The 70,921-nt window shown below is 45.9% G+C and overlaps 2 protein-coding genes across 15 annotated transcripts; one reads left to right on the forward strand and one right to left on the reverse strand.

Moving 5' to 3' along the window:
* Positions 1-1,340: 1,340 nt before the first annotated feature.
* Positions 1,341-37,545, forward strand: PFKFB2 (6-phosphofructo-2-kinase/fructose-2,6-biphosphatase 2). Of its 14 annotated transcripts, none has more exons than XM_046680803.1 (17): positions 1,341-1,476; positions 2,479-2,586; positions 8,381-8,506; positions 9,001-9,097; positions 9,524-9,590; positions 9,728-9,802; positions 10,166-10,222; positions 11,121-11,245; positions 13,011-13,218; positions 13,656-13,802; positions 14,585-14,689; positions 15,459-15,588; positions 16,355-16,417; positions 16,684-16,748; positions 17,366-17,557; positions 29,761-29,817; positions 36,933-37,036. In XM_046680803.1, exons 2-16 carry the CDS (start codon positions 2,499-2,501, stop codon positions 29,806-29,808), a joined length of 1,593 nt encoding a protein of 530 aa, XP_046536759.1. In that variant the 5' UTR covers positions 1,341-1,476; positions 2,479-2,498; the 3' UTR covers positions 29,809-29,817; positions 36,933-37,036. The 14 variants fall into 14 exon arrangements, 13 of the variants coding, with proteins under 13 accessions (XP_046536759.1, XP_046536760.1, XP_046536761.1 ...); XM_046680804.1 differs by having other exon boundaries at positions 17,366-17,545; XM_046680805.1 differs by lacking the exons at positions 29,761-29,817; positions 36,933-37,036 and adding exons at positions 23,846-23,914; positions 24,397-26,361.
* Positions 37,546-45,320: 7,775 nt separating this feature from the next.
* On the reverse strand, positions 45,321-54,641 carry LOC124251274 (palmitoyltransferase ZDHHC19-like). Its single transcript, XM_046683925.1, has 9 exons — positions 54,359-54,641; positions 53,889-54,010; positions 53,211-53,350; positions 52,268-52,440; positions 52,051-52,156; positions 46,575-46,660; positions 46,157-46,361; positions 45,699-45,764; positions 45,321-45,517 (listed from the first exon to the last, which is right to left on the reverse strand). The coding sequence occupies exons 1-8, from the start codon at positions 54,475-54,477 to the stop codon at positions 45,735-45,737; spliced, it is 981 nt and encodes a 326-aa protein (XP_046539881.1). The 5' UTR covers positions 54,478-54,641; the 3' UTR covers positions 45,321-45,517; positions 45,699-45,734.
* Positions 54,642-70,921: the final 16,280 nt, after the last annotated feature.

Consider the following 70,921-nt stretch of genomic DNA (forward strand, 5'->3'; position numbering starts at 1 on the left):
GAGACAGTAACTTGAAAATGTCCATTTGCCACATCTGAACGCGCAGTATGCGGTCAGCATCTGGGTCTAGGGCAGTACATGGAGGAGGAATGAAGAGGACTAACGTGTGTCATCCAGATTCCAGTTCAGGCCCTGGGTGTACAAATATGAGGACGATTCCATTCCTGCCTTCAGAACAACAAGTACCCACTGTAATCGGGAGAGGGTGGGGTGTAAAGGACGCACAACCACTGGGATTCACAGCCACGTGATAAGGCTAGATTATGTGACCTTTCTTCAACCCTGGATCCCTAGAACCAAGGACTGTGCCTCGCAAATAGGTGTTCAATAAATAACTTGCTGAATGGACAAAGACAGTTTACGGGCACAGAGAGGGCGACTATAACACTGGGAGTTGTAAAAAGCTCCAAAGAGGACATACTATTTGAGTTGTTTTGAAGGATGAATTTAATCTCCATGAAGGAGGAATAAAGACATCTGAATTTATCTCTCTTCCAAGAAATCCATACTCATTGTTCTTTTTCACCGTGGATCCAGAGCAGCAAGCCCTATCATGCGTAGAGTGGCTTTATCCACAGAATCAAGCATCAAAAAGGCCTGGGAGCAACTGTGAAAAGTTCGCTTGAAAAGTGCAAGCTCACTGCCACCTCTGAATAAGTTATATGGAATCTTTACATCTTTTACCACCTTTCATGACCCAATTTTCTGCTGGAGCAATTTTCTCTTTGGTTCTTCGAGTTGAGCGTAACAGACGGTATAGCGTGGGAGGTAGGAGGGAGAATAAAGAAAGTGGTTAGAAGTCCCCTGGAGGATGTGGGTAGGTCCAGGGAAGCTCCTGGTTCAGCGATGAGAGCAGTGATTTTCCCAGGTTACAGCGTCTGACCTAAGGGAAGGATATGCACACCCCTATAGGTGTCGTCAGCTCAAGCGCTGTGGTAGTCTACTCTAGCAGAGCACCTTCTAAGGCTTACGTTCCAGTTTATAGATCTGACGAGATCCCGCTGGGATTCAGGGAAGAAAGCGTTAATCTCTGCAAGGTTTTCCTGTCACCAAAAAGTCACACCCTCTCAAGACGTCTACTTAGTCCACTCTCGCGAGAGTATGAAAAAAAGTAATGCTTTTTATTAACCCCGCCCCCAGCCCTATTCGTTGCCAAGCAACGATGCAACCAACCTCGACAGTGCTGGGGAACTTGGCAGCCAGTCGTCTTTCCCCTTCACAGTTCCGTCCTCCTGGAGCCGGCGTCAGAGATTCCGACTCGAGCCCCGCCCCCTGGAGCCTGCGGGCGCTCGATTGGTCGACGAGTCTCTCCAGGTGAGGACCAACGCAGGAGTGGGCGGAGCCAGGCAGGAGCACGTGATTTGCCGGTGACTGGTGTACCCGGACCCCGGGCACAGTCTGTCGGCTCCGGTCTGCCGCGTTCCGGGGGAAAGTGCCGGGGCCACTGCCGGAAGGGATCTTAGGAGGGATCACAGGGTGAGCGACGGCTGTTCAGTCCCTGGAAGGTCATGGGCGGGCGGGAAGAGGGGGCTGTGTGCACCCGGATGAGGTGCGGGACGAAGATGCCTCTCTGTTCTGGGGACGTGCCGGCCCCCGGGCATTGCGGGGAATGCGGACGTTCAGGGGCTGGGAGCCGCAGCTGCTGTGGGTGGGAGGATTTGTGTGGTCACTGGAAGAACAGAGTAAGGTCCTTGAAGCGATACGACCTTCCGTCCTCACGAGTCCCTTGTCTGGGTTTAGGGAGTGAGCTCGGGGCTCTCCTACCCCAATTCGAGTCAGGACTTACCCCTTATTCTGCAGGTGACCTTGGGGAAGTCCTTTACCACCTCTTTGCGCCCCAGAGGATAGATGGGGAGAGGGTGGGAGCAAGGACTGGAGAATGAGAACACCAGAGGAGAAATGGTGACGTCCTAGGGCTGCCTCAGAGTCCAGTTTTTCCCTCAGGGATCATGTTGGAGGTTTCCTCACGTCTCTCGTTTTTTTCAGAACTGAATCCTACCATTGAACTGCAATTACTTTACGATAATGAACTTATCTATTCGCAACCCACCCACCCCCACCTGCTGTCGCTCCTCTCCCCACGTTCTTCAACTAGAATCTGAGATCAGGAAGAACTTGGATAAGCCACTTAATTTGATTAACCTCAGTTTTTCAATCTGTAAAACGGGGAGACGTAATAATGGTAGCAAAATCTGCCTTATTACAGGATTATTGGAAGGATTATAGGAGATGATTTATGTGAATGTGAACTCTTGTCAGCGTTATTAGTGCCAAGTTCTAGTGCAACTCTCTTTATAGATGAGGAGAGAGGGCTGGAGAGGTTCACGCCTTATCCAAGGGCGCGTAACTATTAACCGGGAGAAAGGGCCGGACTTGACTCTTGGCCCGGGGTTCTTATGGCGCACGGATCCTCTTCACTGAGGGTTGTGAGGCATGTCTCCTTCCCTCTATTCCTTACATTCCTTTTGTCTCTTCCAGACGACTCCTGAAGAGCTGCCATGTCTGGGAATTTTGCATCTTCCTCAGAGCAGAACAACAGCTGTGAAACAAAAACCTCAAACCTTCGAATATCAGAGAAGAAATGTTGTGAGTTCTGGGAAAGAGGAGAGGCTGCTCTCTCCTAGGATTTTATCTTGGGAGTGTAGTTGTAATCTGAGACACTCGTGCTTGGTGGGAGTGAGAAATAATTCTTTGACGTGGAAATTTAAAACAAAGTCTACGAGGAGGAGAATTTTCTGTCTGAAACAAGTTGGCTCCGTGAAACGTCTGTCCTTGGGGCTAGCTTGCTGGTATAGCCCAGCATTTTCTTACTTTCTTACTTCTTTCTTTAACTGAATCTCTGTCTCCTGGGGGTATCTTCACACTCCGATTGATGTTGATAGTTAAGGTAAGCATTATTGTACACACAGTGGGGAAAGCAGAGTGGCGGGGTGCAGGAATTACTTGGGGCTGATACTTTTGACAGTTTCCCTTTATCTCTTGGGCTAAGCGTGATGAGGGTACTGCTGACTGCAGAAATTGCACACCAGAGCCAGGAGCTCATTTCTGCAGGCCTCGGGGAATCAGCCCTGACAGGTGACTCCTCAGTGTGTCTTGGGCACCTAACTTTCACACAGGTTTAGCCTTTGCACTTTAGAAGCTATTTCCCTGCAGGTTCTTTCCTGCAGCGACAGGTTTTGCGGGAGCATTTCCATGCCAATCTTTTAGATGGAGACAGCGGGTGGGTTTGCAGAGAGATGAAGCCTCATTTCTGGTCCCCGTGCGTCTGCATTCCTAGGCATCATTAAGACTGCAAGGCTGCATAGCCCAATCCGAAAAGGTCCTGGACAACTGGTCCCCAGATGTTTCAGGGGACCTCAAGGAATGCTAACCTTTGCCCCTGCTTCTAGATCGCACCTTTCTTTTGGAACCCTATCCGTCACTTTTTCTCACTTCAGTGGTTATATATATCAGCAGGTGGAAACAGCCAACCAGCATGAGACCTGGAATCATCTCTTGTTCAAAGCCCTCCCCAGAGCCTTGACCTTGATGTGACGCTCTTGTCAGTCTCATGATTAGTGATGACAGTCTTTCACCAGCACCCATGAGGCTTGCTGGGGTTTGAGCTGCAGCAGAGTCAGCTTGTTTAGATGTGATCCTGGGGTTGGCGCACCTCTGTGATTAGAGTCTCCTTTCTCTGCCAGGGCAGGAAGCCAGGTACCAAGGGCAAATACCCTAGGGGAGATAACTAGTGTAGTATGATGTTTGAGTGCAGCCTCTGCAGTCAGACTGCCGGTTTGGGTCCCAGTTTTACTACTTCCTAGCTGGGTGCCCTTGAACAAGTTGCTCCTCTCCATGCTGCAGTTTACTCCTTTATAAAATGGGGATACCTATAGTACCTTCCCCCAGACTGATGTGAGAATTAAATGAGTAAATGTGGGAAGGCATGTAGAAAAGTGTTGGGCACACAGCTAAGATGTGTTATTTTTCACTGGTGACTCTATTTGCATTTTGTATTTATTCCTGAAACGTAATATATAAATTGAATTATGCTCTAAATGCTGTGCTGGAAGCCCACTATTTAAAAGTGCCCTGCAAAGAATTGTATTTTCAGTAAAGAATGTTCTCTTCTCTGGTTTAACAATGTTGTAAGTCAGATTTTGGGGTACAGGATGCACATCTTAAAGAGAGGTGCACTCATGTTACTAGGACACTTGATCCAAAAGAGAGCAGAGAACTGGAGGGGAGGGAGTTGATAACTGGAAGTCTCCGACCCTGCATAATGCCCCGTGTCTGTCCTTCTAGTTGTTTTATCCTCCATGGGAATCTCCTACCTGCCTTCTTAACTCTTCTGTGGTTTTTCTGCCTTGAGGGCTTTTCATTAGTCCTGGAAGTAGTAATCTCAGGTCTCTTTCCTGTCCTCTAGACTAATTCCTGCTCTGGGCTCTGATTTCTCCTTTCCAAGCTTCACTCTCTTCTCTCCCACTGGAAGCATCTGGCTTGTCCTAAAGCTCCTGTCCTTCATTTACCCCATTCTCTTCTCCCCCCATTGGTTGGACTGTGAGGCTATCATAGCTGTAGTCAAAGGAGAAATGCAGTTAGGAGCATATGTGTTCGTTTATTCCCTTTTTCTCTGTTATTTGTCTGTATCTTGAAACAGGCTCCCCTGGCTGCTTCGTGTCCACAGCCGGCCGCTGCTTTATGAGTAGCTGCACCGGGATCCCTGCTGCTAATTACACATGTGCTGCCTGACTGCGACTCTGGGAAGTGACTGTGCTGGGGGCCTGCAGAGAGACCTTAGGGAGCCAGAACCTCCAAAGGAGCGTTACTGGGACTTGAGCTGCTCCAGGGATGGAGGTGAAGGGGAGGTGTTGGCTGGGCTGCCTTTAAGGTGCCCAGATTATGTTTCAGGGCTCTGTGAAAGCAGGAATTGGTGGGGCAGGGCGAGGTCTGCCTGCTTTTTTTTTCTTTGTTTCTTTTATTATTTGATAATTTGATGAGGTCTGGAACAAAGTTCCCATGTGTACCTTTCCCTAATTACAGAAGCAGTACATGTTCATGAAAAAATCAAACGATACTGAAAGAGAAAAGTGAGAAATCTCTCACAATTTCTCCTGTCCTGTTAAATTTGATTCTTCCCATCTTATTCTAGTGTATCCCATTAATGAAATCGGTTCACACTGTGCATCCTCTGTTCTGCTGCCCTTTCCTTTTTTTTTTTAAATCTTACTGTATTGTGGACATTTTTCCCTGTCAGTAAATCCAGATTTACCTCATTCTGTGTCGTATTACACTGTGTGGATATGCCACCTTCCGCCGAGGGACATTTGTGTTGTCTGCATGTCTGCCCTTGCAAACAGTGCTACAGTGAGCGTCCTTGCACACTTTGCATGTTTCTGCTAGCAGCGTTTCCTCCAGAGTTAATAGGAGAAGAGAGAGGCACATTTGAAATGTTGATCAGTGCTGATCAGTAGATTACTAATTTGCTCTCCTAAAAAGTTTTATGTTGTAAGCTGTTTTTAATATTTCAAAGTGCTTGATGGAAATTGGGCATTATCAACTACAGCTGGACTGGTTAACTAAAATATTAACTTTCTTAGTATTTGGCTGCAGAATTTGGATATTTCATGCCTATCATTCAAACAGCAGGAGATAATCAGCAATTTTATGACTTCTGGTAAATAAAAAGAAGATATTACTAATGAAACATAGTTTAATGGGCAGCATATCTCAAAAATATTGGGCCTATTTAAAAGAAATAGTGGGAGAAGACCTTGCTCATGAAAAGGCCAGGAACCATTGGCGTTTTAGAGCACCCTTCAGGATTAGAGTCGAGAGCACAGTTGTGCTTAGCAATGGCTCCCTTCATCAGGTGCCAACAGGAGATGGTGGCTGGGACTGAATAGGCTCTCGTGAAACCAGGAGTCTGGTCAGAGCCCTGACCTTGACTTTCTACTGTGGAGTGGTGGGCCAGGCTCTTCCTTTCTCTGGGCTTGAGTTTTTTTGTCTACAGGAGGGAAGTTTTCAAGCCCTCATTTCCTCTCAGTGGGTTCATGAAGGGAACATCAGTTTAAGATTGAGAAAGTGAGTTAAACCTTGTGTAAAGAAGGCAGAACAGAATTTCAGGATTGCAACAGCTTTCCGTTAGGTGTCAAGGGATGTGTTAAATTGTTTCTGAAATTAATCAGCATGAAGTATCTACTATTCAAATTAAGGTGGTGATGATGGTGGTGGTTGTGGTCTTGGTGGTAGTGGTTTTGTTTTTTGACAGGCAGGACAGAATGTTCCTAGTTTTGCTGGTGTGTCAATTTGAGAAAGGAAGTGTAGCTTAGTTTTGCACTCCGGAAAATGAGAGGCCCTGGTTGCAGCAGGTGTGTGTTGGGGGGGGGGCTGGGGGGGGAGATGTGATGTGCAGGGGTGGGAGGTGTGGTGCTGGAGGGCACTGTGGGGAGTCCTTAGTGACCTGTGTTTTCTTTTGTTCTTAGTACTCTCTGTCCAGGTTGGTAAACACGGAGCAGCTGGTTCCGTGGTTGGCTTCAGAGCCGCTTCCAAATATCAGTTCATTTTCAGCTTCAGGGAGGGTAACAAGATCTTCAGGGGAAGTGCCTAATGGGCTGGAAGGTGTGGACAAAGCAGGCCTAGCAATGCAGGTAATGAGCCACATCCTGGGGGATTGAGAAGAGTGTGGCGCTGAGCCGGAGAAAGTGAAGACTCAGGAGGATTTTACTGCTGAAACTGGAGGCAGCTGATCCCAGGCAGAGGCAATCTGCTGGTTAGGGGTCAGAGGTCAGGGATTAACATCAGTGGAGGCTTCAGGGTGGCATGTGCCTGCCTTTGTGCTCCCTATTTGTACAGAGATGAAAATCATTTATGTTGCTCATTACCTGCCTTGGAGGGCCTGCTGCCGAGGCCCGGGAATTTTCCACGTGCACAGTGGGTAAAGGACCAAAAGTCAAGTGCTCCAACCCTGAGTCTGGGCATCCACCCCTCCCTCATCACGGGGCCACTCTTTGGCTTCTGAGCACTTCTTGCCCAACAGCCCTAAGGAAACTCCTCCTGCTGAGGTCTGTTCTCTGCCCAGGCCCTTGTGCCCACTTCTGCATTGAGATCGTCTTACATTCCTTTTTCAAAAGATGAAAGATGACTTTCCCATCCAGGTACCCCAGTTTTACTGAACTGTTTCTTAGCCTTACAGGGTCACCTTGTCCCAGGGCAGAGAAGCAGCAGCAACTTTCAGGGCGCCCTTTTGAAAAGCAGTGCTGGGAAGTAGAAGGCGAGGACAGTTCTTTCCCTTTCCCATCCTTGTGCAGGCCCTTCCCTCATAGGAGCCAGCAGAGCCTGAGCCCTCCCAGCATGACCTCAGTTTGGGTCTTGGCCCCAGGAAAGTGTCCAGCAGCAGTGCAGTCCCTCTCCCACTCCTCTGTGGCAGGAGGGCAGGGAGCAGCCAGCCCCTGTGAGCAAGCTGGTGAGGAATCACAGGCTCTTTATGGTGAAAGGCTGCCGAGGAAACACAAGATCTGGATTCCAGCGCCAGCTCTTCCCGTGACTCATCATGGGTCCTTAGGCAAGTCACCTGACTGAGCTCTGAGCTTCTAGTTTGCCCCACCTGTCCAGTGAGACCTATCTCTGTAAAGGAGCAGTCCTGAAATAAGTTCCCAAGGAAGGGTAGACCGATGACTGTTCCTGCTTCTAAGTTGTCTTGCTTTCGTATGGGCCATTGAGGCAGGCTGGCCATGATGCTGCGTGGGCTAGCTTTACCATGAAGCTTCCTGAGATCTAGTCAGAACCTGTGTCAAGTAGGCTTTGCCACGGCCTAAATCTCACTATGGTAAATTTTAAGAAATTCTGACTTAAGCTCATGTCTTAAGTACAAAGGCCGAAACAGCTTGAGGCCAGGCTCTTTTTGCAGTGGGCAAGCTAATTCTTGCCCGTGACTCTGAAGGGATAGATGGATCCTCAGGGTAGAAACTATTTGACCATTACAGGAGCCAGCTCAATTCTGTACTGCTGGAATCCCCAGGCACAAGACCTTCCTTCACAGCTGTATCACTCTCGTGTTACTGGACATTCTCAGGTTAAGGAAGGTGCTGTGATTACTGTCTTTCTAATCCTCACCACTTCTCTTCCTCTTTCCACTTGGGTACTTCTGTGAAGACCTTGGACATGTGAGGAAGACATGTCTTGGTTTGGGTACTTTCTGGACATCTACATGACCCTCTAACTCTCTTTTAGGAGAGTTCACCCTCTATCTCCTCCGTTTGCCTTCCCAGGCTTCCTGAACCCCTTCCTCACTGAGATGTGTGAGGATTAAATGAGATTGCGACTCTGAAGTTCCTGGGCCAGTGCATGGACCTTTCTCGACCCCTAGTCATTTAGTTCTGTTCTGTGTCTTTTCCTCTAGCGTGGGCATCCTACATGACCAACTCCCCGACTCTCATTGTTATGATTGGCTTGCCAGCCCGGGGAAAAACCTACGTGTCCAAGAAACTCACGCGTTACCTCAACTGGATTGGGGTACCCACCAAAGGTAGGTGCAGGTCATTCATTTCTTGAGAAGGGAAACCATCGGTTCCTGGCCTCACCGGCCTCCGGGAGACTTAGGTTAACAGTGCTCCTGGCAGAAACAGTGGTTGCGTCAAGATTTACTGGATTTGTTCCCTGTTCACAGACTCATTTCCTCCTGGCCTGGGTGGATTGGCGTAGTTTTGAGGGAATACCTTCGGTAGCATAGGGCTTTACACTTTTTAAAGCCCTTCCATAGCCATCATCTTGTCTAATCCTAGCAATATCCCTGTGAAATAGCCAAAGTGGCTGAGGAAATTGAAACTCTGACAGTTGAAGACTTGTCTAAGGTCTAGTTAACCCTGAACTCGAACCTAACTTGGCTCCTAATGTGTTATTGTTCCCAACATACCAAAGTGTTTCCCATCCCCTCGGCTACTCTGACATTAGACCAAGAAGTCCCCTTTGGTGGGGCCATTGTATTGTTTCACGGCTGAAGGGTGCTGGTGTGTTCTGCAGTGTTTAACCTTGGGGTGTATCGGCGCAAAGCAGTCAAGTCCTATAAGTCCTACGACTTCTTCCGGCACGACAATGAGGAGGCCATGAAGATCCGCAAGTGAGTCTTCTCAGGCCTGACCTCTGGGCCAGCTCTTTCTTGGCCATCACAAGACTGGATGTGTTGAGGCTTGGTTTTACTTTCAGTAAATATCCTGTGGGGATTTTAAGTGGAAGTTATTTGCTAGACAGGTCACCTAGGCCTTGGGCGGGGAGAACAGGGCTCGGGGAGATGCATGTGTACTTGTAGACTCAACCTACAGAGGAATAAGATATATGCATGGGGTGGGGGGAGGGGAAAGATAGATGATGGTATGAAAACCTCAGTGGGGGAAGTTGAAAAGTCTAGTTAGGAGAAAATTTTGGCCAGCGGGAAAACTAAGCAGGAAGGGACGTGACTCCTATAACAGCCCCGCTGTTCGTGTCTCTGGCTACTCTTGAGCTTGGTCTCGCTCTACTCTGCTGATTTCCCCTGCTCTCATGGCAGGCAGTGTGCTTTGGTGGCACTGGAAGACGTTAAGGCGTATCTCACTGAGGAGAACGGGCAGATTGCGGTAAGCCTTACCTGCCTCTCGCCTGTCTTGGTCTCCACTGTTTCAGCAGCCTGGCTGCACAGCCCCACCGTGGGTGCACCTTGGTGGGATTCCATTTCTTGCTCCGCAGTCATCTACCTTGTGGGCTCTCTTCCCAGGTGTTTGATGCCACCAATACCACTAGGGAGAGGAGGGACATGATTTTGAATTTTGCCAAGGAGAATTCCTTCAAGGTAGGATCTGACTCCACGCTGGAAGAGAAGGGATGCGTGGAGGTGGGAGTTAGGAGGGACATGTGGACCTGTTTGACTCTGGCCAGTGACGACAGGATTGGATATCTGCTTCTCTTCTCTTGGGCAAACCCCGAGTCCTTGAGTGTTTTCTTTCAGGTCCTTTCTCAGACCCTTAGCCTGTATGTCTGAGGCCCTTGGGGATGTGGTAAGAGCTATTTTTAAATGAAGAGGCCTCGAAGGCCACTTGGGTAAAACAAAGTCCTGGGGGATGGTGGCTGGGGTGGGGCAGGTTTGCGCATGCGCTCTTAGTTAACAGCCTGGCCATTTTTGCCTCATTTATCACTGCCCTCTCTCCCTGGCCAGGTATTCTTCGTGGAATCTGTCTGTGATGATCCTGATGTCATCGCTGCCAACATCTTGGTGGGTGACACCCCTGTGTACCACCACCTCATTATCCTTTGTGCCTTGAGTGTGTGTTGGTGGGGGAGGGGGGAGAGTCAACTGGGTAATGAAAGAAAGAAATAGATATGTTTAACATCAGAGAGTGAGCTTTTTGATCTGCCAGAGCACCATTTTGTACTTCTACACTCTTCCCTTGGGAGAGGAAACTGAAGCTTTAAGGAATAAAGTAAGAATTAGCTGTTGAAAGGAGGCCAAGTAGGAGTCCTGGCCCTGAGTGTTAGCTGGATGCTGAGGCCCAGGTATGCCCTTAGACCCCATCACACTCTTCATTTTCTGTTAGGACCACCTTATAGGAAGGTCCTCTGCCCACTAAAGGTCTAATATTCAGGTCGACACTGTGCGCTGAGTGCCTCATGCCTTGTGTGGTCGCAGCGTAGGCCAGCGTCAGGCCATTTGATGGATTGTGCTGTGCTGTGCCGAGTAGATGTCTGTGCATGGTATCATGGTGATGCGCTCTCAGCAACATGGGAACTTGGGATTGTCTGAGGAAGAGGCATCTGGTCCAAGTCGAGCATGCGTTGATCAAGCACCCTATTCTGAGTGGGCATGGGGAGAAACTGAAGCCCATTCTGTTTTCCCAGGAAGGTACATAAAGGGATTTGGACACGGGCAGCTTCAGCTGCGTGACTGCCTCTGTCCTTCAGCCAAGGGCAGGCACATGACTCCCCAGTTGTCTTTCCCTTCTTGGTTGCCAGGGTCACAGGACGGGGAGGGGCTGCTCAATGAATGGGGTTGCCAACGCTCCAGTGAAAGGCCACTTCTATGGACTCCCTTTTCTTTACTTAGCAGTGGCTGTTTGCAGGAGGACTGTTAAGGGCAGACCTCTGACCAGGCCCTGCTCTTCCTTTGATTCTAGGAGGTAAAGGTGTCGAGCCCTGACTACCCTGAAAGGAACAGGGAGAATGTGATGGAGGATTTCCTGAAGAGAATTGAGTGCTACAAAGTCACCTATCGACCCCTCGATCCAGACAACTATGACAAGTAAGATTTCAGGCCATGGTTTGAAGGGCCCGAGGCAGGAGGCTCATTTGAGAAAGAGCCTTTCTCCCTCTGTCCCTAAACTTCCCTCTGACAATCCAGGCCTATAATGTTTACATCATTCTAGAGAAACACAGTGTGGATTTGTGGCTTCCACGTGGATTGAATCTCCTACTTGAACACTGAAGTGTTTTTCATCATCGCTTCTTTCCCTCTATCCTCTGGAGCAAGATTTCTCAACCTCAGCATTACTGACATTTGAAGTGGATAATTCTTTGCTGTGGGCAACTGTCCTGTGCATTGTAGGATGGTCAGGAGCATCCCGGGCCTCTTCCCACTAGATGCCAGCAACACTCCCAAGATATGACAACCAAAAATGTCTCTAGACATTGCCAAATGTCCCCTGGGGAGCAAAATCACCCCCATCTAGAACCACTGCTCTAGATCAATAGTTTTGAACTAGGGTGTTGTAGGACACTCCTCAGGGATGTGTCATCAGTGTTTGATAAATTTTTGAAGTTTATTATCTGTGTGTGTATATATATAAAATGTATATGTTAATACGTATGTATACATGCACGTATATTACATGTGCAATATAACAATGTATATAATAATAAGTATATATTTATATAAAACATAATATATATTGTGCCATGTGTATACACACATATATATATTCTGCCAAGTCCTCAGGAACGTGCCCGTCTCAGAGAAATGTCTGATCAATGCTAGCACTATGGCAGTGTCTGTCAGCAATGTGGTACAGAGGATGGTTAACTCGATGTGTGTGAGCCATAAGAGCCATAGCAAAATGTAGAGTCCACGTTGTGCACATGGAAAAGCGTGCAGTTGGGGCAGTTAACAGTTCTGTTCAAATAAGAATACAGCTGTGCAGCCAAGCGAGACAAGCCTGCGTGGCCCACTGCTAAATTGCTTCAATGATCTGCTTTGAGTGTTTTGAGTCTGTCAGTTGCTTCAAAGTTGTTGCCTAGAATGTTAGTATTTGGAGGTGTTCCTTAATACAAAAGTTGGAAACCACTGCCTTACATATGGTGTAACAGTGTATTCTTCAGTTAGCCCAAAGGCCTACGTAGAAAAACATTCTAGAAGAATGTGTGTGGGTGTTTAGAGATGTTATCTCTGGTGGTAGGGTTGTGGGTGATTTTTATTTGCATCATTCTACCTTTTTTTCCTGAAATTCTTTTGGAATAAGCATGTGTTTTTTTAATAATAAGAAAAATTCCATGATGGCCACAAGCAAACAGCGTACGGAAGTGCCTCTGAGAGAGACTTGATTTGGGTGGCTGTGGGGAATGCACAGAGATCTCCATCTGTGGTTCTGCCCCGCCTCCTCGCTCATGGCTGGTGGGTGCCGTGCTGTGGCGAGGTCTCGACCACCTCCGAAGTGGGTTGTGCTTCTCACCACATTTCAGAGTTAGCAAAATCTTCAGGTCATCTAGTCCAGTCCCTGAGGGGAGGCCTGGATTCTGTGTATCCTACTTATCAGCATTGCATGGCACAGTACAGGCACTCGGGAACTGGAACTGACTGACTGGAAGTTCAGGAAATTCTCCTTCATCTCAGTCCTGAGGAGTGATCCATGTCTTACCATGTCGTTCCTGAAATGTGGGGGAGGTGGGGAGGCGGGTGTGACGGGAGAGGAGGAAGCGCTTCTGTGAGCCTGGAAGTAACTGGAGATCCTTTCTCCTCCCACTGTCATCCTCAGCTTTGCATACTCAGGGGACTTTTTCCTCCTCTGTCCCAGGGATCTCTCTTTCATCAAGGTGATCAACGTGGGCCAGCGGTTTTTGGTGAACAGAGTCCAGGACTACATCCAGAGCAAGATCGTCTACTACCTCATGAACATCCACGTGCAGCCCCGCACCATCTACCTCTGCCGGCACGGGGAGAGCGAGTTCAACCTCCTGGGCAAGATCGGGGGGGACTCTGGCCTCTCGGTGCGCGGAAAGCAGGTGGGCAGTCAGCCAGGAGGCTGGGTTTCCTAGGCTTAGAGTTGGAAGGGCATGGTGGAGGTCATCGCTTTTATCCCTTTACTCCTTCCTAAATCCCCCTGGGGCTTAGGCTGTGGTTTCAGATAGTCAGGCAAGTGCTAAAGACGTTTTCTGGTTCACTGATTCTAGCTCTGCTGTATGGAGTGCGAATAACTTGGAACCACTTCTGCTGTGGTCACTCAGCCATCAGATGTTTATTGGCTGTGACTTGTGTGCTTTGCACAGTACAGGGTGCCCCAGTTGAAGTTCATTTCATCTTGGGTTTAGCTTAACTAGGTAGCACCTTTTGGATTTTGACCATGGTCATGCATACCCTTTGTCTTTATAGGCCAAATTAGCAGTTGTGTGTGTGTGTGTATGTTTTTCCCTCCTTTTAAAATTTTTATTTCAAACCCCAGTTTGCCCAGGCTCTCAGGAAGTTTCTGGAGGAACAGGAGATAGCAGACCTCAAAGTGTGGACGAGCCAGTTGAAGAGGACTATCCAGACTGCTGAATCCCTGGGGGTGACTTATGAGCAGTGGAAGATCCTGAATGAGATTGACGCTGTGAGTAGGAAGCTGCAGGGGCTGAAAGGCCAGCGAGAGTCTCCTCTTCAGGCAGGAGCTCAGAAGTCATGATATGGGCAGTTTTATTTAGAAAACTAGAACCACCAAGGAGAACCTCCGAGGAAGCTTAGTCTATGGCCATTTTGGGGAGGAAGTGGGAACAACTGCACCCCCACTTGAGGCTTCCTGCCTGTTTGAGCACCTGTGCCAGTGCTGGGACCCAGACCCGTTTTTGACCTAACCACTCTGGTACCTGGGGAGAGCGAAGCTCCCTTTGGTTCCTTTGTATATTTTCCTCCCTGGAAAAAGAAATAGCTAACAACTCACTTCTTTAATTTCTGCTTAGATCATTTGGTCAGCTATTCTGGAAAAGTCCTTTCCAAATTTTTTCTTGGCTCTCTCTCTCCCAGAGCACAAAAGTAGACATTTCTTTTTCTTTCCTTCCTCTGTACCCTTTTATGCCTTCTGCAAGAATTCTCCAGTCCCTTCAATGCCCCCTCCTTCCCTGCCTCCTGTTCCTTTGATCCTGCTGACTTCTCTGGACCTGTAAGTTCCCCACAGTAGTAGGCGAAAGTGGCAGCTTCAGCTAGAGAAGCTGCCTCATCTCTGCGGAGGCCCCACCTTGCAAGCCCCAGAGCCTGGCCAGTCAGCTGCGGGCCAGGAGGGGGCCCGCACGGTGCCCGGCACTTGTGGGAAGCTAGCATTCTTCAGTGTCGTCTTCTTTCTGTGGGTGGGGCTGTGTGGGTCAGTCTACCTCTTCAAGCCCGTGTGGCTCCTTGCAGGGCGTGTGCGAGGAGATGACCTATGCAGAGATTGAGAAGCAGTACCCGGACGAGTTTGCACTTCGAGATCAAGAGAAATATCTGTATCGATATCCTGGCGGGGAGGTGAGTGTCCCCTCAATGAGGTGACTGCCCAGACCTTTGCTGGGGGCTTAGCTTTAATCTGGGGGAAGGACTGAGTGTGATTTTGGGATTTAGAAAGGGTGGTCAAGGCATCAGTTAGTTTATCCTCCTCCCTTTGGGCCATACTATGTTTAATTCAGCTTAAGCCGTTGAATGCCTCATTAATTTGTTAATATCTCCAGGGAAAAGGGTGACAGGATAGCCTTTTGTGTTGAGTATTTTGTAGAATCAGCGTGATCTTTTTTACTTCTTTTTTTCATTCCATCCCCTCAATCCCAGCCCTACCTGAGCAGGTGTGGGCACCGAGGAAATATATGGGAGGTGAATGCTGTCCCTGTCATCTTTGGTGTTTTAAGCTGTTTCCTGGTCTAGGGGTTCATACTCTAGGGATGTCAGAGGCAAAGGAAGATAAAACAGAACGGCAGAGGTCCGGGAAACCACTTGGAGCCTCTTGTTGCCTTCTACTCTGCATAGTAGTCTGTGGGAAATAAAACTAACACAGGCTGAATTCAGATTTCCTCTTCTTGACCTGTAGTTTTCTTGGTCTGAATGTTGCTCTTGAAAGGTCTGAATATTCTCAAGAGACACCAGGGCTGGGGGTAGTTAGCAGGCAGCGTGAAGTTGCTGAACCTCCCGGAGGAAAGCCAGCTGGGCAAGAAGGAGAAGTGGCCTCTTGACTCTGGACCCAGCCACCGACTTGGCTGCCAGCTTGTGCCTGGCCTCCTACCAGCCTGCCTCACTTCCCCCACAGTCATACCAGGACCTGGTGCAGCGGCTGGAGCCTGTCATCATGGAGCTGGAGCGGCAGGGCAATGTCCTCGTTATCTCCCACCAGGCTGTCATGCGCTGCCTCCTGGCCTACTTCTTGGATAAGGGCGCAGGTGCCTTTTGAGGGAAGGGCTGGGGGACGCATCCATGGGGAAGGGGCTGGACACGGGGTGGCGCCAGGATCCCTGGCAACTGGACCGCCCCCTGTTCCACTCACATTGGAGTACATTCTTCAGGCAGCAGTGTGGGGCTCCCAGCAGCCACTGGCTATCTCCTTATTGAATTTACTCTGCTGGTACAAAAGCCCCCAGTGGAGAGTGGCTGCTGCTGGAGCCCCTTGATCCTGCTTGGCTAAGGGGCCTCATCGAGCTGACACTCCTGGCAGCATCAGAAAAGTGGTTGAACATTCCCAGCTTGTTGCTTTGGCTACAAGGAGGGTGGTATCTTAGAAGCGTCTTCACCCTTCGGATTCAGGGTAGGACAGTTTCTGGGTAGAGCCGTAAGGAAGTGCTGCTGCCTTCTCTGATACTTCCCTTCCCTTCCTGATCCACCTGAGCTGCTGGGAAGCCTGCAGAGTGGCCCTTGGTGTACCCAGGTGGGCCACAGGCTTCCTTCTGTGGGGCCCTGGCTACAGCACCTACTTCTGTTTTGTCTGCATGGAAGGATCTAAAATGGACTTATTTCCTTCCTTTGCTACCGAGTAGCTTGGGTGGCTTTTTAGCGGCCATCTTGCTGATTGTCTGGGGTTTACTGGAGGAGTTGTAGGACCCTAGGTCATGGTAAAGGAAACTCATGAGCTCCTTAGATTTTCTCTTCCCCTAACTTGACCTTCCTCCATCATACTAAGAGACTTCCCTCACCCGGTCTTTCTGCTTTCAGATGAGCTACCGTACTTGAGGTGCCCTCTCCATACCATCTTCAAACTTACTCCCGTCGCCTACGGTAACTATGAGCTTAGGAACTGGGCAGGAGGAGGGGGTTGAGGAAGGTCAGGATATTTGAATTTTCTCTGAAGTTTGTTTGGAAGTTCGACTTCATCACCCCTGTATACCAGGGAAGTGTCATCAGTGCCTTCTGTTTTTAAAGGGATGTATGTATATATTTGGGAATATGTACATTCTTTTATGGTATGCTTTCCTAAACTGAAACTAAGGAATTTTTTTAGCTTTTTTTTCTGAAGGCCTCTTCTCTCTCCTCTGTCTTCTCAGGGTGCAAAGTGGAAACAATTAAACTCAATGTGGAGGCTGTGGACACTCACCGTGACAAGCCAGCTGTAAGTATTTTGCCATAATGAACATGCAGGTTCCTTGTCATCTTAAGTCCTTGAACCTCTGACATGAAGAGACTGGGGTTTCTTTTATATACAAAAGGAAAAAAGATCCAAAACTCATGACCTATATAGTCTGCTTACTTCCAACAGGAAGAGACGTTGGAATTATTTTTTGTAAAATTAGTACCTCTTTCATGAGTCCTAACCTTGAAAGTTGGCTCCTGGAAATCCAGTTAAATGTGGCCAAGTGTTTAGTTGAAATCCAATGTAGATCTCCCCTGGGAAGCACTCAGAGGTCCAGAGGAGCCTAGAAGGTGGGGTCCAGAGGCTGGGTTTGTTCCTAGGTCTGTCCTGGTGATTTCTGTGATCTTACATGAGCCCCTTCCTTTCTTTGGGCCTCCTTCCTGCTCTGGAGTATGATGCTCAAGGAGCTTCTCTCTCTACAACTCTTTAGCTTCCTGGGGTGAGGGGACCAGGCCATGGCCCGTGTCTTATGAGAGACCCTATCTGCTAGGGAGCAGGAGTAGAGGAATCTGTTGTGGTTACAGGCATTATTTAACCTTTATGAGTGAGCTTTGGCTTGGCTTTCATTTGTGTGGTGTCCCTCCGTTTCCAATCAGAACAACTTCCCCAAGAACCAAACCCCTGTAAGGATGAGAAGGAACAGCTTTACGCCTCTGTCCAGTTCGGATACAATAAGGCGTCCAAGAAATTACAGTGTTGGGAGCCGGCCCCTCCAGCCCCTCAGCCCTCTCCGTGCCCTGGACATGCAAGAAGGGGCCGACCAGCCGAAGATCCAAGTCAGCGTTCCGGTGGTGTAACCGTGTGTTTCCCTCCAGCCTTAGCCTCCTGCCCGTGTCACTAATCACCAGGGAATCATTTAACTTCCAACACCCACCCCCGACACCCCGCCATGGATCTTAACACAGAACACGAGGTCGTGTGTTTCCAGACCACCCCTAGCTGCTCTGCAGTGTGAAACATCTCCTCGCCAGGGGCAAGTGGACGAGTCGGGTGTTTTGGGACAGGTCCTCAGTTAGGGTGGTCTGGAGGAGGAGGGAAAGGGATGCACTCCCCTGGGGTGATTGGCATAGCTGGGGCTGAGGCTAAGCATGCCCCGTACATTTGGTTCTTGTCCATCCCGGGTGTCTAAAACCCACTAATGTCCTTGTGTTGGTAAAAAGTGGGGGGCGGGGTGGAGGGGCACACACAGAAGCCCTTTTTCCATTCACCTCTGTCTCTCCAAGCTCACAGTCCCTACTTCCCTGCTTTCTCCCCTCTCTTTCATCTCCCCTTTGGATTGTCCGGCGTGGTGCGTGGCGTTATCATTGTGGTGTCTGTTGGAGGGGAGGGGCAGTTGGCGAGAGAAAAGGCTGGGTTCTGTAGATGCTCTCTGAAATGGGCCTAAATGGATCTGGACCCGGGCAGCCTTTCTTTTCCTTTCTCCCTTCCTCTCAAGCCAGGTCGTACAAGGGTCAGCTCAGGCTACAGAACATTCACAGAGGCTCTGGAGGCTGCTGGTGTATATGGGGTGAGAGTTCTTGCCTCCTTTCGTGAGAAACAGTCCTGTCTTCGCTGCCCTGGGGGAAGCTGGCTCACAGTCTGCAGGAAATATCTTGGTTCATATTTTTCATGTAAGAGCCAGTCATAGGTCTTGTGGCGGCTGTGGAGTGAGCTTTGGGAGGGTGGGGTGGTCCCTCACTCCTGCAGGGCTCTTGTAGGACAGTCATATCTTCTCTCCAGTGGCTCCCAGCTTCTTTGCCAACCCAGCAATTTTCCTGTGACAGCCAGTGACCTCTGGGGCTGTTTAGAAGGACAGAGTTTGATTCAGGAGTCACCACTGGTGTTTGAATGGCTCAAGGCAAAAGGCAGAGAAGAGTGCACTCGAGCTACTTTTTATTTCCCAGTATTTTCAACACACTTTCCTTTTTAAGTTAAAAAAATTATTTGCATGACCAGTTTTTTTTCTAAATATGGAAAAGCCTGGTGATGACTTTAACCTTCCTCACCGGAGGATTCTTTTTTCTCATCTTGGTGTCCATCGGAGTCTTTGGCACCCTGTGGGGTCCACCTCTTGACTGTGTGTATTTACCTATTCACCTCTGTCCTTTTGTTTTCTCTGTAGGGTTAAACGGAAATGTTGAGAGCCAGAATGCTTAGCCCCTTGGTGCCCCATGATGGCATCCCCTCCCCCTCCAATTTTGTAAGCAAAACGTTTGAATGTGTGTGCATTTTTCTGAGAGGCAAGCCTAGAGTTCTCATGAAATTTTTAATAGCGATAGATGACTCCCCATCTTAAAGTCATCCACTTGTCTTTTAGAGGGAACCAGGGAGAGCAAGTTGGCTATTTGCCAAGGGTGTTTTTGTCTGGTAACAGAAGACCTTTTGTCACAGTTCTCTTCCAGGAGTATCATTAGAATCCCCTTTAGAATTGTGAAACATACACATGCCTGGGTCCACTTGAGGCTTAATATTGACTCAGAATCTCTGGGTTTGGGGTCTGGACGTGTGTGTTCACTTAGCTTCCCTGATGATTCTGATTCATCCTCCAAGTTAAAACTCCACTTTATGAAGCCGGGTGGGGAAATACTGGCATAGTTCCTTGGCCGGAGCACCAGTGGAAGAATTCTGAATCCCTCCTGGTTCTGAAAGGACCGTTCTCTGGACTTGGACGTTTGAGCAGATCACCGTTTAAATAAGGCGCCCTCTTGAAGTCAGGCTGCTGTGTTTTACAGGGTTATTCTAGGTTCTGGTCCCATCTTTAACCCTTTACGTTGCAGGGCACTGTGGAACAAATCACTATGTAAATAAACGTCCCTGGGTAATAGGGGAATTTTAAGCCCTTGGAGAAGAGGTACTGAGATAAAACCTGTAGGGTGATAAAGGTTATCATGACAGGCAGCTGAGTTGTGACCTTCAGTTCTTCATTCTTCAGTCCTGAGTAGGACATCACAGCCAGTTTCCAAAGGCTGTTGACTAGATTCTGGTTGAAATTGTGTCCAAGATGTAAGGTAACCTGCTGTTTCTGTGTAGCCACTACATAATGTGCACTTAGTGTCTTTGTCTGTGGGGCTTTGGGCTGGGTGGAGTTGGGGGTGGAGGGTACACAGAAGCAGAAGCAGCGTCCTTGTCCTGAAGAAGGTTATTTTAGAGACAGGCCATATAATTATAATAAGTGAATGTTTGTGAAAGAGCAACACGTTGAGTCTGTAAGTGTGGACGTTGAAGTGTACCTCTCCTGACTTTTCTCTTTTCCTGTGGCCGTGAGACTGAAAGAGTTGGCAGGTGGGAATGTCCCTGCCCATGTGGAAACGAGCTGTGGTCTAGGTGGTCTGCGTGGCGCTTTTACAAAGTTGCCTCGTCTGACTTTGCTTGGCTGGTAGTCTCTTTAGCCCAAATGAGCCTTCATCTGGGCTTTTCTCCTGCTGTGCGGTGAGAGTGATTCAGAGCTCATGGAAGAGAGAAGGAGCGTTTTGATCCAAAGCCTTTGGATTTGAGCACTACATACTCTTAGTGAGAAGAGAATTCCCTAACGAGTGGCGTTATGTCACCCTGTTAGAAACCCCAGCATCAGGCACAGGTCTCTAGGGTGTCCGTTCTGCCCCTCAGCCTGCTGATTTTCTCCACTCTCCCCCTGTGCTGGTCTGCTTCCCCAGAAGAGGAGCCGTAGGGGTCTTATTATTCTCAGATAGGACGTGAGAAATTAGAACCTGACAGCAGCAAGGGTTTCAACATCCTTTTTAGAGCCAAGAGAATACAGAATGGACCAGAGCTCTTACTGCAAGTTTTAGAGAAGTCCTACTTCCTACCTTTTCTTTCCTGTCCTCCTTCCTGATCGGGTCTGGGCAGTGTGCACACAGTGCTGACTATGTCTGGATCACAAATCCGTCAGAGGAGGGGTGTCCAGGGTACCTTTTGCTGATGCTGTCAGTTTTGTTACGGGAGAAATAGGTGAAGGCTTTAGCATTTAATCTGTGTATAAAATGGGGAAAGGAAAATCACTGTGTATTCTGTTTTCTTTTTCTTGCTTCAGAGCTGAATGAGGAGTTCTGTGACGGACTTGAAAGAGGAATGTAAAGCAGAGTTAGAGAACTAGCTTCTCTTCCCGTCTCCTAGTCCTCAAATTGGAATTTAGCTCCTACTTCTATCTGTGTTGTCTTTGGTTTTGTTTTGGTAAAGGGATTGTTTTGCATTCAGTGGAAAGTGGAATAAAATCTTTTTATTATTATTATTTTATTTTTGAGGAAGATTAGCCCTGAGCTAACATCTGCTGCCAATCCTCCTCTTTTTGCTGAGGAAGACTGGCCCTGAGCTAACATCCGTGCCCATCTTCCTCTACTTTATATATGGGATGCCTCCCACGGCATGGCTTGCTGAGTGGTGCCATGTCCACACCCGGGATCCAACCCGGCGAACCCTGGGCCGCTGAAGCAGAACGTGTGAACTTAACCGCTGCACCACCGGGGCAGCCCCAGGAAATGTTTTTAAAATATGTGTTGTGCTAGTGGTCTGCCCTATATCATTGTCTCTGATTTCTGTTTTTTGTTTTTTTAACTTTTTCTCCCAAGAAATTAGAGTTAGAAATACAATATATTTGTATTCCTAGACTGAACGGTTGAGTGTTTCCTGTGAGGTTCTGGGTGTTCCCTTTTGCAACCCTTGATCTTCAGAGTCCCTGGCATTTTGAAGAAACATGATAGAGCTGTTTGGAAATAAATCCATCTTATGGTTTCTCTGTGAGCAGGAGATCTGAGCTTCAGAGAAACTCATTGGTGCTTGGGGTACTCAAAGGATGTGGGAGGAAGTGTCTAATAATTGACAGAGCTGTATCTGGGGTATATATTCTTATGCACATTTCATTGTCCATGCTAAGCCCAGAAGCCACGTTGTGTTTGTTTTCAAGAAATTTGGTAAATTTACCCAGGTTTTTCAGTATACATTTTGACTTGTTTGTGTTTTAAAATATTTTAGTTTTAAAAATATATAACAATTGAGTCAGGTTGCAGCATTGGCAGGAGTGATCTCTGACTTCCCCTAGAGGTGACAGAGACATCAGAAGTATGTCCAGGAATTTAATTTAGACTCATAGTGTCTGGAAGACCTATCTACTAGCATCTATATGCTGACTGACTGACAGACTGTAGTAGGGTCCGTATGCTGACTGACTGACAGACTGTGGTCGGGTCCGTATGCTGACTGACTGATGGACTGTGGTCGGGTCCGTATGCTGACTGACTGATGGACCGTAGTAGGTTCTGTATTCTGACTTACTGACAGACTACAGTAGGATCATCCCTATTCTGGGTGTCTGACAGACTGGAGTAGGGCCCCTATACTGACTGACTAACTGACAGACTGTAGTAGGGTCTGTATGCTGACTGATGGACTAGTAGGGTCCGTATGCTGGCTGGCTGACAGACTGTAGTAGGGTCCCTGTGCTGACTGATGACTGTATTAGGGTCTGTGTGCTGACTGACTGACTGACACACTCTAGGCGGGTTCCTGTGCTGACTGACTGACGGAGTGTATTAGGGTCTGTGTGCTGACTGACTGACAGACTCTGGTAGAGTCCATATGCTGACAGTCTGATTGTTTTCTAATTGAACCAGTTGGTAGTGTATGCACGTTATTGTAATTCTCTGTCTATTGCACGTGTCCTACAAAGAAAGGAGGTAAACACTCCATATGTTTTCTTTTGGGGGATGTTCTGTACAACATGATTTTTAGTAGACTTTTTTTTTAGAGTAGCAGCCAAAATCTCATCATTGTGTAGAAAATGAAAGGTTGTACATCACTTGTATGATACTTTGTGCCTGCCCAAAGCCTGAAATGGTTACCTCCATCGAAGCCATCCCCTCCACTCCCCGCCTTCCAGGCAGGACTTTGCTTTCAGCATCCATTTCGGAACCTCTGTGTCCTCAACTTTCGTGCTGTGGAACGTAGCATTCCAGTGGATGATGCTGCCATTTGTAGTCTGCCATGCATTTGGCTTTTACTCATAATCTAATAAATAAAAATGCAAAGGATATTTTGCATTCAAAAATGGTTTTAAGAGTTGACAAAAGTATTCTTTCCGGTAAGACTTTCACTGGGGATCTATGACCACTATTTACCTACTCAGTGTGTTTATATCTGAATTGCTCGTGTACGTTTTGTATTGTGTTGAAGTAACAAGCTTAACTCATTCTGAATGGCGATGGTGTTGCTGTGGCAAAGCAGAGATCTGATCACCAGCCGTGCCCTTTGGAGGGGTTGGGAGTAGGCTGAGCACCGCTAGGTTGAACGGGAGTGCACTGAGTTGGGAACCCAAGCAATAGAGGTATCCTGCGGATTTCCTAGGCCCAGCTCTGCTGAAAGAAGGAACTCTAGTCCTTAGCAGAATTCTGATTTAAGCTGGTGTGGTGATATTGATATCAATTGGATCAGTGCCGCTCAGATCCACATAAGGTGTGTGTATAGCTGTACTCGGAATGTGTTTGTGTGTGTGGAATGGGTAAATAAAATTGCTGAGTAACTTGAACCTATCGGAAGGCTTCTGGGTGTTTTGTTTTGTGTTTTGGGTTGTGTTCTCTACCCGCCCCCCAATCCCAAAACTTTGCCTCCTGCTGCTCAGTGGCTGAGCCTCGGATGAGCCAAAGCCAGATCACAGCGTAACTGGCGTCCTAGGTCTTGGCATGGCTCTCTTCCGCCACCTTCTGGGGAAGACGGGAAGGACATTATGGAAGATGCAGGAACTTGAGTAGTTGTGCTTACTTTTTGGCACCTCCACAAGAATTAAGAAAAAATTGCCTTTGACCACACTGTGCTGTGACTCCCATTAGCAACATGTAACTCATTATTTATTGTACAGAAAGCCTCTGGAGACCCCTTAGAATTTAGTGGGCTGTTCCTTCTAAAATATGACCTTCCTGTTTCTAAAGAGATTACAGCCAATGGGATAAAACGGCATTTAACTTCTGGGACAGGAAATACAGGTGGAATTATGTCACCATTCTCCTGCCTTGTTCCTTGTTACCCTAACAAGGACCAGAAGCTGATTAGACATGCAGACTCCCGGGCCCCATCCCAGGCCCACTGAAGCAGAATCTTCATTTTAACAGGATTACCAGGTGACCCAGATGCACATTTAACATTTGAGAAACTGTCCCAGGGGAAGAAATTCTCAGAAGGTAAAATGTGAGGTCTTGGATTGTGAGAAGTTGATTTTTGCCCTGATGACCAATTTCAGAGTGCACTGGGATAGCCGTGGCAGTAGATGCCCTCTGTAGAAGCCCAGTGGCCCTGACCTCAGCGTCACTTTCTTGGCATGGTCTTTGGGCTCACATAGCCTACACACTCTCCTTTTACCACAGGCTTCCCTCCAGCCTCTGCCTCATGTCTTGGGTACGTAGCTTATGGTCTAGTCTGAAAGAAAGGCCTGGTCCAACATGGTCGCAAGGTCAGGGAAAGAAGCCCATGACGAAGCCATTAGAGTTTGGCTCCCGAGGGTAAAGGGGTGTGCGCCAGCACACCAGTGTGTCCGTGCCTGTGTGCGGTGTGGGGATGTGGGCGGTGGAAGAGCGGGGGAGAGTGAGGGAGGGGTTCTGCTCCACTTTTCTTTGTCATCTGTGCTGGTGTAACGGCTTTGTTTCTCTTCCTCTCTGGCTCCTAGGCAAAGGCCGTGCTGGCTGTGCACAGGCCCTCCTCGGCAGCATCCCTCACATCGCTCTGCTGATGATGTGGAGGCTGGGGCCAGACCTCTCCGGGGCACTGGGATCTGCTGAAAAGCTTGGGATGTCAGCTCCACGGGGGCGTGAACAGGAAGTTAAATGAGGATTGGATATTTGGAACCACCAAAATGAGGCCTGGAAAAGCATCACCGCATTTCTTCCCCTCATGCCTAATGGAAATATTAGTTACACTGACAAACTTAACTTCTCTGTGCCTCAAAACGTTTAATGGCCAGAACTGATGAGTTTTTATTATCCCTTTGCCGGGTTTGGCCCAGGTTGGCCAATCGTGTTCTGTTTTGGCGTTTAGTGTCCTCCCTGTGACTAGCCCTGGCTGGCTGTTCTTTGGCTAAAGTGCAGACGCACCTCCTCAGATTTAATTGTTTCTGATGGGAGGGCTGAACCCCAGCAAGCTTTTGCTGTGCCAGGAGAGCCGGGCTCCGCATCCATTCCGGGGGCGCAGGCTAAAGGACAATATACATACATTAGCAGTCACTTTTTTGTCACGTTGGAAAGGAGACAGATTGACCAGGTGAATGGAGGGACCTGAGAACGTCAGTCCCTAAAGCGTCTCTTCTGCTGTGAGAGAGGAGCAGTGTCAGCGGCAGCCTTTCGTTTAGAGAAGTTCTTGTTGCCGGCCCCTCGAGGGCAGGAGCTGACCGCAAGACTGCCCAGAGTGCGTGCCCGTCTTCTAAGTCCTCTTTTGCCGCTGCTGTATTTTCTGTCTCATCTGTGTGCCTCTCATGGCTGAAGAGGGCTAAAGTTGTTCTCTCCACGGGTTGGGAATGAGGGCTGGAGGGAAAGTAGTGTGCCTTTTACATCACATGAAGAAGGAAAGAAGGTTCTCTGGGAATCGACTCTTCCAGGGAGTTCTTTTGGCTTCAAAACAGATACAAGGAGACACATGCTTCTGTAGGGTCTGTCACCATGTGTGGTCTCTAAGAAAGCTGTGGCTGTGACTCCAAGAGCAACTGGTCTCTCATGCCTGCCTCTTAGCTAGTGTCCCTGTTGTGGTCTACTGATCCCTCATGTGAAACACTTGGGGAGCTGGAGGGAACCAAGCCCGCAGTGCGTTAGTTTTTTGGTTTCCCTTAGAGAGAAGCTAGGTGACTATGTCTCTGTGGATGTGATTTTACTATGTCACTAGTCCTGGAGGAGGGCATGGAAGCTCCAAAGGATGCTACATCATACAAGCAAAATCTTTTTTTTTATAGTAAGTTTTTAGCTTTAAAATTTTTTTCCCCTTTCACCCCAGTGCCCACTTGCTGAGCAAGAGGGTGAGCAGCAAGCAAAGTAATGAAATGCAGCTTTTCTCAAATGGTTCTTTTATACTGTGTTTGATACAGAGCTCTGCTGCCTAAGATGTGATGAGCTGGGCTGCAGGCAGTTCAGCATCCAGCAGCTGGGAGCTTATTTTATGCCCACAAAGCTGCCTTCAGAAAGGCTCGTGAGTGCTCCCAGCAGGGGTTTGCATCTGGCTGCCTGTGGCAAGCTGGACTGTAATGATTTCATTCTTGTGGTGCAGGCTTCTTTCTGCATCTAAATACAGTCTTTGGATGATCAGAAAGTGCTTCTATTTAGTTATTTATTCAACCATGTAAGGTATTTTCAAGTCCCCATTAGTGTTTGCATGTATTTAATCAGAATGTAAGGTAATCTGTGTTGTCCGTCTGGTAGGAATTTAGGTGGTTTGAGCTTTTAAGTTTAATGTCCATAGTATGGCCTTAAGTTAAATTTCCAGAATATAGGTATCTGTCTTCTGTAAAAGGATAATAGCTATGTTAAGGCACAGTGGATTTCTTTTGAAAACTTTTTTTCTCATTGATTTTTATTATAAGTTTAAATCAAGACATACATTTCCCTGGAGAAAAGTTTATCTCCTGGATAAATAAAATCATGCTAAATCATGTGAGTAATATGTATTGTTTTTATAATAAGAAATACAATAAAAGTTATTTTGAATTAAAAAATGCAATTAATTTTAAAAATCACACACAAAAGAAGGTCACATTTGGTACATCATACATATACAAAATATTAATAACATTCAAAATGTTTGAAACTAGCTTCTTTAAAATGATCCTCAAATTATTACATTGTATATATTTCCAACTGATGATGTTCACTGGTGCTTCCCACCTTTATTGAGTTCCATTAGCATTTCTGAATCATATCAGTGGTGTCATTCCTGCCATGCATTATCAACATCCTTGAACTTTATTAATTTATTTAACAAACATTTAATGATTGCCATGCAATGACTAAAATGACAAGATTATCTTTGTTTTGGTGTTTTCCTTCCCTGTAGCCTAATGCTATAGTTGAATATTTGCTATCGTATTCTGATTGTGTCCAACTATTTATCTCCTTACTCTGTGTTTTGTGACCCCTTTCTCCCTTTTTTTCTTTTTTCAGGTATAAGGGCCTTCCTGATGATTTCTTGGTGCGGGGGAGGGGGGGGGGGGTCTCGTGGCTACTAAGTCCCTTAGCTTTTGTTTGTCTAGCAAAGATTTAGTTTCTCCCTCATATCTGAAGCGTATTTTTGCTGGACAGAGTATTCTTGGCTAAAGATTCTTGTCTTTTAAAGTTTGAATATGTCATTCCATTCTCTCCTAGCTTGTACGGTTGCTGCAGAGAAACCTGCTGAAAGCCTGAAAGGGTTTCCTTTGTAGGTTATTTTCTTCTGCCTTGCTGCCCTGAGTATACTTTCTTTGTCATTCATTTTTGCCAGTTTTACTACTATATGCTTTGCAGTGGGTCTTTTTACATTGACAAACCTAGGCGATCTGGAAGCTTCCTCCACACATATTTCCCTCTTTCCCTAGGTTTGGGAAGTTTTCTGCTATTATTTCTTTGAACACACTTTCTGCTCCATTCTCCTTCTCTTCACCTTCTGGAATATCCATAATTCTTACGTTGCATTTCCTCATTGAGTCAGATATTTCTTGGAGACTTTCTTCAAGTCTTTTGTCATCTTAGTTCTCTCTCCTCTGTCTGGGGTATTTCAACACGTCTTTCTTCGATTAAACTGATTCGCTCCTCTATGATGTCCAGTCGAGCACTAAGGGAATCCATATTTTCTTTTCTCTCTTCTATTGTGTCTTTCATCTCTAATATTTCTGACTGATTCTTCTTTAGAGTTTCAATCTCTTTTGTGAAGTAGCTTGTGAATTCGTTGAATTGTTTCTCTATATTCTCTTTTACATCGTTGAATTTTTTGATGATAGCTATTTTGAATTCACTGTCATTTAGTTTTCATATTTCTGTGTCCTCAGGACTGGGTTCTGGGTGTTTGTTTTCTCTCTGGCCTGGAGATTTGATGTGGTGCCTGATGTTGGAAGGTCTGGTCTTTCTCATTCTGGTATTATTCTTTTGCAGTGACAGCCTGTTGCCATTGGGTGGGGGTTGAGGGCCATGGATTCTGAGTCCTCTGCCTTCAGCCGAGATGGCGTGGGGTGGGTCGGGGGAGGGGCGCTCTCGCCAGTGTGCAGTCCGGGGTTTCTGGATCAGCTCTCGCTGTCTGGTCTCCTGGGATCTTGGCTTGATGAGCTCACCCTGTGGGAAAGCTTTCGCCCAATTTGATGGCTTCCCTCTCGGCTGCAAGTGCCCTAGGGAGTCCTGGGTGATCTGGTGAATGCACGACCCCTCCCCCACTACTTCCCTCACGGAGCCTCCCGTGGCAGAGACTGCAGTCTTTAGGGGAGGGAGCAAAGTACTCTCTTACCTCATTCCAGCTCCTCCGAGGGGGTTCCAGCCTCTTCGCCCTCGTCATGTGGCTGCATATCTCTCTGATGTTTTTTGTTTTGTTAGGATACTTTTTCTTGGAGTATGCTGCCCCTTTTTGTGGTATGTTGGAGGGGAGAGAGTCCCAGGCAAGTTCACTGTGATATGATGCTGATGTCACTCCTCCCAGAAAAGCAGATTTAAAAGAGCCTGTATGATCAATTGCTATTCTTGTTGTACTTATGTAAATAATTGGGCCAACTTTATTAAAACTAGACTTATTTTGCAAAGATGTGAGTCTGTATTAGGCTATCTTTGTTGAAAATTAGGGTAAATTTAGAGAGAAAAATTGTGTTTCAATAGAAACTATAATGCACATTTGTGGATGTTGTATTTGGGTTCTGTTAATTGTTTTCAAGGTTTTTGTCTTCTATCTGTAAATAGGACAGGATCCTGAACCCTTTTAGTTTCCTAAAATATGTGGTACCGATCTCCTAATTAACATTTGCAATTTTTTTCTTTCCTTTTCACTTGGAATCATTGAGAACTCAAATCACCCTTTTTCCTGAAGCCCTGCAAACAGAAGCTGGAAACTTGGTATAATCTAAGAGAGGGCACCATGATACATCATGTTTGGACAGTCTTCATGCCTGTTGCTGTGCAAGCCACGCAAAAATGTTTACCTGAACACCTGATGACATCATAGGAGACATTTTAAACTGCAGGGGATGCTTCAACCCTGACATCTAGAGATCTTCTTGACTGACCATCCCCTAGGCTCAGAAATTGGTTTATGATTTGTTCCAACCATTACCCTTGTTTTTCTTTTTCTTTCCCTAAAAATGCTTCTTATTAAATACCTGGTTACTTGCTTACACAATATAGGCCTGACTTTGGGAGATCCTTTCTATGTTCTAGAGATGATCCCAAAGACCTGAAGGGAACTCAGACTGAGGAACTAGACACTGTCAGATGTTTCTCTGCACCATCTTTGTCATGGAGACTGGGTCCTATTGAAATGTTTGATTGGATGGCACCATGTGAAAAATGCCACAAGGAAAAACAATCATGCCATAGAAGTACATCACTATTGGCATCTCCCAGATCTTGGCTGGTTTCATACTCTAGAGCTTGCTTTCTCTGAACGGTCAAGTGGACCTGTGACTGACCGCATGTTGCTGTTCAGAAGACAGTCTGCTCAAGAGAAGTAATAAGCGACTCCCAGGTTCTTACTTACTTACTGGACTAGTAGACAGCAGGCTACTTGTTCACATCAGATGTCCCTTTAGGTTGCAGGCATTAACCTTGATTGGTTTATAGACATCTTCTCCTGGACTCCTTGAGGATTGAGGTCCATTATGGAAGGGATACTAAAATGTGGGCTATTTTGCTAATCTGTGTGGTCATCTATGTTAACCATAAAATGTGAGTTTTAAGTGTTGTTCCAAAGCCATTGATCAGAGTACTAAAATATTAGTCATGCAGAGCATATCTCGCTCTCCCCAACTGTTACCCAAAAATATATTAAAATAAAAGTAAAACAGTTTCATTCCTCTGATCTTCATCTTTGCCCTTTCCAACAGGAAGCAGCTAGAGCGGCCTTTGCCCCCAACCCCAAGACTGAGGACTGATCATTAGAGGTAGGCTCATAAGAAATTGTGCAAGAAGTTAGAAAATCTTTCCTAGAGCAAAAAACTTTGAGAGAAGGTTTGCTGACTGCAGCTGTGCATATTCAGCATAATCAGTTCTTGTTTAAATCTAACCAGATCTTTCTGTCACTCCTTACTATGTGAGTGAGCTGTCTTTCCCAGAAAGTCAGGTCCTGACCTCAAGATTCAGCTCACAAGGCCAAACACAGGCTGAAGAAGAAACTAACCAGAAAAATCCAGACAATCAAGGAAAGAGAAATTCACTCTTCCAGACCAAACACAGGCTTGTGGGAGGGTGCCAACTAACATGGCCACATGGTCCCCTTCCCCTATTTAAAACCCCAGCACATGCTCTGCTTCCCCTACCTAAAACCCCGGATAAAAACCCCTACCTTTTTCCCTTGGAGGACATGGATCTGAGTTCTAACTCCCATCTGCTCATCTGGCTGCCTTTTTTTTTTTAATTGAGTTAATGATAGGTTACGATCTTGTGATATTTCAGTTGTACATTAACGTTTGTTGTTCGTGTTGTAGGTGCACCACTTCACCCTTTGTGCCCACCCCCCACCAAACCCTTCCCCTGGTAGCCACTAATCTGTTCTCTTTGTCAACATTTTTAAATTCCTCATATGAGTGGAGTCATAAAGAGATTATCCTTCCCTAGTTGGCTTATTTCACTTAACATAATCCCTCAAGGTCCATCCATGTTATTGCAAATGGAATGATTTTGTTCTGTTTTACAGCTGAGTAGTATTCCATTGTATATATACCACATCTTCTTTATCCACTCATCTGTTGATGGGCACTTAGGTTGCTTCCACGTCTTGGCTATTGTAAATAATGCTGCAATGAACATTGGGGTGCATAGGACTTTTGGGATGCTGACTTCAAGCTCTTTGGATAGATACCCAGTAGTGGAATGGCTGGATCATATGATAGTTCTATTTTTAATTTTTGAGGAATCTCCATACTGTTTTCTATAGTGGCTGCACTAGTTTGCATTCCCACCAGCAGAGTATGAGGGTTCCTTTTTCTCCACACCTCTCCATCATTTGTCACTTTTTGTTTCAGTTATTTTTGCCATTCTAACAGGTGTAAGGTGATATCTTAGTGCAGTTTTGATTTGCATTTCCCTGATGATTAGTGATGATGAGCATCTTTTCATATGTCTATTGGCCATCTGTATATCTTCTTTGGAGAAATGTCTGTTCACAGGTCCTGCCCATTTTTTTATCAGGTTGTTTGATTTTTTGTTGTTGAGTTGTGAGAGTTCTTTATATATTATGGATATTAAGCCTTTGTCAGATATATGACTTGCAAATAATTTTTCCCAGTTAGTGGGTTGTTTTTTCGTTTCAATCCTGTTTTCATGCCTTGAAGAAGCTCTTTAGTCTGATGAAGTCTCATTTGTTTATTCTTTCTATTGTTTCCCTTGTCTGAGAAGACCTGGTGTCTGAAAAGATCCTTCTAATACTGATGTCAAAGAGTGTACTGCCTACGTTTTCTTCTAGAAGCCTTATGGTTTCAGGTCTCACCTTTAGGTCTTTGATCCATTTTGAGTTTATTTTGGTGAATGGTGAAAAAGAATGGTCAATTTTCATTCTTTTACATATGGCTTTCCAGTTTTCCCAGCACTATTTGTTGAAAAGACTTTCTTTTCTCCATTGTATGCTCTCAGCTCCTTTCTCGAAGATAAGCTGTCCATAGATGTGTGGTTTTATTTCTGGGCTTTCAATCCTGTTCCATTGATCTGTGCACCTGTTTTTGTACCCGTACCATGCTGTTTTGATTACTGTAGCTTTGTAGCATGTTTTGAAGTCAGGGATTGTAATGCCTCCCATTTTGTTCTTTTTCTCAGGGTTGCATTAGCAATTCGGGGTCTTTTGTTGCCCCATATGCATTTGAGGATTCTTTGTTCTAACTCTGTAAAGCATGTCATTGGGATTCTGATTGGGATAGCGTTGAATCTGTAGATTGCTTTAGGTAGAATGGACATTTTAACTATGTTTATTCTTCCAATCCATGTACATGGAATGTCTTTCCATCTCCTTATGTTGTCGTCCAACTCTCTCAGAAAGGCCTTGTAATTTTCATTCTATAGGGCCTTCACTTCCTTAGTTAAATTTACCCTGAGGTATTTTATTCTTTTTGTTGCGATTGTGAATGGGATTGTGTTCTTGAATTCTTTTTCTGTTTGTTTGTTATTAGAATATAGAAATGCTACTGATTTATCCAAATTAATTTTGTACCCTGCAAGTTTGCTGTAGTTGTTGATTACTGCTAAGAATTTTCCAATGGATTCTTTGGTGTTTCCTAGATGTAAGATCATGTCATCTGCAAACAGCGAGAGTTTCACTTCTTCCCTCTGTATTTGGATTCCTTTTATTCCTTTTTCTTGCCTGATTTCTCTGGCCAGGACCTCCAGTACTATGTTAAAGAAGAGTGGTGATAGAGGGCATCCTTGTCTCGTTCCTGTTTTCAGGGGGATGGCACTCAGTTTTTGCCCATTGAATATGATGTTGGCTGTGGGTGTGTCATATATGGCCTTTATTATGTTGAGGTAGTTCCCTTCTGTGCCCATTTTGTTCAGAGTTTTTATCATAAATGGCTGTTGGATCTTGTCAGATGCTTTCTCTGCATCTATTGAGATGATCATGTGGTTTGTATTCCTCAGCTTGTTGATGTGGTGTATCACGTTGACACATTTGTGGATGTTGAACCATCCCTGTGTCCCTGGTATGAATCCCGCCTGATCAGGATGTATGATCCTTTTGATGAATCGCTGAATTCTGCTTGCCAAAATTCTGTTGAGAATTTTTGCATCTATGTTCATCAGTGATATTGGCCTGTAGTTCTCTTTTTTCATGGTGTCCTTGTCAGGCTTTGGTATCAGTGTGATGTGGGCCTCGTAGAATGTGTTAGGAAGGGTTTCATCCTCCCTAATTTTTTGGAATAGCTTGAGAGGGATAGGTGTTAAATCCTCCTGAAAGTTTGGTAGAATTCCCCAGGAAAGCCATCTGGTCCTGGGCTTTTATTCTTTGGAATGTTTTTGATGGCTGTTTCAATCTCTTTCCTTGTGATTGGTCTGTTCAAATTGTCTGCTTCTTCTTGAGTGAGCTTTGGGAGATTGCGGGAGTCCAAGAATTTAACCATTTCCTCTAGGTTATCCATTCTGTTGGCATAGAGTTTTAAGTAGTATTCTCTTATAATCCGTTGTATTTCTGCGGAGTCTGTTGTTATTTCTCCTCTTTCATTTCTGATTTTGTTTATTTGAGCTTTCTCCCTTTTTTTCTTTGTAAGTCTGGCTAGGGCTTTGTCAATTTTCTTTATCTTCTGAAAGAACCAGCTCTTTGTTTCATTGATCCTTTCTACTGCCTTTTTCATTTCAAGTGTATTTATTTCTGCTCTTATTTTTATTATTTTTCCCCTTCTGCTGACTTTGGGCTTTATTTGTTCTTCTTTCTCTAGTTCAGTTAGGTGTCATTTATGATTGCTTTTTTGGGATTTTTCTTGTTTGTTAAGATGTGCCTTTATTGCGATGAATTTTCCTCTGAAGACAGCTTTTGCTGTATCCCATATGAGTTGGTATGGCATGTTATCATTTTCATTTGTCTTCAGGTATTTTTTGATTTCTTCTTTAATTTCTTCTAGGATCCATTGCTTGTTCAGTAGTGTATTGTTTAGTCTCCACATCTTTGTGCTTTTCTCAGCTTTTTTCTTGTAATTAACTTCTAGCCTTATAGCATCATGATCAGAGAAGATGCTTCTTATTATTTCAATTTTTTTTTTATTTGTAGAGGCTTGCCTTGTTTCCAAACATATGGTCTATCCTTGAGAATGTTCCATATGCACTTGAGAAGAATGTGTATTCTGCAGTTTTAGGATGAAGTGATCTATATATGTCTATTAAGTCCAATGGTTTTAGTTTTTAATTTAGCTCCAGTATTTCCTTGTTGATTTTCTGTCTGGATGATCTGTCCATTGATGTGAGTGGGCTATTGAGATCTCCCACTATCATTGTGTTGTTTTTAACATCTTCCTTTAGGTCTGTTAATACTTGCTGTATGAACCTTGGTGCTCCTATGTTGGGTGCATAGATATTTATAAGCGTTATTTCTTCCTTATGAAGTGTCCCTTTGATCATTATATATTGTCCCTCTGTGTCTCTCTTTACCTGTCTTATTTTGAAATCCGCTCTGTGTGGGATAAGATTTGCAACACCTGCTTTCATTTGCTTGCTATTAGCTTGAAGTACTGTCCTCCACCCCTTCACTCTGAGCCTGTGTTTGTCCTTGGGGCTGAGGTGTGTTTCCTGGAGGCAACAAATTGTTGGATCTTGTTCTTTAACCCATTTTGCCACTCTGTGTCTTTTTATTGGAGAGTTCAATCTGTTTATATTGAGAGTGATCATTGATGCATGTGGACTTAATGCTGTCACTCTGTCGCTCGTTATCTGGTTTTCCTGCGTTTCTCTTCCTGTGTGCTTTAGCCTACCCATTTAATACTGCAATTTCTTAAATTTTTGCTTATGTATGTTTTGTGGCTCTGTTCTGTTTTTTTAGTTTACTGGCTATGCTGAAGTTTGTATTTAGAATCTCATGTATAATATAGTTTCTTCTCTGGTGGTCTCTTACTTACTTGACCTAGACTGATTTAGTCCCTTTGCTCTTCCCCTCCTCAATTATTATTTTCATTTCTTGTTTGAACTCATGTTATGAGTTTGTAGTTAGAGTGATAAGATCGTCTTTGCTTTGGTAGTTTCCTTCCCTTTATCCTAATGCTATAGTTGAATATTTGCTATCCTATTCTGGTTCTATCTATCTTGTTCCCTACTCTGTGGTTTGTGACCCCTTTCTCCCTTTTTTCTTTTTTCAGGTATGAGAGCCTTCTTGAGGATTTCTTGTAATGGAGGGCTTTTGGTTACAAATTCCCGTAACTTTTGTTTGTCTGGAAAAGATTTAATTTCTCCCTCATATCTGAAGGATATTCTTGCTGGATAGAGTATTGTTGGCTGAAGATTTTTTGTTTGTTTGTTTAAAGATTTTATTTTTCCCTTTTTCTCCCCAAAGCCCCCCGGTACATAGTTGTATATTCTTTGCCGCGGTTCCCTCTAGTTGTGGCATGTTGGACGCTGCCCCAGCGTGGTCTGATGAGCAGTGCCATGTCCATGCCCAGGATTCGAACCAACGAAACCCTGGGCTGCCTGCAGCGGAGCACGTGAACTCAACCACTTGGCCACAGGGCCAGCCCCTTGGCTGAACATTTTTATCATTTAAACTTTTGAATATGTCACTCCATCCTTTCCTAGCTTGTAAGGTTCCTGTAGAGAAATCTGCTGAAAGTCTGATAGGAGTTCCTTTGTAGGTTATTTTCTTCTGTCTTGCTGACCTGAGTAGTCTTTCTTTGTCTTTCCTTTTTGCCATTTGTACTACTATATGCCTTGCAGTAGATCTTTTTACATTGACAAATCTAGGAGATCTGAAAGCTTCCTCCGCACACATTTCTCCCTCAATCCCTAGATTTGGGAAGTTCTCTTCTAGAATTTCATTAAGCACACTTTCTGCTCCATTTTCCTTTTCCACGTTCTCGGGAATTCCTATGATACTTAACTTCTTTCTCCTCATTGAATCCGCTTTCTCTCAGAGATTTTCCTCATTCTTTTTAATTCTTAGTTCTCTTTCTTCCTCTGTCTGGAGCCATTCAGCCTGTCTATCTTCGATTATGCTAATTTGCTCCTCTGTGGTGTCTACAAGGGTACTCAGGAAATCCATATTCCGTTTTATCTGGTCCATTGTGTTTTTCATCTCTAGTAACTCTGTTTGATTCTTTATAATTTCAATCTCTTTTGTGAAGTAACTCCCGAACCCATTGCCTTGTTTCTCTTTCTCTCTACCTCATTCAGTTTTTTGATTATAGCTACTCTGAACTCATTTTCACTTAGTTTAGCTATTTCCAAGTCCTGAGGATTTAATTCAGAGTTTTTGTTGTTTTCCTTCCGGTCTGGAGCTTTTATAAATTGCTGGATGGTAGAGGAGTGGTTTTTTCTCATGATGGTAGAATTCAGTTGCACTTACAGCCTGTCGTCACTAGATGGGGGTTGAGAGCCGCCCGTTCTGAGCTCTCCGCCTACGGGCAGGATGGTGGCACCCAGCGTAGTTTGCTGGTGAGGAGGGCTGTTTTTCTCACGCGCTGATCTGGATTCGGATCAGTTTTGTGCTCTGGTCTCCGGGGCCCTGGGTTTATGTGGTCCCCACACATGGAAGCAGTCTCCCGTCAGCAGGTTTCCACTGTACCAGCGGCGGGAGTCCTGGACAATCTCCAGTCGCGCAGCCCCTCACCCGCTCCTTTCCGCACCCACGGCAGCCATCGCAGTCTCTAGGGGAGGGAGCGAAGTTCTCTCCTACCCCGTTCCAGCTCCTCCCAGGTCTGCTGCAGGGTCTCCGTCCTCCGTCTTTTTGGTACTGTAGGTCTCTGATGACCTGGCGTTAGGTTTCTTGGCTGAAATTCAGTTTTTTTCCAGTCCTTTGTTGTAGTTTGGAGGGGAGAGAGTCCCGGGTCAGCTCACCCCACCATTTTGCTCCGCCCACTCACCTCATCTGGATGCCTTTTGGTGGTAAACTTCTTTCCTTGTCACATGCCTGGTGATTCAGCTTTTTTCCTTACTGGTCCTACAGTGTGGCAGGTCAACAAGCCTGTGTTTGGGCTCGTTAACCAATATGAACAAGCTTTCAGTAATTTGGGTAGCCCTGCAAGGTGGGGAAAAGCACACTCGAATTCAAGTGAATGGCCCAAAACAAAGAATGTCAATCAATTGGCTTCTGGAAATATTTCATTTCTCGGTTTAAAACATTCACGTCAATTGGCAGCAGTTGTGGCACACACTTTACATAAGGATTAGTCTGTGTTTTCACTGTACACTAATACATTATCTCCTCAATTTAATTATCAGTGGAGTCTTCCTGGAATAATTATGGGGACCCATGCACTTATCTACCTCACCCCAATAGAGATTCCGACCTCCGCCATTCTGACAGAGCTACTCTAATAAGTTAACCTGCCTTGGCATCAACACATGGCTTCTCTTCTTCCTTCATGTTTGACTGAAGGTCATTGCTAGATGCTACAGACCAGAGACTGGGGCTTCTGGAAGCTCAGAGAAGGACAGCCTGAGAAGGGGACACAGGGAAGAGACACATGCTGATACCCTTCTTAGAAGAAGCTGACATGACCATCAGAGCAGACACCCAGGGACCTGACACTCAGGACTCCAGGACTACAAGGGCTGGGAAGAGATGACTTCAGGAATGTAGATTGTGGAGCCAGGGTTGACAGAATGAGAACTCATGCCATATGGCTGAATAACACTGATGAGAGAAATCTGAGTGTGGCTGTGTTTTTCAGAATTTGTGACTGTTTGTTTCAGAATATTGTTGATCAGTTTTAATGTTTTCTTTTCTGATGAGCATACAATAAGCTTCTTTTTTATGCCGTGTGTTCCATCTCCAAAGTCTGACTTTCCCAGGCTATGACCATGACTATGACAATGGTGAAACTTACCTGATTGTGGTTTTTCATTTCAATCTTTCCTTGTCTGACATATTGATCCAAAATATTTGTAAACAACAACTCAGTTTTAAAGAGCACAAATATTTCTTCACCTGGGCACAGCCTACATATTATCCTACATATGTAGGACCTGCAAGTGGTCCTACCTATGATCACTGTGAGGCTGAATATGGAAAACTGTGAATATATTTTACCAGCTAGTTAACTCTCAGGAAAATTTTAAAATGATGCCCTAATAATTTGAATTAAGAGGAGTGCTTTTACATAAATTTAAGCCTGAGGAAATTCCAGCTGCCCTAGGAACATTCTATGAAACTTTTAAAGAAAAGAATAGGCAAAATCACCCAAGCTGTACAGATAATAGAAAGAAGAATTAACGACAACGAGGAAAGTCTATGGGACCTGTGGGACAACATCAAGCACACTAACATTCCTATTTTATGTGTCCTAGAAGGAGAAGAGAGAGACAAAGGGGCAGAGGATTTATTAGAAGAAATAATAGCTGAAAACTTTCCAAACGTAAGGAAGGAAACGGACATCCAGGTACAGGAAGCACAGAGAGCACCAAACAAAAGAAGACCAGAGAGGCTCAGACTAAGATACATTACAGTTAAAATGTGAAGAATTAAAGATGAAGAGAGACTCCTAAAAGCTGCGAGGGAAACGTAACAAGTTACATACAAACAAAATCCCATAAGGCTATCAGCTGACTTCTAAGCACAAATATTACAGGCTACAAGGGAGTGGCACATTCTATTAATAGTGCCGAAAGGAAAAAACCTACAGCCAAGAATACTCTACTTGGCAAGGTTATCGTTCAGAGTGAAAGGAGGGAGAGTTTCCCAGACAAGCAAAAATTAAGGGAGTTTGTCACCAAGAAACAAGTCTTACAAAAAATGATGCAGGGACCTATTGAACTCGGAAAGAGAAGACCACAGATAGGAATAAGAAACTTATGCAAAAAAAAAAAAAGCAATAAAATCACTGGTAAAGGCAAAAATACGGTCAAGGTAGCAGGTCAATCACCTATGAAGATAATAAGAAGGGAAAAAGACAAAAGTACGAAAAATACCTATATCTACAATAAAAGAGTAATGGATACAGATGCACAACAAAAGAGGTTAGATATGATATCAAAAACATGAAATGTGGGAGGAGCAGAGTAAAAGAGGAGAGTTTTTAGAAGAGGTCAAACTAAAGAGATCACCAGCTTCTGATAGATTGCTATGTGCCTAAGATGTTATCTATGAACTTCATGGTCATCACACACCAGGAACCAACAGAATCAGAAACAGAAAATTAAGAGACAGAAATCCAAACGTAATACTAAAAAAGGCAGCAAACCACAAGAGAAGAGAGCAAGAGAAGAAGAAAGGAACAGAGAAGAACTGCTAAATCAACCAGAAAAAAGTAACAAAATGGCAAGGACGTCCTTATCAATAGCTACTTTCAATGTCAATGACTAAATGCTCCAATCAAAAGGCATAGGGTGGCCTAGTGGACAAAAAACAAGACCCATATATGTGCTACCTACAAGAGCGACACTTCAGACCTAACCACACTCACAAACTGAAAGTCAAGAGATGGAAAATGATCCTCTGTGCAAATAGCAAGGAAAGAAAGTTGGGCTAACAATACGAATATCAGAGAAAACAGTCTTTCAAACAAAAATGGTCCCAAGAGACAAAGCAGGTCACCACATAATGATAAAGGGGAAACCCAAGAAGAGGATATAACACTTGTAAATAGCTATGCACTCAACATAGCAGTACCTAAACATAAAAAGCAATTATTAACAGAAATGAAAGGAGAAAGAGGCAGCAACACAATAAACAAGAGGGGGCTTCAACATGACTATAGCAATGGAGAGGTCATCCAAACAGAAGAACAACAGGGAAGCAGTGCTGTTCAACAACACTACAGACCAGGTGGAGTAGCAGATGCACACAGAACATTCCATCCAAAACCCCAGAACACACATTATTTTAAATGCACATGGACCATTCTCCAGGACTTATCACACATTAGGCTGCAAACAAGACTCAACAAATGTCAGAAGACTGAAATAATACCAAGCACCTTTTCTGATCACAACAGCCTGAAACCAGAAATCAACTACAGGCAGAAAATCAGAAAAGACACAAATATGTGGAGACTAAACAAAACGCTACTGAACAAGGATTGGGTCAATGAAAAAATCAAAGGAGAAATAAAAAAATACCTGGAGACAAATGAAAATAAAACATGACATGCAAAATTTATAGGATACAGGGGCTGGCCCTGTCGCCGAGTGGTTAAGTTTGTGTGCTCCACTGCAGGTGGCCCAGTGTCTCGTTGGTTTGACTCGTGGGCGCGGACATGGCACTGCTCATCAAGCCACGTTGAGCCAGCGTCCCACATGCCACAACCAGAGGGACCCACAACAAAGAATATACAACTATGTTCCGGCAGGCTTTTGGGGAGAAAAAGGAAAAGAATAAAAATCTTTAAAAAAATGTATAGGATACAGCAAAAGTAGTTGTAAGAGGGAAGATTACAGCAATACAGCCCTACCTCAACAAACAAGAAAAATCTCAAATACACCATCTGACAGAGCACCTAAAGGAATCGGAAAAAGAAGAACCAGGCCCAAAATCAGCAGAAGGAATGAAATAAGAAATTCAGAGCAGAAATAAATGAAATATAGACTAAAAAACAGTAGAAAAAAATCAATGAAATCCAGAGCTGGTTCTTTGAAAAGATAAACAAAATTCACAAACCTCTAAATAGACTCACCAAGAAAAAAGCAGAGAAGGCTCAAATAAAAAAAATCAGAACGGAAAGAGGACAAATTACCACGGACACTTCGGAAATACAAAAGATTATAAGAGGGTACTATGAAAAGCTATATGCCAACAACTTGGATAATCTAGAAGAAATGGGTCGATTCTTAGACTCTTACAACCTTCCAAAAGTGAATCAAGAAAAATTAGAGGATTGGAGTAGACCAACACGAGGAAGGAGAGCAAAACAGTCATCAAAAACCTCCACAAAAAGAAAAGTGCAGGACCAGACGGCTTCCCTAGTGAATTCTCCCAAACACTCAAAGAAGACTTAATATCTATCTTTCTCAAACTCTTCCGAAAAATTGAAGAGGAAGAGGAGCTTCCTATCTCATTCTATGACGCCAACATTACCCTGATACCGAAACCAGACAAGGACAACACAAAAGAAAGAAAATGAAAAGCCAGTATCACTGATGAACATCCATGCAAAAATCCTCAACATAATACTAGTAATCCAAATACAACAATACATTCAAAAAGTCATACCGCATGATCAAGTGGGATATATTCCAGGGATGCAGTACGGCTCAACATCTGCAAATCAATCAACGTGATACATCACATTATCAAAGTGAAGGATAAAAATCACATGATCATCTCTATGATGCAGAGAAAGCATTTGACAAGATACAGCATCCGTTGATGATAAAAACTCTGAACGAAATGTGGATAGAAGGAAAGTACTCATCAGAATAAAGGCCATACATGTCAAACTCACAGCTAACGTCATTCTCAATGGAGAAAAACTGAAAACTATCCCTGTGAGAACAGGAACCAGACAAGGATGCCCACTGTCATCACCCTTATTTAATATAGTATTGGAAGTCTCAGCCAGAGCAATCAGGCAAGAACAAGAAATAAAAGGAAAGGAAAGGAAGGAAGGAAGTGAAGTTGGAAAGGAAGAAGTGAAACTGTCACTATTTGCAGATGGCATGATTTCACTTATAGAAAACCCTAAAGAATCCACCAAAAAAGTTTTAGAAATAATAAATGAATACGGTAAAGTGGCAGGAAACAAAATCAGCATACAAAAATCAGTTGCATTTCTATATACTATCAATGAAGTAGCAGAAAGAGAAATTAAGAATACAATTGAAATTAAAAGAATAAAATACCTAGGAATAAGATGAAAAACAATTAACTCCAAGTGAGTGAAAGACTCGAATGTAAGACATGAAACCATAAAACTGCCGGAAGAAAATATAAGCAGTAGACTCTTTGACACTGGTCTTCACAGTATCTTTTGGAATACCACGTCTACTCAAGCAAGGGAAACAAAGGGAAAAATTAACAAACGGGACTACATCAGACTAAAAGTCTCTGCAAGGCAAAGGAAACCATGAGCAAAATGAAAAGATGACCTGACAACTGGGAGAAAACATTTGCAAATCATATATCTGACAAGAGTTTAGTCTCCAAAATATATGAAGAATACGTACAAGCCCTCAAAAACACAACATGAAACCTGATCAAAAATTGGGCAGAGGATTTCAACATTTTTCAAGGAAGATACACAGATGACCAACAGACATGAAAAGATGTTCAACATCACTAATTAGGACAGAAATACAAATCAAACTACAATCAGATATCACCGTACCCTGGTCCAAAAGGCTATAATCACCAAGACAAGAAACAATACATGTTGGAGAGGATGTGGAGAAAAGGGAATCCTCATACACTGCTGCTGGGATTACAAACTGGTGCAGCCACTATGGAAAAGAGCATGAAGATTTCTCAAAAAATTAAAAATAGAAATACCATATCACCCAGCATTCCCACTACAGGGTGTTTATCCAAAGAACACGAAATCAACATTCCAAAGAGATTGAGGCACCCTGATGTTCATTACAGCATTACTCACAAGAGGGACGACGTGAAGCGACCCAAGTACCCTTCTAAAGATGAATGGATGAAGAGAATGAGCTGTGTCTATACAACGGACTACGACTCAGCCGCATAAAAGAGACAATCATCCCATTTGCAACAACATGGATGGACCTTCAGGGTATGACGGTAAGCGAAATAAGACACACAGAGAAAGACAAATATTGGATGATTTCACTCATCTGTGGAAGATGAACAAACACGTGGACAAAAAGAACACATTAGTGGTGACTAGAGGGGAAGGGGGCTGGAAGGGAACAAAAGGGGTAGAAGGGCACATGTAGACGGTGACAGATGAAAATTGGAGTAGTGGTGGTGAGCACGATGAAGTGTATACAGAAACTGATACATAGTAACGGACGCTCGGAATCACACAATGTTATAAAGCATTATGAACTCAATAAAAGAATTGAAAAATTAGTAAAACTAGATATGCTGGAGGCTGGTTAGACACACAAAGTGCCTTGATTGAGTCCCTTTACTTATCATGGCAAATGATTATTTTCAAAGTTTCCATCAGAATGAGTCCTCTTTCCTAATTGCATAAATCACATCAGTTATGAGGGCCATGACTGAAGTGTCACTTTCAGAAGGAAATTTCATTTATTAGCTATGACTAGCTCACAACTAGGGAACAAGCACCATCCTTCAGACGTGGAAAAATCCTAAAATTTCCTCCTAGGAAAACGGTAGCTGCCCCCGGGCTTACTTGAGAACACCTCTCCCCCATCAGTGGGCGAGGGACCTCGAGGTGGGTGTGTGGGAATCAAGGCAGGTTCAGCATGAATGGGGAGGAGCTGGAAAGGGAAGGTGGGGGCAGCTCGGCTGAGGCCTCCAGCCCGGCAGGAGAGAGTCTCTGGGGGTGGGGGCAGCGCTCAGCGGAGAGCGTGTGGGGGAGTCAGAGGAAGGGGTGGGCTAGGGCCCTCTTAGCCCTCGAGGGGCGCAGGAGGCTGAATGAAGGGGCTTTCCTAAAGAAATCCTAGAAATCTCTGGTGGGAGGGACAACAAAGAGCCAGAATCAACATCCCAGAGCAGGAGGGGTCATGGCCACCTATCAGCGTCAGAGGAAAGTTGTGTCCTTGCCTGAGGTAACTGAGACCCAGGCTGTTGGGGGACATGACTGACACGTGGCTGAGGACTTGGAAGGCCTGGCCTGAGGCTGGTGAGTCCCCCTTACAGCAGGAGGCAGGGAAGCAGTCGATGCCATCCTGATGACCAGGCACCCGGCTCTGAACCAGGCAGGGCAGTGGAGGGGCGGGCAACAGGGCAGGGCGGGACTAGGGGTCCCAGACCCTGGGGGACCCTGGGCTTCTCAGCCTCCTGCAGAGCACGGCCTCCAGCAGCTGAGACTCCTACAGCCAGCCCTTTCATGAACATCAACCTCCCGGCCTTGTCCCAGGGTCCTGGATCCTCCTCCCGTGAAGCTCAGGCACAGACACCCCCAGGACACCGTTTGGGAGTGGGCCTGAGCACCTCTTCTCAGTGGTGGGCAGCCTGGGCTGCGCTGTGCCTCGGAACACACACACAGGAGGCCCACACAGATTTGGGCACCACTCATACACCTGGGGTCGGGGGTGCAAAAGGTCTCATGTCCTCCCTGTCTCTCATGCGCCCATGGACTTCGGGCTTCCCAGACAGATGAGGCTATTTCAGCATTACTCAGAAATGCAGGCCCCAAGAAGTTTCAATGTGGCAACAGAAGCCATTTAAAGAAGGCCACGATTGGGCTGCCTTTCTGTATGTCAGGAATATCCTACAGCCCTCCCCAGAACCCAGGGTCAACCCTGAGGTCAGCAGCATGAGAGCTGAGAAAATGCTTGCACCCCAGGGGAGCTTCAGACCTGGGAGACCCTGACTCCAAAGCAAAGGGGACATGGGAGAGCTGGAGTCCCTGGGGTTGAGCCCAGAGAGCCAGAACAAGAGGCATGGGTGAGGCTGGGCCAGACACAGAGGGGTCCAAGTCCGTCACGGTCAGGCTGGGAGAGGAGGGAGGGGCAGCCTGTAGGGGTCTCATTGTGTAGAGACCTGGAGCCACGTCCCGCACAGAGGTCACCCACCTCCCCAGGTGGGGTGACACTCCCCAAGGATGAGCTCCTGCCCCAACACACAAGCACGGGCATGCACACACAGCACACACACCTCCACGGGCCCTGGGCTGTTGATCTGGCCCTCTGGCGACATCGTTCCTTCTTACCCTCCCCTGCTCCCGATTTCCCCTGGGCACAGGATGCCAGGAAGCAGTGTGGTGGTGCCCGTCCTCCTCTCCTGAGGAGGCAGTTCTGAAACTCCAGGGTGGCAGGATCACACGGGCACCTGACGAAAACTCAGATTCCGATTCCCGCCCTCCCCCACCCGGAGATTCTGAGTCGGTGCTCTGGGGCCCTGGAATTCTGAGAAGGTGGCCCTTGGAGGAAAACTTGGTGGTCTGTTAGCTGTGTGATGGAGAAAATAATCATCATCATACTGGCTGCTTTCAGTGTGTCCCTACTGTGTGCCTCGTCTTTGCATGAACCACCTCATTTCATCCACTGACTACCTTCCAGGAAGGTGCCGTTATTTCCCATGAGCAGGGTCACACGCTGGCCACTAGAGGAGCCACAGTTTGATGTACTGCCCTCTCCCTGCCCCCCAAGGCCAGCAGAGGCACAGAGCCTAGGGTACCCCGACAAGGACAGGACATGAAACAGCATCTGACTCCTCAACAGGAGGGAGTGACCAGGGTGAGAACGGCTCAGAGCAAAGATGCAGGGTGGACTGTGATAGGGAACACGCGCACTCCACCTTCTGGGATGAGGCCGCGAGAGGGCCCCCTCGTAGCATGAGGTCCAGCCTCAAGCTACACAGGAGGCTCCTATGCTGCACTGCCAGAGCAGGCCACTCTGGGTGGATTCCCGGGCAGCGCGCGCCCTCTTCAGGCAGACAGGGGAGCTGCAGGGTGGAGGCCAGGACTTTCCGGGGAGGACAGCCAGGCACTGCTGGGTTTTCTCTTCCATCATCTGCAGCTCTGCTGTGGTTGTTAGGGTTGCCCCATTTTACGGATGACAGGAATGTTGCGTGTCTTGCCCAAGGTCGCAAAGCCAGCCAGTATTGGACCTTGGTCCCTCCTCCCAGGGTCTTTGTCTCAGCCCCCAGAATGCCCCATTTCCCCCAGCTCCGTGGAAACTGGGACAGACAAAGCCCCAAGGCAGTTGGAGGAGGCAGGCAAAGGGTATTTAATGGGCTTTCTGGGGATCCAGGCACTCCCGCCAGGGGAGTAGGCAGGGACAGGGCACAGAGAGCCTCCACGCAGGATAGAGGAGTGAGGTTCAGGTGTCGAGGCTCCTGGCATCTCCAGGGGCAAAATGGCGAGAGCAGACCAAGGCTGATATGCAGCCTCATGCAGCAGGGGCAGCACTGGGCCAGCTGGCGTGGACCTAAACGCAGAGAGGAGGATGGGGGCTGTCCCTAAGGGCCCACCCTACAGAGCATGGCCCACCAGCTGGGGAGGAAGACACTGTCCAAGCCGCCACCCCCCACACACCGAGCATGGGTGTGGGCTGGCACCACAGAATGCCACTGCAGGGGCCCTTGGGCGGGGGCTTGTGAATTACCTACCCCCACTTCATTCCTGATGCTCCACTTCCACACGGTTCATACACTCAGCTCCAGATTCAAAGTTGCCTTTAAGGAAAGGAATCGGTCCCCCCAAATTACAAACCACTGGACCCCCTTCAGTCCTAATCTGGACACTGAGGCCCAGAAAGGGGAAGAGACTGGGCCAAGGCCAACCAGCAAGGTTGTGGTGTGTTCTTTTCCCTTTGTGTCTCCAGGATCCCCCGGTATATTCTGGAGGCCTGTGACTCTACTTCCAGCGCTCCTGGGGACTACAAGCCCCCTCCCTCGAGCTCTCAGTGCTCCAGCTTCAGGGCCACTGCACCATGCGGGAGCTTCCCCCACATCCGCACAATCTGGAGATGCCCATTCCCAACACCACAGGCACAGGCAGCTGCACTTGTACATGCACACACACACACACACACGCACGCGCGCACACAAACACGCAGACACCTCACCTCCTGGAGATCTGCAGGATCTCGACTCCCTGGGGGAGCCCGTCCCGGTGTGTAGAGACCCAGAGTTTGGACGTGGGGGCGAGACCCTGGCCCGGGGGTGGCTGGAGGACCGGGCCCCGAGGGGCCTCTCGAGCAGTGCAGGGTCTGCATGGGCACCCAGTCAGGCCCCACCGCGCTCTGTAGACCAACGGCTTCGGCCATGTACCTGGGGAGCACAAGCCAGATGGGAGGGGTCGCAACCCTCCAGGCCTGGTCCCCCTCAGCTTGGGGAGCACAAAGCACCAGCTCGTCCGTGCAGGGAGCTGGGGCCCATCGCATCCAGGCTGCCGGGCCCTCTGCCCCATTTCTTGGATGAGAATCCCAGCTTCACCCCACCAGCCCCAGGGTCACCACTTGGGCCTCTGCTGTGCAAACTCACTTGGGTCCTCGTAGCGCGAAAATTGTGAAACACCAGTTTCCAGCACAGCCAAGGTCGAAAGGGTTGTTTACATACAGGTATTGGTACTGGAGGGGGCAAGGGGAGGAAGAAGAGCTCAGATCCAGCAGGACTGGGACGGCCACCACCACTCCCCACCCTGAGCCTGTCAGCTCAGCCCAGGGCTGCAGCAAGACCCCAAGGGACAGAAGCTGCGAGTGTCAGCCAAGGCCTCCCCCAACCCACCTCCGAGTAGCTCTCTCCAGGCCACCCCTGGCCCTGCACCCCGTCTCCTGCCGTCTCAGGGATCCTCCCCTCACCCGGCACCCCCTTGGCAGCATCCTCCCATCTCTGCCTCCTTTGGCCACACACATCCTCCTGCCACCTCTTTCCAAACACACTATCATATCAACCGTTTGCCATGAAACTGCTCCAATGACACGTCCACCCCCCGCTGCCCCTTCTCTGCTGTCCCAGCTCTCAGTTTTTCTACACTTGTGCCTTCCCTGAATTTCACTCTCTGGAAGGGCAGTTGGTTGGGGCCCAATCATACTTCCCTAACCACACTCACATGGCCCTGGACATCTGGGCGCCACGTCCTGAGCACCCAGTGCAGGAAAGGTGAGGCCCAAAGGTCAAGTCCTTGCCTGGACACTGCTGACCAGGCTCTGCTCCTCCCTGCTCTCCACCCATCGGGCTAGCTCCGACCTCTTCCGCAGGGCAGGCCCAGTCTCACCCCGAATACAAGAGCCCCGGCTACAAAATGTCTGTCACGACCAAAAGTGGCCCAGGAGCACCTCTGCTCACCGCCAGCTCTTCTTGAGCCCTGCCCCTGTCACAAAGATGTTGATCTTCAGAACTATTCTGCTCCAAAAGGAGCCAGGACTCCATGCAGGACAGCTTAGCCCCGGGGCAGGAAAAGTCAAGAGGGCTCCAGAAGTTCCCATGGTTGCCATATAGCAACACTAACCACTGTGAGAGTTTGAGTCCTGCCTTCTTGAAGGTGTTGAAAGCATTTAAGGGACACTAAATGGTGAACAGAGTTAGGGGAAATTTACTACCAAAATTTCAAATGTAGAGAAATCCATTTTGATGTCTGAGATGTATACACAGCACAGGAGAACGTTGCTTGCTCGGTGCTTAAAGGAGTGATACCTGTTGGATGGATTCACGAGGACTGACTAAGAGCTAGCGCAACTTCCCCTTCCCACAGGGGACCAATCGGCCGTGACTGGAACCCACAGCTCCGAGCTCCCACCCTGTCCTCTCTCACTGGCTCCACACCTGGGTCTCCTGCCCCAACTGTGAGTCTCAAATGTCCTCACGGTCCGCAGGGCCAAAACCAAAGTGGGCATCTCGTTGCCCCATCTCCTGCCACCTCCCTGCGGCCTCTGCTCTGGCGCCTTCTTCCCGAGGGCTTAGAGCTCCAGGCTTCTCTCTCTCTCTCTCTCTCTCTCCCTCCCCTTCTATCCCAGAGCCTTATGCATTCCTTTGTCTGCAGTTTCGCTCATTAGCTCATAAATATTTGGGGCCTCAACAACCTTTCAGGCACATCAGTGGGGACTGAGGACACCCCACAAACAATAGAGCCAACTGGAGCCTGCAGGGTGGGGAGGGCAGCTGGGCAGGGAGAGCAGCAGAGAGAGGGGATGAGAGCGAAGAGCAGGCAAACCAGGCCAAGACTCCAGGGTGCAGGCAGAGCAGCAGCAGCCAGGAAAGCAGGGGGAGCCAGGCCTGAGGGGCCGGGGACGGTCACGGCAGGCGCCCTCAGCCTCAGGTGGGGCTGAGTGCAGCCCGGAAACATCCGTCTGAGGACTGCACACTGGCTTTGGCCACCTTGAGGGCGCAGAATCAGTGTGACAGTGAGGACAGAGGCTGAAGTGGGCTGAGGAAGTTGAATGGCACTCGAGCACAGACAACCCTCTCAGGAACTACGGCTGTGCTGAGGGGAGAGTAGGACATGTGGAGCGGAGGACGGTGATGTGATTGGAGGTTTGCTTTGTTTTTCAGATGAGAGAGACGTGAACATGTGTAAATGATGATGGGAAGGAACAGTAACAATAACCATGATGTATAGGACACTTACTTATATCAGCCGCTGTGCTACGTGTCTTACCCAAAGTAACCCACGTGACCTCCTTTTACAGATGGGGAAACTGAGGCACCAGGTGAATAAGTCACATGCCCAAACTCTCCCTGCTGCTATGCTGTGCAGCCGTGATTTCAATTTACGTGGACTGGCTCCAGAGCCCTTGCTATATCAACCACTAAGCAAGCGGCCCAGCAGAAGTGGTGGTCAGGGGAGGCAGGTAGGAAGGAAATGAAGTTGAGGTGTGTGAAGAACACCTGAGCGGGTTCTGCAGGTGATGGGGAAGCGTGCCTGGTGAATGTCAAAGAGAAGACCACATTTCCGTTTCTCAAGGCTGGAGAGCCTGGATGGGAGACCCCCATTCTGAGCAGTGGAGGGAGGGCAGGCCTCTGGCCTGACCTAGGACTGAAGAAGCACAGGATGTGCGAAGGGACAGTGCCGCCCAAGAGAGGCTGAAATGATGGACTGAATCTGGAGAGGGAAGACAGGCAGACCACAGGGGGCTGGTGAGTCAGGGCTGAGCAGACGAGGCACAGGTGAGCTGGCAAACAAATATGGGTGGATGGAGTGATGGAGTGGTGACTGGAAGGATGAGAGGTGGAGGGCAGAGAGGATTCCTCCGTCCTTTCAGCTGTCTCAATGTCACCAGGCGCCCCCTCACCAACGGGGCCCACTACAGTCTTTCTAAAACCGCTTGGAGTCAGGCCACAGTCCTGCGAAAGGAAACCCAGGGCAAGGATGTTCACTTTGACCCCTCCAAGTGAACACCAGACCAGAGGTCCAAGACATTGTAGTCAGAAAAGGAAAAAACAAAGACATGTTTATCGGAAAGGAAGAAATGAAACTGCTCTAACCCACAGATGACATGTTTTTCTATGTGGATCAACAAAAAAGCTTTGAGAGCTCATAAGAGACTCTAGCAAAACTGCAAGATCCCAATCCGATAGAGAAAATTCCATTGTAGTTTCTTATAATAATAAACAAATGGAAAAGAAATTTGAAAAACTTTAGAGTAACACAAAAACCCGTGAAGTACTCAGAAAAAAACCCAACACAATGTATGCAAGATCTATACTAAAAACTGCAAAGACACTCATGAAAGAAATCAGGGATGACCTAAATAAATGGAGAGGAATCCCGCGTTCATGGATTCAAAACTCAATGTTGTGAAAATGTTCAATTTCCAAATTGGTCTATGGGTTCCACGCAATCCAAATGAAAACCTCAGCAAACATTTTTATAGAAATTCACAAGTTGTTTCTAAAAATTATAAAGACAATCAAAGGAACTAGGACAGCCAAAGGAACTTTGAAAAAGAAGGAAAAAGTTGGAGGCCTCATATTGAGTGACTTCGAGACTTAAGAGAAACTTACTAATGAAGCCAGTGTGGCATCGGCCAAAGAAGAGAGGGTTCAGAAACACACCCAAACCTATAGAGTCAATTGATTTTTGGCAAATGTGCAAAGGCACCTCCATGGGAAAAGGATGGTCTTTTCAGCAAACGGTGGTGGCACAACCCATACGCAAAAAAAATAAATCTCAACTCATATCTTGCATCAGATACAAAATTTAAGCTGAAATGATTCAGAGGCCTACCAGAAAATCTACAACTATAAAACTTCTTGAAGAAAACATATGAGAATATCTTGGGGATGTCTGGTTAGGCAACGATTGTTTCATTACAACACCAAAGACACAATCCTTAAAAGAAAAGCTGATATGGCACTTCACCAAGTCGAAAACTTCTGATCTTTGAAAGATGCTGTAAAGAAAATGACATGACAAGCCACAGTCTGCGAAAAAATATTTGCAAAACACATATCTGAGTCCAGGATACAGACAGAACTCTTAAAACTCAATAAGAAGAAAACAACACAATTTTTCTGAATGGGCGAAAGATTGGAACAGACACAAATCACAGATAGACGGTCGGCAAACAAGAACACGAGAAGATGCTCAGCATCATCAGTCATTAGGAACACGCAAACACAACCACAACAAGATACCACCACACATTCGTTAGACGAAAGTAAGGAAACAAAACACAGAAGAGCTGACGACGTCAAACGACAGTGAAAATGGAGAAACGACTGGAATTCTCCTACGTTGCTTGTGGGAATGCCAAATGGTACAGGCATTTTGGAAGACAACTGGGCAGTGGCTTACAAAGGGAAACATTCCGGTACCATACAACCCAGCAAGGCCACCTTGAAGGATTTATCAACAAAGAAGTGGAAACATGTCCAGGGGCCTGGACACGAATGTTTATAACCACATTTCATGATCACCAAAAACTGGAAACCACCAAAATATCCTTCAATTGGCAAAAGGATCAACAAGGCATGCATAGGTATATCCATAGGATGGAATAGTACACAGCAAGAGAAGGAAGAACCTCCTCATATAGGCAACACCACGGATGAATCTTGAATAAATTTTGCTACGTGAAACACAGCAGACTCAAAAGTCTGTGAATTCCATTTACAGGAGGATCGGGAAAGAGAAACACTATGGGGATAGTACAACTCAGTGGTTGCCAGGGGCAGCAGGTATGGGGACATATTGACTGCAAAAGACCATCCGAGAATTTGGGGGCTGACGGAACTGTTCTGAATTTTAATTATGGTCGTGGTTACAGGACTGTCTGTGCTTGCCCACACTCATAGAATCGGGTGCTTAAAAAAGGTGAATTTTACTGTATGTCAAAAAAAAAAAAAAGGAGTCCTGCCGTGGCGCCCAGGTTCCTGGTCCCAAGACTCAATTTCTCCACCTGACGTTCCGAGCCTTTTCCGTCCGGCCAGTGCCAAAGAGGCCACTTCCATTTCCAATCCACTTTCTGCTCCATTTACAACTGTCTCGTCACCATCTCGTCAACAGTCTGCACACTTTGGGGCATCCCTGCCTTTTGGTAAGCTGTGCCCCTCACCTGCAATGCCCTCCCCTCTGCCCTCGCCCACCCAAAACCTCTCCACCGCGGTCCTCTCTGAACTCTCCGTTCCCTCTCTGAGTCTGTGCTGCACAGAGCGGTCAGGCCAATCTCTCAGTGTTCACCAGCCCCTGGCGGGAGTTATTCTGACTTCAGGCTCCTCATCACCACCAGCACAGGATGGAGCCTCACTCACCACTGCGCACAGCGCTCAAAATACTGCATGCGCGACCTGGCACACAGGAGGCCCTGGACGCAGGGCACCCAGTCGGGAGGGTGACACTGAGCCCCAGTGGAGGCACCACAGGAGCTGAATCAGGGTCTGAAGGGTTAAGGAGGCACCTTCGAGGGAGGGCAGGCCATGAGGACCAGGGCGGTGGAGGAAGAGTGGAAGGTGCGGAGGTCCGGGAGGGACAAGGGGACCGCCCACAGCTCAGTGTCGTGGCTCCCCCGGGCCCACATACCTTGCCCTCGTGGGAGCGCTCAGCCTTGCTAACCGACCAGGCCTTGATGAGCAGCAGCACGAAGAGAGGCACCAGGAAGCCGGCGGCGGGTACAGCCACCCCGATGCTGCCCTGGAGCTAAGGAGCCGCGCCTTGAACCCTGCCCCCTGCCCCCACCCCAAGGCTCTCCCAGCCCTCCTCATCGCCCCCAAAGTGGGCCCCACAGCCTGGTGGATACGTGATGATCTTGTCCAGACCGTAGGGCAGGTGGGTCGTGCGCACCAGGACCGTCACACAGGCGACCAGCACGGCGAGAGTGTATAGACACAGGGACAGGACCAGCAGCAGGTAAAGCCGGTAATTGCGGTGCCCGACACAGTTATTCACCCACCTGCTGTGGTGGTCAAAGTCCTGGGCGAGAGTGAGAGGGGGCGCCCTCCAGATCATGACCGTGGCCCAGCCTCCAACGCCCCTAAACCTGAGCCAAAATGTCACTATCGCTGGCGTTTCTGTGGTGAGAGCACTTTGGGGCTCTGTGGTTCAAGATCACTTGTCACAAGGCCTCTAGAGACAAGGCGCACCTAGCCTTCTGTGGGACACTTCCTGCTGTACCCTCAGCAGGACCTCTGTTTTGACATCCACTGAATGAGAGTAAGAATGACACAGCCCCCTGCACCCCCCATCCTCTCAGGGTTGTAAGCAGGAGAGAAGACAGCACATTTGTAAACCTTGGCAGGCTATACACAGGAGAGACAAGCTCTCAGAATCCAGAAGATTGTCGGGCCTGGAGCCCCGGAAGAGGACAGGCGAATCTCCCCAGGCCAGATCTGCAGCCCGCCATAGGCCCCCTGGGCATCTAGTGTCAGTGAGGCCTGGGGTAGGACACGGGTGCCTTTCCTCCCCCTGGCCTGACCAGGCCAAGCATAGATGTGGATGCACCTGTGCCTGTCAGCACCTGAGTGGGCAAGGGCCAGCCTCCCAGGACAGCAGCAGGCACAGACGCAGTGACCTGCATGAGTGACCAAGAGTGGCTGGGAGTTACAGCCACCGTTGGCCTTTTGTAGTCCTGGTAGTGTTTTCACGCCTGCCACGGCCACCCGGAGTCAATGGGCCTCTGGGCCCAAGCCGAGTTCAGGGCAGGGGTGGGAGAGGGCAGGGGGGCAGATGAGAGGGGTGCTCACCTCCACACAAATGTTGCACCGGGGGCAGTGGTGGGTCCGGGGCGGGCGGTGGAAGCGGCACTTTGGGCACCACTGCAGGTGGAAGGCCCTGTGGTTCACCCACACCACAGGCATCATCATGGGGTCCAGTTCGTTGGAGCCTGGCGTGGGAAGAGGATTGGGCAGCAGCAGGAACCCTTCCGTCACTCTGCTGCTGGCAGGGGTGGGGGCAGCCCCGCAGCATCACAGGGCTCCAGGAAGGGTGGGGAGGAGGTGGGCATGGGAATCCCCGGTCCCCACTCGGCTGGCTGACCGAACTGGGAGACGCTGGCAGCCCAAGGGAAGGTAATTTGCAGCCAGAGGAGCTCTGTGAGGACGCAGGCCTTCGCAACTGGGACTGATGCTTTCAGGAGAGTGTGCAGTGGGAAGGAAGACGAGAACTGAGTGGTTGTCAATACCTGGCTTCTCTCCCTGGCCTGCCCCGCCCTCCCCTCCAGGGTAACTGGAAACCTCCAGAATTCTCTTTTCCACATCGTGGCGGATTGGGTCAGGAAGCAAAGAAGTAGGGCCCAAGCAGATGAGGAGGTGGGAGAAGGGGTCTTGAGGCCCGGGAGGGGAGTGGGGAGCACGTTAGGAATCATGCTTGCAGGCAGGAGCCTTTCGGCTGCTACCTCCTTCTTCCAGGGGCCGAGAACTCACCTTGATGTAGGGTGCCAGGGTCTGACCCATTGAGGGCGATGAGACAGCAGAAGGTGAGCACGAAGAGGGGGCCCAAGATGACGGGATAGACCCACTCGCCGTTCTGCACCAGCCATCTGCAACTGAGACCAGAGCAGGACTCAGCCCTGATCGGCGGGAGGCCCTGAGTTCCCCCCAGGACTCAGTCCACCTGGTCAGGACTCACAGACCTTCAAGCCTGCCATAAATATCCAGGCTAGTGACAGATCCATAGAAGCTCCACCAGATGTCACCCAACACGACCCACCACCACCAGCTCCCAGGGGCACCAAGCACTCTATGCCTCGGTGCCTTTGCACATTCGGGTCCCTCTGCCTAGAATAGCCTCCCTTCCATGACCCCTCTTCTGCACTTCCCCTGCTCCATGTTATCATCATCTCTCTTCCTTTCTGTGTCTGTCAGAAACCTGCCGGCCTGTGTGGGAGACTCACGGGAAAGCAAAGAACAGGCCACTCAGGATGAGCAGCATCACTGCACTGAGAGCGGCACACAAGCTCGGGAGCATCCAGGGAAGCAGGCCCTGAGGTCGGCCAGCCCGCGACAGCGGCATGGCGGCACCTCCAGGGCCCACAGGCGCCCTCGCCAACACTGGCTCCAGGAGCCCTATCTCCAAAGCGGTCGCTCAAGAGATAGTGAGCGCTCAAGCCACGGCCCAGGGTAGAAGGCACGAGTCCCAGTGTGATGTCACAGAAGCTGAGAATGTGAGCGAGGGGCTCTGCAGCCTATGACCAGCACCTCCAACGGCAACGCCCCCACCCCCACTTGCTGGGGACGGAGAGGTCCTGCCCTGGCCAGGTGGGCTTCCAGACCCCAGCAGAGTTTCGAAGCACATGGGGAGAAGGGGCTGATTCCAATCGCCCTTTCGGGGGAAGTGCTGATCGAAGCAAACCGTGCTCATTGCTCACTCTGTCTCCAGTTTTTCCTTTCTGCTCTCATGAAATTCCCCTTTGGGGTTGGGGCAGTGAAATAATTTCCCAGCTTCCCTCGTTTCCAGGCTTCTCTTGACAAAAGTTTGGTCAACGGGATTTAAGTGGATCTCTGTGGTTTCTAGAAAAGCTTCTAGCTCCCTGATCAAAGGGGAAAGGGACACCGTTGGCACAGCTCTGTTCCTTCTTCCTGTCTTGAACCTCGATGTGCTGGCCGGGAGTGCCCTCTTGGGCCCATTAGGCAACAAGTCAACATGCTACACAGACACCCTTTGATGACAGTCTTGACACTGCCCCGATCTAGAACTGCCTCCCTCTGAGCTGCTTATGAGGGGACAAAATCACTGCTCCTCTGTGACATGCAGCTGACAGTTGTCATTCGTTTTAGCTACTGAGCACCTGAACCCCTCTGTGTCTGGCAGAGTCCCCCAACTGTGAGTCAGAGCTCCAACAGACCTGTGACTCAGGGGCCACCAGTCAGCTTCAGACCTGCCACCACCACCCGACTATGGGGTCTGTGCTGAGAGGCAGCCCCCGCACACATTTTCAGAACTCCGTGTTGAAACGTAGTGGCCATTTTGAAGGTCTCTTTAATTTCAACATGATTATATTAGCCTTGGACGTGGATAAAATCTGTAATCCCAAGATTCCTTCCTTGCTGTCCAAAGTTAGGATGATATTGATACATAGTTTTGGAATGACTGAGTAGAAACATTACTCCTTTATCAACAAATGGAGGAGGCAGAGCTCATGCTGCAAAACAGCTTCTCCTGGAAGAAGCTGAGCTGGGTTCTTACGGGATGTGAAGGGCGCAGGGTCCAAGTCATCACCCGGGGAGGGGGCATTTGGGGCATGCACAGATCTTCCTTTCTTGCACATGGCACCTTTGGCACACATTTCCTTTGTGCATTGCACCCCATTGCCATGTTGGAACTTTCTGGTTTGGACTGCTTCTCCTGTCTGGCCACCTGGCATTGCTGTGCCCTGGTTCCTATGACCATAACTTAACACCAAAGTGTTAGACGTGGAAATTGTTTTAGGGACTTCCCTGGGTCACAAAATCCCTCCTCTGACTGTGTCCTGCTCCTCATTCTTGAAGGGCAATGGATGAAGTGACATCTTTTGTGACAACTTCCAGCTGACCAGGGGTCCTGTAATAGGGGCCATAGAGAAGTAGAACTTAGCCCCGGCAACTTTTAGATACATCTGATTGTCATCCAGTTGGCCTCTCAACCTCTCATATCCCGAGTTAATACCATTTGAAATTTAATTAGTTGTTGGCTTACAAAGGAAACCAGCGCATTTAGGACGCAAAGCCCAAAGAGTGGAAGATTCAAAATAGTCCCCAGAGGCCCCAAAGGTGGTAGAAACCAAGTCAGGCTGGGAAGAGCCTGTCGAACCCCATTGCAGATCTGGTTTGTTAGGTCTGGTTGGCCTTTTCCATTTCACCCGCTAGCCTCTCTTTGCAGCCTCGTGGTGCTGCAGACCCAGGCACTCCAGGGGCAGTGCAGGTCAGGGTGGGGATAAATATACTCATGAGAGATGACGGAGGAAGGAGTCCCAGCACCTCCATGGGGGTGAAAAGCCAGCCCAGCAAGGACCTATTCTTGTGTCTCCAGACTAAGAGCTTCAGGTCTGAGAGGGGCTCACAGGAGAAGTCAGGAGGGCTTGGAGTTTCCTCATCAAAGGACTGACACACCCATCCAATTACATTACCTTTAGTTTGCTTCTTTCCCTCTGGATACATAGTTTTACCTTAACTTCAGGAAGAAGCTCAAAAAAATTCCTATCCGATTTTAAACATCAGCTTCTGATTTGGCCAAATTTCTGACCATAACTTATCAAATCCTTTCAAAGACCTTGTCAACTTTCAGCTGGGACAAACTGAAATTATTCCCGACAGCATTAAACAACTCCATATACTATTTTTTGAAGTTTTGGTTTCCCCTTGACTGTTTAAGGGTAGCAGTTTCCCAGAAAATCTCTCAGTCTTGTCAACCATGGGAGGGCCTCGTATGGGGTCTTCCTTCGAAGGAAGGTAGATTACAGGGGTGTCCGTGGAAGCCATGACTTACTAAGTGAGCTTCTTAAAAGATCTTACCTGACTGGAATGTTCCTTCTAACAACCAACGTATAAGTTTTGGAGACTCAAAGGAGCCCCAAAGTGGCCACTGTGATTTTAAATTATCCCGAGTTATCTTGATCCCTAGATTCTTCTCTTTTTGTGGTAAGGATCCTTTTGATAGCTGTTTTTGCTGTCAGTCTGACTATTTTAAAGTGAGATCTCCTTTGCCATGATTAGTTACCAATTCCTGAAAGGTGGATTTATAGGCCCTCACAATATCAGGCAAAGGAAACATTTCCCCAGTGAGACACAATATTTATTGCCACAAAATAATTCAAAATACAATGAGGCATAAGATGTAGTCATTTCATACAAAGTCCATCCCCCCCAGCCAGTCCTAGTGGAAGAATGTTAGTGCAAAGACAAAGACAGAACAAAAATCCCCACAGCTGTTCTTACCAGCTTCCAACACCACCTCAGAACCTCCCACTGAGGCATCTTTGCTGTGAGGGCTGGGTGCCCCCAACTGACCTGGGGTGATCAGGCGTCCCTGATTCCTCACCCAGTCGGTTCCTCGCCAACTGGGTACCAGTCCTCAGGAGAGGTGCTCCCTCAAGGGGCGGGCAAAACCCTTCTTGGGGAGAGCGGCTCCCTCAGTCTGTTTCTGGGGAGAAGCCCCTCTTCTCGCTCAGTCCTGCGTGTGCACACACACGCTGTTGTGATGCCAAACAGAAGGTAGACCTTATGTTGGCTCGAAGGAGATCCCCCTTGACTCGAACCAAGCGGCAGAAGACAAAAGACTAAGTGTGGTCACTGGTGCCGGACATAGTAACAGTGGGGAGAGTCCAGTGGTCAAACACCAGGCAGGACAGTCCTGGTTTCCCTCCCGTTTGCAGGCCTCCAACAAGGTGGGTGAGTCAGCCTGGGACAAGCTTCCGCAGCCCACCGCTTCATGTGTTGGGAGCCGAGAGGCCAGAATCAAAGAGAGGAGTCAGAGACTATTCCAATTCTGCCAGTCACCATATTTTCTTACTGAGCCCCAAGGGGCCAGTAACCTACAAATGGGTCCTTCTGCCCGGAGCCACTGGTGCTAAGAGAGCAAGACCCAGATCGGAATAGCAGAGCAGAAACGTTATTCATTGATCAATGAATGGAGGAGGCCGAGCTGGTGCTCCAAAACACCTTCCCCTAGACTGATATGGAACGGAAGGAATTGAATGGAACAGCCTGAGGAGATTAATTTGATTAAAAACACAGAGTGAAAGTCCCTCAACAACAGTTGTTGTTGCTTACATTTTCTTGTCTATAGAGACACATTTTTTCTTCATGTCATTCAAATTAAGTGGTTGAAATCAATGTACTAGGAATATTGTCTCATTCTTGATAAAATTATATTTTAAATACTAAAGTTTAAAGCTTTAGATTTTCATTTGTGATAATAAAACTGTATATATGCATGCACATTTAAAATTCCTACATATTGACATATATTAAAATTGATAATTTTTTAAAGATATATGTATCACAGAGGGAAAAATTGTTAGCTTTGAAGAGAAATGATCTTTCGATAACAGTCTGTTTTCAACATGATTCACTAAAAAGTCATTATTTCTTTCTGCCTGTTCTACCCAATGGTAGAGAGTTATTATCTCACCTAAGTGAAATGAGTAATCTTAATGGGCTCGATCCGCTTACGAGCTTTTTTGCCATTCTTGGAAATATTAAAACCATAGACAATTATAAGCAAATGAATAGAATGATAAGAGATTCCTCACTTCTAAAAACACCTGAAAATGCTGAATGTTTATGTTCCCTTCTGCTGTGCCATGTAAAGGAAAATTCGTTTGATTAATAACGTGGCCATCACCGTGACCATGCTAATCCTCAGGAACCTGTACTGATGTAGAGCAATAGCTCTTTGATGTTGCTATTTTATGGTACTGAGTCCCAAATTCAGAAGAATAAAATTGACCTTCTGTCTTCTTGACTGCTGGGTAACACCGAAGGCTGGCCCCCGACCCCCATAACCCATGACATGGCACTCTCAAGCTGTGAAGAATGTTAAGAATATAGAGGTGGAATTAACATGCTTCATATTTTCTTCATGTGCTCAATTATTGGACCCATGTGGTGTGGTAAACTGATGAATAAATAAGAGGATTTAATCTTGGTTTTACATAGGGAAAGAGTTATCAATATGAATACAGTTTCAGCAACTTGGATACTCTTGCAAAGTGAGGAAAAGCACACTCGAATTCAAGTGCACAGCTCAACATGGAGACTGTCCACAAACTGGCTTCTAAGAATATTTTATTCCTTGGCTTAAAACACTTATGTCAATTTGCAGCCTCTTGGGTACACGCTTTACAAAACAGATTCGTCAGTGTTTCACTGTCCATTAGTCCTTTTTCTCCTCAGGTTAATTATCAGTGAGGTCTTCAGGGAATAATTATGGGGACCCAAGCACTTAGGTCCCTCATCCACATAGAGATTCCACTCTCCTCCATCCTGACCATGTTAGCTACTGTAGTAAGTTAACCAGCCTTGTCATCAACACATGGGTTCTCTGCTCCCTTCATTTTTGCCTGAAGATGTCTGCTAGAAGCTATAGACCAGAGAACAGATCTTCTGCAAAACAACGTCAGAGAAGGACAGCCTGAGAAAGGGACACAAGAACAGACTCAGGCTTACAGCCTTCCTAGAATAAGCAGCCGTTACCAGAGAGCAGGCACCTGACACCGGGATTCCAGGACTCCAGGGTCTGGGAACAGATGACTTCAAGAACACAGACTGCAGAGCCAGCACTGACGGAATGGGAATTACAACATATGACCGAGGAACACCCATGAGGGAAATCTGAGGGTGGCTACTTCTTTCAGAATTCCTGGCTATTTGTTTCAGAATACTGCTGATGAGTTTTAACGTCTTCTTTTCCGGCGAGCATACACTAAGGGCCCTTTTATGCTTTCTGTTCCATTTCCAAACTTTGACTTTCAGAGGCTATGAACATAACTACGACAATGGTCAAAGATCTGATTATTGGTTCTTAATTTACATCTTTCCTTGATTGACATATTGAACCAAAATTATATGAAAAGAACAATCTAATTTTAAAGAGCAAAAGTACTGGGCCCACCCTATCAGAATCCAGGCACATATAAGAGGTCATATATACTGTCACTGTGAGTCAGAATATGGACAACTGTGAAACATCTTAAAAGCTAATTAATACTAAGGAAAACTTTAAAATGAAGCCCTAATAATTGGAATTCAGAGGGGTGCTTTTATACAAATTTGAATTTGAGAATATTCCAGCTGCCCTATGAACATTCTATGAAACATTTACACTACGTTTTTCAGACAGTGCCACTTCTTAGTGCCCATGACAACTCCATGGGAAATATAACATTTATTTAAAACTAGATACACAGCCCACACATGATTGTTTTCCCATTCATTAGGAGAATCCACCATGCCACTGTGGTCCCAAGGAGTGGGCCAGGCTTGGATGTGCCACTGAAGCCCGAGCCACCAAGCACAGTGAGCTTAAGAGGAGGCAATGGCAGGTCTATGCACCCGTGTGAACACTTTCCCAGCCAGCTCCAGCACCCATTGTACCCCCACAAGTTCCAGCAGAGAGGGTGGGATCAGCAATTCAGCTCCTGCTCTCTCCCAGCGGTAGCAGGTGAAATCTGCCAACTGATGCTACCACAAAAGTGCCAGATGAAGATTACTTCATCAAACACCAGGAGAAACTACAGCAACAATCCAGAGCAGAAAGAAAATGACAATTCTCCAGAATCCAAGCCTAAAGTAACAGAAATGGACAATCTAAATGACACGGATTAGAAAATAGTTGTCATAAGGAAACTCAACGAGTTGCAAGAAAAATCAGAAGGATAGTTCAATGAGTTCAAAGATAAAATTAATGAGAAGATGGAATACTTCACCAAAGGGATTGAAACTATTTTTAAAAAAGCAGAAATGCTGGACATGAAGAATACAATTAATTAAATAAAACATAATCCAGAATGCTTTCAAAATTGAGATGATGTCATGGAGGAAAGACTTAGTGATTTAGAGGATAGAAATATAGAAATGCTTCAGGTGGAGGAGGAGAGACAAGTAAGATTCTTAAAAAATGGAGGAATTCTTCGAGAAATATGTGATGTAATTTGGAAAAGCAACATAAGGACTACAGGTATTACAGAGGGAAATGAGAGGGAGAAAGGAGCAGAGAGCTTGTTCAAAGAAATAAAAGCTGACAGTTTCCCAAGCCTGGGGAAGGAACTGGACTTACAAGTCCACGAAGGCAATAGAACTCTTAATTAAATCAATGCTTAAAAGACCTTCTCCAAGGCTTATAGTCCTCCAACTGGTAAAGTTACTGACAAAGAAAGAATATTAAGGGAAGCAAGGTAGAAGAAAATAACCTACAAAGAAACCTCTATCAGGCTTTCAGTGAATTTCTTGGCTGAAACCTTACCAGTAAGGAGAGAATGGCATGATAGATTCAAAATACTGAAAGACAAGCAACGTTAAGCCCAGATGACTGGATGCAGTGAAAGTATCCTTCAAATATGTTGGAGAAATAGAAGCTTCCCCAGATAAACAAAAGCTGAGGGAGTTCATCACCACTAGACTACCCCTAAGAAATGATTAAGCATGCCTTCAGACCTGAAACAAAAAGGCCAACATCTACAAAGCTTTGAGCAACAAGTAAAATAGACAGGCAAAATCAAAAAACTGCAGCTTTCTTTTAGAACAGTAAAGCAAACAGTTATCTATAAATTAAAAGATAAAGGGAAGGAAAGCATCAAAAGGAACTATAAACACTTCAACTTAGTCACAAACTCACAACACAAAACAGAATAATTTCTGACAACAATAATTCAGAAGAGGAAAGGGATGGAACCTAATTAAGTTAACGGAGATAAGAAGCTATCAGAAAAGGGATGAGCTCATCTATGACATCATTGCTAAAAACCACATGGTAATCACTAAACAAAACATCAGAGCAGAGCCACAATTCATAAAGAGAAAACTGAGAGAGTCTTTACAGAAAACCACCAGAATGAAATGGCAGTCAGAAATACAAAGGAAGAGAAACAGTGGGAACATAGAACAATCAGAAAACAAGAGATAAAATCTCAGTATTAAGCCCAAATAGATCAATAATCACTCTAAATGTAAATGGACTGAATTCTCCAATCAAAAGACACAAAGTAGCTGGATGGATTAAAAATCAAAACCCAATGATATGCTGCCTCCAGGAAACACATCTCAGCTCTAAAGACAAACATAGACTCAGAGTGAAAGGATGGAAGACGATACTTGAAGCAAATGGCAAATTGAAGAAAGCCAGTGTTGCCATACTTATATCCGGCAAAACAGACTTGAACATAAAAAAGACAATGAAAGAGAGAGGAGCAGTATATAACGGGAAAAAGGACTTTCCACCAAGAGGACATAACACTTATGAATATATATGCACCTAAACAGGAGCACCAAAGCATATAAAAACTATTAACAGACCTAAAGGGAGAAATTAACAGCAACACAATACTAGGGGACTTCAACACCTCACTTAAATTAATGGATAAATCACCCAGACAGAAAGTCAACAAGGAATAGTGGATTTAAATGAAACACTTGATCTGATGGATTTAATAGATATATATAGAGAGAGAAAATTCCATCACAAAACAGCAGAATACACATTCTTCTCAAGTGCACATGGAACATTCTCAATGATAGACCATATGTTGGGAAACAAGGCAAGCCTCAATAAATTTAAGAAGACTGAAATCATATCAGGCATCATTTCCGACCACGATGCTATGAAACTAGAAATCAGCTACAAGAAAAAAGCTGGGAAAGTCACAAATATGTAGAGACAAAACAACATGCTATTGAACAACCACTGCATCAATGAAGTATTTAAAAATACCTTGAGACAAAGGAAAGTGAAAACGTAACATATCAATTCTTATGGAATACAGTAAAAGCAGTTCTAAGAGGAAATTCAGAGCAACACAGGCCCACTTGAAGAAACAAGAAAAATCTGAAATAAGTAATCTTAAAGTACATCTAACAGAAGTAGAAAGAGAAGAACAAGTGATGCCCAAAGTCAGCAGAATGATGGAAATAATAAAAATTACAGCAGAAATAAAGAAATGGAGACTAAAATGAAAAAAACAATAGAAAGGATCAATGAAACTAAAAGCTGGTTCCTGGAGAAGATAAAATTGACAAACTCTTAGCCAGGCTCACGAAGAAACAAAGACAGAAGTTTCAAATAAATGAAATTAGAAATGAAAGATGAGAAATTACAATGGATAGTACAGAAATACAAAGGATTATAAGAGAATACTATCAAAAACTATATGCTCACCAAGTGAATAACATAAAAGAAATGGATAACTTCTTAGACTCATACAACCTCCCAAAACTGAATCCAGAAGAAATAGAGAATCTGAATAGACTAATCCCAAGGAAACAGATTGAAGCAGTAATAAAAAATTTCCCAAAAACAAAAGTCCAGGACCAGATGGCTTCTCAGTAGAATTCTACCAAACATTCAAAGAAGATTTAACAGCTATCCTTCTCAAAGTATTCCAAAAAAGTGAAGAAGACAGAATGCTTCCTAACTCATTCTATGAAGCCAGCATCATCCTGATACCAAAACCAGAGAAGGACAAAACAAAGAAGGAAAATTACAGGCCACTGTTGCTGAGGAACATAGATGCAAAAATCCTCCACAAAATACTGGCAAATCGAATACAGCAAACTGTTAAAAGGATCATACTCCACTATCAAGTGAGATTTATACCTGTACCTCAACATCTTCAAATCAATCAGTGTGATACAGTAACAAAATGAGGGGTAAAAATCACATATTTCAAGAGATGCAGACAAAGCATTTGACAAGATCCCACATCCATTTATGATAAAAACTCTCAATATAATCAGCATACAAGGAAAATATCTCAACATCATAAAGGTCATAGATGACAAACTCACAGCCAACATCATACATAGTGGTGAAAAACTGAAAGACATCCCCCTGAGAACAGGAAGAAGTCAAGGGTGTCCATTCTTACCACTCCTATTCAACATAGTACTGGAGATTTTGGCCAGAGCAATTAGGCAAGACAAAAAAAGAAGGAACCCAAATTGGAAAGGAAGAAATAAAACTCTTGCTGTTTGCAGAAAACATGATTCTATATATAGAAAACCCTGAAGAATCCATCAGAAAACCACTAGAAATAATCAACAACTGCAGCAAAGTTGCAGGGTACAAAATCAATTTATGAAAGTCAGTTCCATTTCTATACACTATTAATGAATTAGCAGAAAGAGAAGTCAAGAATACAATCCCATTTACAATCGCAACAGAATAAAATATCTAGGCATGAATTTAACCAAAGAGGTGAAAGACCTGTACACTGAAGACTATAAGACATTATTGAAAGAAATTGTAGAAAATATAAAGAAATGGAAAGATACTCCATGCTCATAGATTAGAAGAAGAAACAAAGTTGAAATCTCCATATTACCTAAAGCAATCTACAGATTCAATGCAATCCCAATCAGAATCCCAATGACATTCTTGATGGAAATAGAACAAACAATCCTCAAATTTATATGGAACAACAAAAGACCTTGAAATAGCCAAAGCAATCCTGAGAAAAAAAAAACAAGAAAACTGGAGGCATCAGAATCCCTGACTTCAGAATATACTACAAAGCTATAGTAATCAAAACAGCATGCTACTGGCACAAAAACAGAAGCAAAGACTAATGGAAGAGAATTGAAAGCCCAGGAACAAAACAAGCCATCTATGGACAGTTACTGTTTGACAAAGGAGCCAAGAATATAGCATGGAGAAAGGAACGTATCTTCAATAAATGGTGTTGGGAAAACTGGACAGCCACATGCAAAAGAATGAAAGTAGACCATTATCATGCACCATCCACAAAAATGAACTCATGGCATAGGCAGACTCTGAACTCACCACGTCCCATGGAGGCAACAAATTTACAACTACTCTTGGAAAAATTACCCTGGTGAGAGAACTGAAAGCTGGATGAAAAGAACCTCTGGAACAAGCGATAGTCCTGACTGAGGTGGAAGAGGTAAAAATTCCTTTCTGGAGGGAAGAAAAAGCACCCTTTGCAAGCTGCAGCACTTCACAGTCAGCCAGGAGCAATCCTAAAGTACGAAGCCTTCCCTGGAGAAGTGGGTGACCTGAGCAGGGGAGCTCTACTGCCATAAGCGTCTTTTGGACTCACCACAACTGAGATGAATGTAATAATATCTGCTTTTGCTGGGTACTACCAAGAACGGTGAATACCCTCAGACAAGGTATCACACACAAGGGAAAAAAAGCCAGCTTTTAAAGGGCCCATGCACAAATTCACCACTTTTGGATAGCAACGTGAAATCACCAGAAAGAAAAGTATACAGTCCTTTGATGAAAAGAGTCTTCCCTGACAGGCTCTAGGAGAATCTTGGCGAGAGGTGAGACCTCCCCAGGGACAGAGACATTGGCGGCAACCTTTATGGTAACCTAGTGCAGGCCTGCTGACACAGATGCAGGCAGACGCCATTGGAGTTCTTCCCCAGGCCTGTTAGCCCAGGGTCTGCTCTACCCACTAGAACGCTGATTTAATGCAGCTCAGCCAAGGAAGGCAGCCTGCCCTTGGGATTAGCCCCACCCAAGAGCCAGTCCTCAGGTAACTGGTGGGTCTGTATAGGCTGGGTGCTTGGATCCTCTGCAGACAGGCTTGTGCATCACTACTGCAGGGCAGGTTGTGTGCAAGGAGCAGGAAGTGTGTATGGGGCATTGGTCAAGTGTGTGGGACCTCTGCAGTGGGACACCTGGGTCTGCTTCAGGGATTGGGGCATGTGCATGGGCAAGACTGTGTTGATGGCTTCTGTGCCCCTGTGGGTGGTGGGGCTTGTCAGCTGCAGAAAACTAGTCCTTCTCAAACTGCCACATAGGGGATCAACCACACTGTCCAAAGCATGAAATGGCTGGGTACTCTTGTGCTTGAGGCCAGCCCATCTCAGCTGCAATCCTGACAGAGCTGACAAGAGCCTGCCAGGCCTGAGGCCTATAGCAATTGTAATCCCCTGAGCCTATGTACCAGCCATGTTGGGAGACCACTCACTGAATAGAAAAACTGCAACAGGGGAATGTGCTATTAGACCTTCCAGCCAACTGTGCTGGGGCTCCCCATGTCCGATCAAGTGACTGAAAGGTCCACAGCAGACATGCACAGCTGAGGACTACTACCAGCTGGCCAGCTGGACAGCCTAGACTCCACTTGCACCTGAAGTGAGAGCAACCCTGCCACCACAGAAGGACACGTAGCCCACACAGAGGACATTCCTGGAACATTTGGAACTGGTGGAGAGAGGGAAACACACTGCTGGTCCTCATAAGGTGGGCATAAGGTGGTCTTATATAAGGCCGCCTCTCCAAGATCAGGAGATGCAACTGATGTACCTAATACATATATATAAGCAGAGAGGAAGAGGCAAAATGAGGAGGCAAAGGGATACATTCCAGAGGCCTGCACTGTGGCCGAGTGGTTAAGTTCATGCAGTCCACTTTGGTGGGCCAGGGTTCATCAGTTTGGATTCTGGGCCTAGACCTACACATTGCTTCGCAAGCCATGCTGTGGTGACATCCCACATGGAAGAACTACAGTAACTTACAATTAGGCTATAAAACTAGTACTGGGGGTTTGGAGAAAAACAAAAGAGGAAGATTGGCAACAGATGTTACCTCTGGGCCAATCTTCCTCATCAAAACAGACAAACAAACAAAACAGGAATACGTTCCAAGTAAGGAAACAAGACAACACCCGCCACCCCAAAAAGAACTAATTGAGACAGAAATAAACAATCTATCTGACAAAGGCTTCAAACAAAATGTAAGAAGGATGCTCACTGATCTTGGGAGAAGAATGGATGAACTCAGTGAGCACTTCAACTAAGAATTGGATGTGATTTTTAAAAAAATCAGAAATGAAGACAACAATACTGGAAATGAGAAATTCCCAAGAAGCACTCAACAGCAGAGGAGATGAAACAAAAGAAGGGATCAGGGTGCTGGACAAAGACTAGAGGAAATCAACCACAATGAACAGATAAAACAAGAAAGAATTAAGAATGAGAAACGTCTAAGGAACCTCTGAGACAAGATCAAGTGCATTCACATTTGTATTGTGGTTGTCCTAGAAGAAAAGAGAGACAGAGGGGCAAAGAATCTATTAGAAGAAATAATAGCTGAAAACTTTCCTAATGTAAGGAAGGAAACAGACATCCAGGTACAGGAAGCACAGAGCGCACCAAACAAGAGAAACCCAAAGAGGACAACACCAAGATACATTACAATTGAAATGTCGAGAATGAGAGATAAAGAGAGAATCCTAAAGGCCACAAGAGAAAGCCAACAAGTTACATACAAAGGAAACCCCATAAGCCTTTCAGCTGACTTCTCAGCAGAAAACTTACAGGCTAGAAGGGAGGAGCAGGATACATTTAAAGTGCTGAAAGGAAAAAACCTACAGCCAAGAATACTCTACCTGGCAAGGTATCATTCAGAATGGAAGGAAAGATAAAGAGTTTCCCAGATAAGCAAAAATTCAGGGAGTTTATTACCAAGAAATTAGTCTTACAAAAAATGCTAAAAGGACTTATTTAACTGGGAAAGAGCAAACCATAGATAGGAATAAGATTATACCAAAAAAAAAAGCAATAAAATCACTGGTAAAGGCAAAAATACAGTACAGCTAGCAGATCAACAACCTATGAAGATAATATGAAGAGCAAAAGAGAAAAGTGTGAAAAGTACTATTTCAATGATAAGAGGGTAACAGATATACATGCACAAAGAGGTTATATGTGATATAAAAATCATACAATGAGGGAGCAGGGGAGCAAAATAGTAGAGCTATGAGAAGAGGTCAAACTAAAGAGACCATCAACTTAATACACATTGCTGCATACATAGGTTATTATATAAGAACTTCACGGTATTCACAGACTAGAAACAAACAGAACCAGAAAAATAAAATTAAGAGAAAGAAACCCAAACATAATACTAAAGAAAGCCATCAAACCACAAGGGAAGAGAGGAAGAGAAGAAGAAAGGAAGAGAGAAGAACTACTAAAACAACCAGAAAAAAGTAACAAAATGGCAAGAACATACTTATCAATAGCTACTTTAAATGTCACCGGACCAAATGCTCCAATCAAAAGGCACAGGGTGGCCTATTGGACAAAAAATCAAGACCCATATATAAGCTACCTACAAGAGACTTCAGACCTAACCAGACTCACAAACTGAAAGTGAGGGGATGGAAAATGATCCTCCGTGCAAGTGGCAATGAAAAAAAAGCTGGGGTAGCAATAGGTATATCAGAAAAAACAGTCTTTCAAACAAAAACGGTACCAAGAGACAAAGAAGGTCACTACATAATGATAAAGGGAAAAAGCCAAGAAGAGGATATAACACTTGTAAATATCTGTGCACTCAATGTAGGAGCACCTCAATATCAAAAGCAATTAATATCAGAAATGAAAAGAGAAATATACAGCAATACAATAGGAGGGGACAGTAACATTTCACTTATAACAATGGAAAGCTCATCAAAAGAGAAGATGAATAAGGAAACAGAGGCCTAAAACAACACTTTAGATAAAGTTGAGTTAGTAGATGTATACAGAACATTCCATCCAAAACCCACAGAATTCGCATTCTTTTAAAATGCACTTGGAATATTGTCCAGGAATGACCACATATTAGGCTGCAAAAGAAGACTCAACAATTTTAAGAAGACTGAAATAATACTAAGCATCTTTTCTGACCAAAACACTGTGAAACTAGAAACCAAATACAGGAAGAAAATCAGAAAAGACACAAAAATGTGGAGACTAAACAAAATGCTACTGAACAACGATTGGGTCAATGAAGAAATCAAAGGAGAAATTAAAAAATACCTGGAGATGATTGAAAACGAAAATATGACATGCAAAATTGGTGGGATATAGCAAAAGCAGCTCTTAGAGGGAAGTTTGTACCAAGACAAGTGTACCTCAACAAACAAGAAAAATCTGAAATAAACCATCTAACAGTGCACCTAATGGAACTGGAAAAAGAAGAAGCAAGCACAAAATCAGTAGGAGGAAGGAAATAATAAAAATCATGTCAGAAATAAATAAAAGAGAGAATTAAAAACAATAGATAAATCAATGAAACCCAGAGCTGGTTCTTTGAAAAGATGAACAAGATAGACACACCTTTGGTTACACTCACCAAGACAAAAAGAAGAGAAGGCACAAATAAATAAAATCAAAACAGAAAGAAGACAAATTAAGATGGACACCTCAGAAATACAAAAGATTATAAGAGAATACTATCCAAAGCTATATGCCAAAAAATTGGATAATCTAGAAGAAATGGATCAATTCTTAGAATCATACAACCTTCCAAAACTGAACTGAGAATAAAGAACTTGAATAGACCAATCACCAGGAAGGAGCTCAAAACAGTAATCAAAACCTCTCCCCCCAAAAAAAGTCCAAGAGTAGATGACTTCCCAGGTGAATTCTACCAAATATTCAAAGAAGACTCTTAATACCTATCCTTCTTATACTCCTCCAAACAATTGAAGAGGAGGGGATCTTCCTAACTCATTCTATGATGCAAGCATTACCCTGACACCAAAACCAGACAAGGACAACACACACAAAAAATGAAGATTAAAAGCCAGTATCACTGATGAACATCAATGCAAAAATCCTCAACAAAACACTAGCAAATCAAACAAAACAATACATTTAAAAGATCATATGCCATGATCAAATGGGATTTATTCAAGGGATGCAGGATTGTTCACCATCCGCAAATCAATCAGTGTGATACACCACATTAACAAAGGATAAAAATCACATGATCATCTCAATAAAGGCAGCAAAAGCATTTGACAAGATACAGCATCCATTGATGATAAAAATTCTGAATGAAATGGGTATAGAAGGAAAGCACCTCAACATAATACATGCCATACATGACAAACTCACAGCTAAAATCATTCTCAACGGGGAAAAACTCAAAGCTATCCTTGTAAGAACAGGAACCAGACAAGGGTGCCCACTGTAACCACTCTTATTAACATAGTACTGGAAGTCTTAGCCAAAGCAATCAGTCAAGGAAAAGAGAGAAAAGGGATCCAAATTGGAAAGGAAGACATGAAACTGTCACTATTGGCAGATGACATGATTTCATATAGAGAAAACCCTAAAGGATCTGCCAAAAAGAGTTTAGAAATAATAAATGAATACAGTAAAATGACAGGAAACAAAATCAATCTACAAAAATTGGTTGCGTTTGTATACACTAACAATCAAGTAGCAGAAAGAGAAATTAAAAATATGATCCCAAGTGACATCAGCATCATGGTGGAGTGAACTTGCCTGGGACTCTCTCCCCACCAACATACAACAAAAAGGGGCAACCATACTCCAACAGAAAATACCCTAAGAGCATTAAAACCTCAGAGAGACAGGCAGCCACATGATGGAGGGCGAAGAGGCTGGAGCCCCCCTTGGAGGAGATGGAACAGGGCAAGAGAGATCTTCACTCCCTCCTCTGAAGACTGCAGTGACTGCCGAGGGAGGCTACATGAGAGAAGGAGTCGGGGAGGGATTGCATGTCAGTGGGATCACCCAGGACTCCCTAGGGCCCTTACAGCCTAGAGGGAAGCCCTCAAATGGGGCAAAAGCTTTCACGCGGGGTGACCTCATCACACCAAGACCCCAGGACACCAGATAGCAAGAGCTTATCAGGATACCTGGGACTGCATGCAGGAGAAAGCACGTCTCCCCAGCCCTGCAAAATCTCGGCTGAAGGTAGAGTGCTCAGAATATGTGGCTCTCGACCCTGACCCCGTGGTTGCTGTAATTGCAACCGAATAATACCAGAATGA

This window comes from Equus quagga, chromosome 13 (assembly GCF_021613505.1).
Source record: "Equus quagga isolate Etosha38 chromosome 13, UCLA_HA_Equagga_1.0, whole genome shotgun sequence".
Taxonomy (NCBI): Eukaryota; Metazoa; Chordata; class Mammalia; order Perissodactyla; family Equidae; genus Equus; species Equus quagga.

What these genes read in the sequence shown, in the direction of transcription:
- PFKFB2 (XM_046680799.1), top strand. Translation starts at nt 2,499, where the DNA reads ATGTCTGGGAATTTTGCATCTTCCTCAGAGCAGAACAACAGCTGTGAA. An exon ending in TCCTGAATGAGATTGACGCT is followed by an intron (nt 13,803 to 14,584) that starts GTGAGTAGGAAG and finishes GGCTCCTTGCAG; the next exon opens with GGCGTGTGCGAGGAGATGAC. An exon ending in CTTCTTGGATAAGGGCGCAG is followed by an intron (nt 15,589 to 16,354) that starts GTGCCTTTTGAG and finishes TTCTGCTTTCAG; the next exon opens with ATGAGCTACCGTACTTGAGG.
- LOC124251274 (XM_046683925.1), bottom strand. Translation starts at nt 54,477, where the DNA reads ATGCCGCTGTCGCGGGCTGGCCGACCTCAGGGCCTGCTTCCCTGGATG. An exon ending in GGTGCAACATTTGTGTGGAG is followed by an intron (nt 52,441 to 53,210) that starts GTGAGCACCCCT and finishes ACTCTCGCCCAG; the next exon opens with GACTTTGACCACCACAGCAG. An exon ending in AGCGCTCCCACGAGGGCAAG is followed by an intron (nt 46,661 to 52,050) that starts GTATGTGGGCCC and finishes TGCCCCCTCCAG; the next exon opens with TACCAATACCTGTATGTAAA.